This window comes from Hevea brasiliensis, chromosome 6 (genome assembly GCF_030052815.1).
Source record: "Hevea brasiliensis isolate MT/VB/25A 57/8 chromosome 6, ASM3005281v1, whole genome shotgun sequence".
NCBI lineage: Eukaryota > Viridiplantae > Streptophyta > Magnoliopsida > Malpighiales > Euphorbiaceae > Hevea > Hevea brasiliensis.
In genome coordinates this window covers 9,938,394-10,010,482 of record NC_079498.1, presented here as the reverse complement: position 1 = coordinate 10,010,482, position 72,089 = coordinate 9,938,394, and the positions used below count along the sequence as shown (strand labels likewise).

Sequence of the window (72,089 nt, the reverse complement as noted above, 5' to 3'; positions counted from 1 at the left end):
ATTACCCTCTCACCCAAACCTAATGAAGATTTATGAGCTTTTTCTTGTTTATCTTCAACTTGTTATTCTCCTCTCTTTAAACCTACAATTCATATTGGCCCATTCTTCAGCAAATGAGACTGATCAGCTTGCTTTGCTCAAATTCAAAGCAGGGATATCCATTGATCCACATCAAATCGTCAACTCATGGAATCATTCTCTTCCCTTTTGCCAATGGTATGGAATCACTTGCAATCTCCGCCACCAAAGAGTCACTACAATGGTGTTAGAAAGCCACAATTTGATCGGATCCATATCACCATATATTGGCAATTTGAGTTTTTTAAGAATCCTCAAACTCCAAAACAATAGTTTTAATGGTCAAATTCCACAGGAATTCGGCAATTTGTTTCGATTGCAGCAATTCTATCTCAACAACAACACAATTGAAGGTCAATTTCCTATCAACCTGACCAGCTGTTACCATCTCAAGAGAGTCCATCTGCATTTTAATAACCTAATTGGAAAAATCCCTGCAGAGCTTGGTTCTTTGTCAATGCTTGAAAGTCTTCAGATCAGTGTAAACAATCTAAATGGAAAAATTCCACCTTCCCTTGGCAACCTTTCATCACTTATTACCCTTGCTGCAGCCAGGATGGAGTTGTAGGGAAATATTCCAAATGAAATAGGCCGATTAAAAAGCCTAGCATTTTTCAGTGTTGCAGAAAATAATCTATTTGGTACATTCCCTTTATTCCTTCTCAATATTTCATCTCTTCAATTGATCTCAATTGCGGAAAACAAGTTTAGTAGTAGCTTACCAAATAATGTAGGGATTACTCCCCCAAATCTCCAAAAGATTGGTATTGGAGGTAATTTATTAGCTGGGTCAATTCCCAATTCCTTTTGCAATGCTTCTCAACAAGAAGAACTCGATCTTTCGACAAACAATTTTGTAGGACAAGTACCGAATTGTCTGGGAAATTTAAGAAGTCTTTCGTGGCTAAATATTGAGAAAAATAATCTAGGATATAATTCCTCCAGTGACCTGGCCTTTTTAACATCTTTGAAAAACTGTAGCAATCTTAAAACTCTTAGTTTCGGTTATAACCATTTTGGAGGTGTTTTGCCCAACTCTATAGCCAATCTGTCAGTTCAACTTAACATGCTACATTTTGGGATAAATCAAATCACAGGAATTATTCCTGAAGCATTAGAAAATCTCATCAACTTAATCTCATTCTTTATGGCAGACAATCTTTTCAGTGGCGTTATCCCTTCTTCTGTGGTAAAACTGAGAAAACTTCAACAATTGTCTTTGGAAAAAAATGGATTGTCAGGTCAGATCCCTTCTTCTATAGGCAATCTCACTCAATTGTTTCTACTTTCCATCTCACAAAACAATCTGGAAGGAAATATTCCTGTAAGTATAAGAAATTGCCAAAATTTGCAGTATTTAGATATTTCAGGAAATAACCTTAGTGGATCTATACCCAAGGAGGTTCTCCGTCTTCCTTCGTCTCTGTTCTTAAACTTGTCAAAGAATTCATTAACTGGTGACCTGCCTGTAGATGTGGGAAACCTACAAAATATATACACACTGGATGTCTCGAGAAACATGCTTTCTGGAGAAATTCCTGAAACCATTGGGTCTTGTTCAAGTTTGGAATATCTCTTTATGCAAGAAAATTCTTTCCAAGGAATCATTCCTTCATCTATGGCTTCCTTGAAGGGACTCCAGGGCATAGATCTTTCGCGCAACAATCTCACTGGTGAAATTCCAAAAGACCTGCAAAGTTTACATTATCTATCATATTTAAATCTTTCTTTTAATGATCTTATCGGTGAGATTCCAATCAACGGAGTTTTCAGAAATGCAAGTGCAATTTCATTGATAGGTAATAGTAAACTTTGTGGTGGTGTGCCGAAACTCCATCAACCAAAATGCCCGACCAAAGCAATGAAGAAGGGAAAGTCCATTGCTATTAAGTTAGCAATCATAATTCCCTGTGGAATTTTTTGTGTCCTATTGATGTTAGACTCCACGCTCGCTTATCGAAGGAAAGTATCAAAAAAGAGTTCGTCTGACGCACTCAAAGAACTGGTTCGCCTTGTAAAGGTGTCCTACAAGCATCTTTATGATGCAACTAGTGGATTCTCTTCCGACAACTTAATTGGATCCGGCAACTTTGGTTCTGCGTATAAAGGATTTCTCAATCAAATGGAAAGACTTGTGGCAATTAAGGTCCTCAAACTTGGAACAAAGGGTGCTTCAAAAAGCATCGTCGCCGAGTGCAAAGTGTTAAGGACAGTGAGGCATCGGAATCTAGTTAAGCTGTTTACGTATTGCTCTAGCATTGATTATAAACAGAATGAATTCAAAGCCCTAGTATATGAATTCATGGGTAATGGAAGCTTGGAGAAGTGGTTGCATCACGATATCCACAACAATAATCAGTCAAGAAATTTGAATTTTTTTCAAAGACTGAATATTGCAATTGATGTGGCATCTGCACTGCATTACGTCCACGACCTTTGCGAAATTCCAATTATTCATTGTGACTTGAAGCCCAGTAATGTTCTTCTTGATGGTGAGATGGTTGCACATTTAAGTGATTTTGGTTTGGCTAAACTCTTCTTGAACACCAATGATGCATCTCAAACTCAAACCAGCTCAATTGGAATAAGAGGAACCATTGGCTATGCGCCTCCAGGTAATTACATCTAATCTAGTTCTATCTTTTAGTTAATGATGACAAAAAGTAAACTTTTGTTTTTTTTATTTTTTTTTATTTTTTTATTTGTAATAAATTTTTTTAATTTTATAAGTTATATATACAATTTCTTATATAATAGTGTCAAATGTAATCAATTTGGTATGGAGTCAATCAGTTAAATGTAAATGTGCTCTTCAATTATTTAGTTTTTCTATTTTAGTTTGCTAGCTTACCAATTGATAGTCTTTTGAGTGTCACGATAATGATGTCCATGTTTATAAATTAACTGAATAAATTCTATAACATGCAGAGTATGCAATGGGTGGAACTGTATCAAAAGAGGGAGATGTATATAGTTATGGGATCCTTGTATTGGAGATGTTCTCAGGAAAAAGGCCAACAGATAAAATATTTGGAGACCTTTTAAATCTACACAACTTTGTAAAGGATGCACTGCCAAAAAGACTTTCGCAGATCACATGCCCAACCCCTCTCTCTCAAGAGGAATTGAAGAAACACCAACAACAAATGCTAAAACAGAAGAGCAAATAGAAATATGTGCAGAAACAGAGCTCAGGAATAATGGCAACCTGAGCCAAGCAAGTATCAGTAAAGAGAAAGATTGCCTCCTTCAGTATTCAAAGTTGGAGTAGCCTGTTCAGCAGAATCACCAAAAGATAGAATGAGCATGAGGGACGTTGTTAAAGAACTGCATTTGATCAGAAGTATATTTCTTGGAGTTCGGATCTACGAATAAAGACAGGCAAGTAAAGTGAAATTTTCCAAAGTATTTGTCTTTTAAAATAACTAATAAAATTAATTTATATTTTGTTGATAACTCTTTCTTAAGAAGAATACAGTTCTCCTTATTTAGCTACTGTAGTTAGAAGTGTCAAAAAAGTTTGGTGGCTTCATATTTTTTGGAGCTCAAGTTATTTTATTCGAGTTATCTATCAAATCATTATATTGAAATAATTTTATATTAGTTTATGAATCTTATTAATATCTATATTCTTGCTCAATTGTATTTCTCCTCCTTTTTTTGCCAATATTGACTAATCTTTCTATTATCTTTCTTGAGTTTCAGGAGAACAACACTCACTAAAGAAGTCAGATGGCTAGCTACCATGTTTCCTTCGCGAAGTCCTAGCAGAGTTCTACTTATATTTTCAGTTCTATTTATATTCTTCTAAATATCTCTTGTTTGTTCAAGACTTTAAACTTACAAGACAAATGGCTGTTGTCTTCTCTTTTAAGCAGAAAAGCAATATTAATATAGCTATATAGGTGTGCATAAATGAGCAAAATGCAAGGATTTGGTACCTATGTATTGTTCGTTCTATTATATACGCTTTTACTAATACGTTGATATCTGCCCTGGTTATCAACAAATATTTTTATTTTTATTTCTTTTCCTGGATCTTGAATGATATCACACATATATAATTTATGTTCAAATATTATTAATTGAGTCAAAATAATTACAAATTAAAACAAAGTGGGATGGAGTTATTAATTATTTAATAAAATATGAATAAAAGTAAATTATAAAAGTTAAAAAAAAGAATATTTAATCAGTTAATTAAACTAAATGTTATATGTATAACCGGTTTTTTTAACTACAATTTTCTTTTGCTTTTTGAAAGCTTCGGTGATTTATAAAAAAAAAAAAAAAAAATAGAAGTAGAACCCCCCCAAAAAAAAATCAATTGGTAAATGAATGAAAATCATCCTTTTAAAATATGAACCCATTAAATCATCTATTAACGTATACAGATTAGGTTTAAATAATATCAAACTGGAGGATTATTTAAAGTGTTGACATGACACTTTTGTTAGTATTTAACAGGCAACAGATAACAGTGGGTTCAATCTCAGAAAAATAATTTGGGTTACAGTTATAATAAAGGCAAAGTTTAGGAATTTTTTTAGATATTTCCCCTTCTTTAAATATCTAAGGTCTCAAAATTCACACATTTTAAATCATTTTAAAATATTTCTTTAATTTTTTAATTTATATATATAACTCTTCATTTAAGTAACCATGAAGAACTGCATTATTGATGTTTAATTGAAAATGTACCCGCGCGATGCTGTGGGCAGACAATTTCTTTTAATATAAATTGAATTAATAAGGAAACTTTAAACAATATTTTCAATCAAGTGATATATTTAGAATGTAGTGGAAAAATTGTAGTACCTATATTCGTTAATATGCGAAAGCCACTTCCTCCCATTCAGTTTCTGGTTGTGGCTCTCATCCAGATTTCCAAATTTTGCAGGTTTTGCTTATTAAGGCAAGTTTTGCAGAAAATATTTTTCCTCTTTTCAGTGTTTGAGATACTTAGAAAATGGGTGAATGAAAATTTTTAATGGGTGAATGAAAATTATTTTTATAGTCAAAAGAGAAATGGATTAATTTTTTTTTTTAGTTATTGTATTACATGATGTGTTAAGTGGGTCTCGTGTTTTGAGAATAAAAAAAGCCAAATGGAATGCTACATCATCAAAGACACACTACTACCCTAGATTGGATTTGAAATTTTGAATAAAATTTCTGCAAATATTTCAATTTTTTACTATTTTTTCAAAATTAAAATAATATGATTAAAACGTAAAAATATGTAATATATATATATTGATGTGGACTATCGCAAGTGCACGGGTCGTTCAAGTAGTATAGAAAAAGATATCGTTTCCACAAAGAGTTGTGTTAATGATTGAATTTTTGATGTAAAATAAACTATATTAAAATTGTATTTTAATCAGATAAATAAAAGAAATTTGAGAATTTAAAGCATAAGGTATGAAAATGTAAAACTAAATTCAAACAATGATTAATTTAATAATTCCAAAAATAAAGAAATTGATAGTATTAATAATGAAAATTAAAAAAATGAGATTAAACTAAATACTCAAAAATAAAATTCCAAGCAATAATTGATAAAAGACGATTATGGAGTTAAGGGTTCATATTTAAATCAATTTGGTAGTTTCCTAGCTAGCCCAATCTATGAAATTTATGGGTTTAAAGGAGACCAATTCTAAAATCCCTTGAAATTTCTTTCGAGTAAGACAAAGAGTGCCTTAATTAACTTAATCCTACTTTCGTGAAGTTAAAATCAACCAAGACCCATTAGATTCTTTAATCAATCTATTAATCCCTCTTAATCCTTAATCTATTTCTAGATCTAAGCTAATTAAGTCTAATTTCTTGATTATCTATCACTTGATCTTCTCCTTTCGGTGCTTCAACCAAAGATTAATAACATAACTTAATGGGGCCCTTCATTAAGTATGTGAATAAGCACACAAGAGTTGAATTAAACCTCATAAATTCATTAAATTGGGATTAACCTAGTTCAAATTCACAAAAATAACTCAAATATTACATCCCCAACTCCAGAATCAAAGAAAACTACTCACAATCCATGTTTAACACAAGAAATTTTAAGTAAAAGAGGAAATAAATCATGAAAATAAACTAAAACTAAAGAAACCCAGTAGGAGAAATATAGAAAATGGTGAAGTAGAGAAGAAGAAGCTGGATTCTGCTCCCTAAAAAGGAAGTCGGCTGCTACTCTATTTTTCTGCCCCTCTCTCTGTCTTCCTTTCTTTCTTCTTATCGCCAAAAATGAGGTAAGGGCACTATTTATGCTTTCTGATAAATAACCCTAAAAATGGTGTGTTTGAGGAAGGGATTCATGTGTAAAAATTCTTCTGCCAGTTTATTATGAAGACTTGCACAAGTTGTGCAAGCTTCATATGCAGATTCTGAGCAAATTTGGTGGTTCCAGGTGCTTCCCGTGATGTTGCATAAGTGAGGCGTGAGACTGCATAAGTGGGGCGTGAGACTGCATAAGTTATGCAGTAGCTTATGCAGTTTTCGGCAAGTTTAGGGGCTTTCTCCGTGAAGCTACATAAGCAGAGTGCGAGACTGCATAAGATACAGTTTTCCGTGAAGCTGCATAAGCAGGAAGTGAACTTACATAAATCATGCAGTAACTTATGCAGGTTTTGGCAGGTTTGGAAAATTGTTTCTTCTCCTTGTGTAGAACTGCACAACTTATGCAATAAGTTATGCACACTTCAGCCACTTTGCATTCTTCAACTTTCAAGCTTTGTTTTTGATATCTTTGGCTATAGGAATCACTCCTTATTGGCATAATTTCCTTTTAGTCCCTCAAAAATACCATTTTAGCTACAAAACAAAACAAAATCACAAATTAACCCAAAAATTGACAATTATGGAAAACTATCTAAATAACTAATAAAATTGGCTAAAAGCGACTAACAAGTGAATGAAATGGCCATGAAATCTAACCTAAATGACTATGCAAAATGCATGTATCAAATATCCCCAAACTCAAATCTTTGCTTGTCCTCAAGCAAATTTAAAAATATAATGCAATTTTAGGGGTGCCTTGTCCAAAGAGCTATGAAAATCACCTATTAAAGTAACTTAACATACCTTTAGCCATACCAACAATCCATATACCCATCCTTCAAGATGCAAAGAATCTAATGCTTATCCAAGCTTTCACCGCTTAGCCATCAATTCAATTATCATCCAAAATTCCCAAACCAACTAATCAAAAGAGAAAGTCATGCTCAAAAGGAATTCTAGAACAATCAATAGCCAAAGTGTCTCTTTATAGAATGATGGAATTTAATGAGTGAATGAATGAATTTCCAATCCCATAGGCAAACTCCCTACTCCTATCTCCACTAATGTAGCAAGTACTATCAAGAGATTAAAGGTCTTTTAGGGATGTAATGGGACTATGTGGTTCAAAATGAGGTTAAGAAGGAAAAGGGTAAAGGGGATTCAAAGCATGAGAATATTTTCAATTTTGAAAACATAAGGTATACTTTATATATATATATATATATAAAGAGGAAAGAGATACACAATGAGAATTTTTTAAGTGCTAGTATATTTTACAAAATAAATAAAATGGAGGGACACTTTGATAGTTTAAACTTGTATCTTGTATTTTCTCTTGATGATTGTCTCTAAAAATGCCACCCCTAAACTCATTTCCCTTAATTTCTTTGGGCGGATTTCTTTTTATTTTATGACAATAGTGAAAAGCACATATACTAGCACTTTTACAAGATGACAAGCATTTCTTCTCCCTTTCATTATTATGTATTTTTCTCTTTTTTTTTATATATAGTGTACCTAATATTATAAATAATTATTCTCATGAAAAGTGTTAAAGTGTTTGGTTCATTGGCTAGGTAGCAATAAGGGTTTCAAGAAAAATTTAGAATATAAAGGCTCAAAGGGGTTTACAAGAGTTACTTGTAATAAAAGAGGAGGTTAAAAGTTTAAAATAAGAAGGTTGCAATCAAGGAATGTCTAATCATCTCCATTTTCAAGTACAAGCTGGTATTTCTCCTCAAAAGGTTTAGAAAATTTGTTCTAGGATTGGTGAGACATCACTTGACTACCTTTTGTCCCATAACTCCCCCTAAACACTTCCATCTCTAAATGACTAGTTGGGTGGCTTTTTGGCTAAGAAGATATAGGCAAAGGATAAACACTTCAAAACTTTGCACCTCTTAGGAAACTTTCAATCCACAAACCCAACCAAAGGTGAGCTAAAGCGCTCTTATAAGCAACTTCCCATAACTCAAAGGACTTGGCAAAAATTTTATTTTATAAATGTATGATTCCTAAAAAAAAAATTGAGCAATGCATTAACTACATAAAACAAATCTATTTGTAATATCTATATGGTATGATTCCTAGATAATGTGTAATATATGTATATATGTACAATATAATGTATGCAATCTATTTACAATGTATATGTATGCTAATGAAATGGAATGAAATGTTTTTCTTTTTGTAATATTTCCTATATTAAAATGTGAAAACTTTTTGCAAAAAATCAAAATTAAAACATTAATGCATACCCCCAAACTCAAAATTGGACATTGTCATCAATGTCTAAGGTCGTGCATAGTGAAATTCAAGTTAAAAATGAATAACTAGGTATTAGAGAAATGAAAAGCAAAGGTGAAAGGTTACCTGGCATAGGACAGTGATTTAGCAGCTTAAAGTGCATAATGCATGTTGCACAAGCAGATTGCATAAATTATGCAGTAAGAGTGTTCTGTAAAATAAGTGCATAAACAGGCTGCACAAGTTATGCAGCATACAAAACCTTGAAATGAGTTGCATAAACAACTGCACAAGTTGTGCAGTGGACTAAAAACTGCAGCAGAATTATATAATAGAAATAATGAAAAGAATTGTGGGTCAAGAAGGGATATACACTAGTATGCACAATTGGAGCTCACAATCGTAAAGCAATAGTGAAAAGCCAAAGTTACCATCCATTCAATTTGTTTAACAAACTAAATCAAAACACGTTAAATTTGTTCCAACAATTATAAAAATGTAAACACTGTATAATAAGGGAAACTACTAGAAGCTAAATAAGAATAGATCAAGAATCAATCGATTTTTATGGCTTTACCCTTGTCTAAAGAGTCTGTTACTGAATTGGATGGGGGTGCTGCTATTGAGGTGGTGGCTGGGATGGAGGTGATGGTGCACAAGTTATGCAGGTCCTTATGCAAGTTTCGGCAAACATGAAATAATAAGAAGTTAAGTGATGCAAAACTACATAAGTTATGCACTAAGTTGTGCAGGTTTCGACAGAAATGAGAAATAGGACAAAAACAAAGTATAAAAACTGCACAAGTTGTATAGTTTGCCTATGCACAATTCGGCAGAAACAAAAGTTGATAAAATCACTTTGCAAATTTAGAAATTGTAAGGGAAAATGACTTTTAATGTTTAAACTTCATAAAAAAAAAATGAGAATTTTTAGCCATAAAAATTGCATGAATCATTAAAAGTTAGCATTAAAAATTCATCAACACATGAAAATCCAAATTAGTTGCACATTCAAGTTCATGATAGCAAAAATTTCTGCACAAAAACCAGTGAGCAATATCATTTCAACTCAAAACTTGCAGCTTGACATTAATCACATCTTAAGCTTAGCAAGAACCAATACCACTGCATTACAATTAGAAAGTTGCATTTATCCACAAAAGTAAATCATGCATGCTCAGTTTTTCCAATCAAATGTAGCACCATAAAATTGAATAACACAACCCAATTGAGCTCAAAACCACAAAAATGAACCACTCACCATAATACCAACATTAAAGACATAGATATATGAAGATAATACACCCAACCTCAGCCAATAAGAAATAGTTGACAGCATATGCTATAGAATCAGCACACAAAAACTTCTTTGCACAAGCCAAAAGAATTTGCAACAAAGGCAACTAAAACAAATTAGTTTTGGGGAAGTAGACAATCAAAATATCAAGTAAAAATAACTTCCCAACAGTGCAATAGCCTCTAGTCCTTCAAAATGCATCTATAAAAGGAAAAATTCAACAATGTCAAAATTAAATTTGAGGGATATTTAAAACAAAACAAAAATAATGCAAATAGAATAAACTTAATAAAAACAGAATAAAGAAACTTGGGGTGCCTCCCAAGAGCACTAATTTATGGTCCTTAGCTTGACCCTTGTCATGTTTCATGGTGGCTGAAATTAGAATTTATTGCCTCTATTTCCAATAAGTGCTTTAATAAATCTATACTTCATTTTCTTTCCATTACATGAGAAGATCCTTGTTGCTTTGTCTAAAAATTCGACCATTTATTTCTTGACAACCTTTGGTGCATCTTTTTCTTTGAGAGATGGTTGCTTGACTTCACTTTTCTCCACTTGCTCAACTTGAAAGATTGATGCCATAGGACAAGGTGGATTACTCTTTAAATGTTGTGCAAATGCAGCCACTTTTGGATTTTCATCCTTGATATTCCCTTCATGGACAAGACAACTTTTAAGAGAAGCTTCGGATAGCTCTTTCTAAAGTGCTCTTTTACTAACTCATCAACTATATCAATTCTCAAACAAGAGTCTACATCTTCATGTTGCTTTTTGTTATCATTGCCAATGTTGAAGACTAAATTATCCTCTTCAACTCTGAGAGTAAGCTTTTCACCTTTCACGTCAATCAAAGCACCAACTGTAGCTAGGAAAGGCCTCCCCAAAATGATTGGCATATGAGAATCCTCTTCCATGTCCAAAATGACAAAGTCAACTGGGATGTAGAATTTTCCAACCTTCAGTGGTACATTCTCCAAGATCCCTTCTGGATACTTAATTGATCTGTCTGCCAATTGAAGAGAAATATGGGTTAGCTTAAGATCTCTCATGTTGAGCTTCTCATAGATGGAGAGGGGCATAAGGCTTACACTAGCCCCTAAATCACATAAAGCTTTTATAGAACATGATTCCCCAATGTGGCATGGAATTGGAAAACTCCCTGGATCCTTGAGCTTTGGAGGAAGTTTCCTTTGGAGGATAGACTACAGTTTCATAATCTTCAAGTCTCCTCTTATTTGAGAGAATTTCTTTCAGAAACTTAGCATAAGAAGGCATTTGGGAAAGAGCATCAATAAAAGGCACATTTATATATAGCTTCTTCAAAAACTCTAAGAACTTCCCAAATTGCTTATCAAGCTTGGCTTTTTGAAATCTCTATGGAAAGGGAAGCTGTGGCTTGCAAGGCTCTGGAGGTATATATTTCTCTTCTTTCTCTTCAACCTCCTCTTTTCCTTTTCTTGCACTCTCTTTTTCACTCTCTTGTTTTTCATCTCCCTCAACATCTTCCTCATTTTCTCTCTTCTCAACTTTTTCACTCTTCTCATTAAGCACTATTTTACCACTCCTCAGTGTGATGGCATGACATTACTCCCTTGGATTTTCTGTCTGACTAGGAAGTCTTCCCATTGATTTGGTACCTGAGGAGCTTGCTTGTTGTGTAATTTGATTTTCTAGCATCCTATTATATGTTTGCATCTGTTCCAGCCTTGCTTTCATCTCTTTCATCTCCTCATCATGCTTAATTTGATTGGTAAGAATTTGTTGTAACAAAGCTTCGGTTGTAGACCTTTGTTCTTGTTGTTTTGGTAGAGGTGCAGGATTTGCATTCCTTTGTTAAAAACCAAGTGGTGGTTGCCTAGGCTGTTGGTATTGATGCCCTTGTTGTTGCGGTGGAAAGTTTTGAGTTGAAGATTGATTTTGCTGATTCTCCCATGAAAAATTGGGATGATTCCTCTAAGCATATGAAGGATAATCTACTCCAAAACTGATTGTTTATTCTGCATAAGCAACTTATTGAGAACTTTCAGAACATGATGATAAACTGACTAGCATACTTTAATTCTCCATTTTCTTAGCAAGGACATTAATGAGTGCATCAAATTTGGCATTGATCATGTTGAATGGATCAAGCTCATACATTCCAGCAACTTGCCTCTTTTGAGTTGGAGTTGACCCTCTTGGACTACTTCATAGATGAGTGTTCTTTACAATTTTCTCTAACAACTCATAAGCTTCATCTTCATGCTTAATGATGAATTCCCCCTCTAGTTTGAGCATCAATGATTCCTTTGATAGCAGGAGTGACATTTGTGTAAAAATTCTGATTTATCATCCATTTAAGAATGGCATGATGTGGACATTATCTCTCCAACTCCTTCCATCTCATCCATGACTCATAAAGAGTCTCATCTTCTCTTGGTCTAAAAGCAATCATTTGATTCCTCAACTCTTGAGTTTTTCCAAGTGGAAAGTATTGGGCAAGAAATGCATCAGTGAGCTGCTCTCAATTTGTAATTGAGTTGTGAGGTAAAGAATTAATCCAATCCAATGCTTTATCTTTCAAAGAGAATGGAAACAATTTTAGCCTTGCTGCATCATCAGACACTCCCGATTGTTTTTGCATATCACAAATCATAGCAAACTTCTTAAGATGTGTGTGTGGATTTTCTGAAGGATGTCCCTCAAATTGGGAATTTTGAATCATTTGAAGTACCCCAAAATCCATCTTATAGCTATTTGCATCAATTCTTGGTCGTGCTATACCCTTTCTCAAGTCATCAAAACAAGGAAATGCATGATCCATCATACTTCCTCTAGGCACATTAACATTTACAACTTCTTCACCATGAGCTGCATTTTCATTATTTCGATCATTTTTAGCATTACCACTACCGATTCTAACTCTTTCTTCAGCCATTTCTGATTCAATTTTAGCTGCTCTCAAGGCTTCTTTCCTTTTTCTGGTTTCTTTCTTGTTGGCTCTACAAAACTTCTCAATTTTAAGATTATATAAGAGAGATATGTCACTTATGCTTTTGGCTCTTATCATAAAAGATCAAAAAGTACCTAAAAAGAACAAACAAACACAAAATGAAAAGATAATAAAAATAAAAACTATAAACAACTAAAATAATTAAGAATTCAATCTCAAACAAACAACTCCCTGGCAACGGCACCAAAAACTTGATGTGGACTATCGCAAGGGCACGGGCCGTTCAAGTAGTATAGAAAAAGATATCATTCCCACGGAGATTTGTGTTAATGATTGAATTTTTTATATAAAATAAACTATGTTAAAATTGTATTTTAATCAGATAAATAAAAAAAATTTAGGAATTTGAAGCATAAGGTATGAAAATGCAAAACTAAATTCAAACAATGACTAATTTAATAATTCACAAAATAAAGAAATTAATAGTATTAATAATGAAAATTAATAAAATGAGATTAAACTAAATACTCAAAAGTAAAATTCCAAGCAATAATTGATAAAAGATGATTCTGGAGTTAATGATTCATATTTAAGTCAATTTGGGATTTTCCTAGCTAGCCCAATCAATGAAATTTATGGGTTTAAAGGAGACCAATTCTAAAATCCCTTGAAATCTCTTTCGAGTAAGATAAAGAGTGCCTTAATTAATTTAATCCTACTTTCGTGGAGTTAAAATCAACCAAGACCCATTAGGTTCTTTAATCGATCTATTAATCCCTCTTAATCCTTAGTCTATTTGTAGATCTAAACTAATTAAGTCCAATTTCTTGATTATCTATCACTTGGTCTTCTCCTTTCAGTGCTTCAACTAAAGATTAAGAACATAACTTAATGGGGCCCTTCATTAAGCATGTGAATAAGTACACAAGAAATAGATTAAACCTCATAAATTCATTAAATTGGGATTAACCCAGTTCAAATCCACAAAAATAACTCAAATATTACATCCCCAACTCCAGAATCAAAGAAAACTACTCACAATCCACGTTGAACACAAGAAATTTTAAGTAAAAGAGGAAATAAATCATGAAAATAAACTAAAACTAAAGAAACCCAGTAGGAGAAATGTAGAAAATGGTGAAGTAGAGAAGAAGAAGCTGGATTCTACTCTCAAAAATGGAAGTCGGCTACTACTTTATTTTTCTGCCCCTCTCTCTGTCTTCCTCTCTTTCTTCTTATCGCCAAAAATGAGGTAAGGGCACTATTTATGCTTTCTGACAAATAACCCTAAAAATGGTGTGTTTGAGGAAGGGATTCATGTGTAAAAATTCTTCTGCCAGCTCATTATGAAGACTTACACAAGTTGTGCTAGCTTTTTATGCAGATTCTGAGCAAATTTGGTGATTCTAGGTGTTTCTCGTGATGTTACATTAGTGAGGTGTGAGACTACATAAGTTATGTAGTAGCTTATACAGTTTTTAGCAGGTTTAGGGGCTCTCTTCGTGAAGCTGCATAAACAGAGTGCGAGACTGCATAAGTTATACAGTTTTCCGTGAAGCTGCATAAGCAGGGCGTGAACTTACATAAGTCATGCAGTAACTTATGCAGGTTTCGACAGGTTTGGAAAATTGTTTCTTCTCCCTGTGTAGAACTGCACAACTTATGCAGTAAGTTATGCACACTTCGGCCACTTTGCATTGTTCAACTTTCAAGCTTTGTTTTTGATATCTTTGGCTATAGGAATCACTCCTTGTTGGCATAATTTCTTTTTAGTCCCTCAAAAACACCATTTTACCTACAAAACAAAATAAAATAACAAATTAACTCAAAAATTGACAATTATAGAAAATTATCTAAATAACTAACAAAATTGGCTAAAAGTGACTAACAGGTGAATGAAATGGCCATGAAATCTAACCTAAATGACTTATATATATATATATATATATATATATATATATATATATATATATATATATATATATATATATATATATAAATCTTTATTAGAAGGGCTTTATTTTAATATCACTCTCAGCATAAACATGGATTAGTCCCATCTGTATGTGTTGATGAATGTATCGGACTAATCCATGCTTGAGCAGAGAGTGATATTAAAGTAAAGCCCTTCCAATAAAGATGATTGATATGCCTAAAAGAGCACAAAAATAAAGAAGATTGTTTTGGTAGCAATTGAGAGAAATCCTTTTAATAAGACCTAAGAAAGATAGGTAGAAGATAGAGTAAACTTGCAAAAGGTGGAAGATAGAGTAAACTTGCAAAACTCCTTTGATAAGTAAATTAAAATGTCATAAAGAAATCTAGCAAGAGTGGTAATTGAAATCCTTTTAATTTCTTAAAAAGATGAATTCCATGCCTAACTGGCAACAATCCCCTTTTGGAATTAAGCATGTTGAACCTCTTTAACACCTTTTCCAAGTAAAGCCTTTGGGATGAACCTATTATTCTTTTCGGTCTATCTCTATAGATTCGAATTCCCAGAATATAGGTAACTTCCCCAAGGTCTTTCATAGAGAAAGTACTTGACAACCAGGTCTTTACAAATGTAAGCATACCAATATCATTACCTATTAATAATCTATCATCCACATATAACACTAGAAAGGTTGTCATACTCCCATTAGTCTTCTTATACACACGGCACATCAATGTTTTGAATAAAACTGAAAGATCTAACGGCTTCATCAAAACGTTTATTCCAGCTTCTAGAAGCTTGCTTAAGACCATAAATGGATCTCTTAAGCTTGCACACTTTGGAACCTTCCTTGGATTCAAAACCCCTTGGGTTATTCCATATATATGTCTTCCTCAATAAAACCATTGAGAAAAGTGGTTTTGACATCCATTTACCAAACCTCATAATCATAGTGTGCTGCAATAGCTAGAAGAATCCTTATGGATTTAAGCATAGCTACGGGAGAGAATGTTTCTTCATAGTCAATTCCTTCCCTTTGGAGAAACCCTTTCACTACAAGCCTAGCTTTGAAGGTTTCTACCTTCCCATCAGGACCAATCTTTCTCTTGAAAACCCATTTACATCCTATGGGTACAATGTCACACCTTACCCCTTTGTAAGATATGACATGATTCTATAGTATATCTAATAAATTATTGAACTTCGTCTACCAATAATCTATTAAATATACTACAAGAGATTTTAACAAAACAAATTCATTTTTAAAGAATTTTAGCCTATCGGCAACCACCTCCTGGATATCAATCAAGAGCAAAACCACCTCTTCCACCTCATGAATTAAAGCCAACATTGGAAACCATGATGGATAAATTTTTTGCTGAATAAAGTAAGATGAATAACAAATTGAAGGAAGAAATGCAACACATGAGACAAACCATGGATCAGCTGTAAGCTTACAACTGCATGTTGAAGAATCAATTAGCTTAACAAGCATGCTCATCAGGAAATAAATCCTATGGCAAACTACCTAGCCAACCACAAAACCCTCATTAATAATGTAAGGTGGTAACCTTGAGAAGTGGTAGGAAAATTAGGCAAGAGAGTAAAAACAAGAAAGAATTAAAAGAGAGCACAAAAGAAAAAAAACTAGTTGAGAGCAAGAAAAATAAAAAAGAAGAAGAAAGCAAAAGTGAGCAAGATGAGGGAGAGAAATCATATATTCCACTTGAAACTTATAAGTCCACCCTTCCCTACTTTCAAAGATTCAGTAAGTAGAAACTAGACAAACAATTTGGTAAATTCCTTGAGGTACTAAAGAAGTTGTAAATCAATGTCCCCTTCACTGAGGTACTATCCCAAATGCCAAGGTATGCTAAGTTTTTAAAGAAAATTCTTACTAACAAAAGAAGGATGGAGGATTATGATACCATCAACTTGGGAGAGCAATGCAATGCTATAATTCAGAACAAGTTACATCTAAACTCAAGGATTCGGGTGTATTTTCCATTCCTTGTCATATAGATGATAACTGTGTGGCAAATGCCTTATGTGACCTTTAAGCCAGCATCAGCCTAATGCCACTTTCAATATGTGAGAAGCTTAATATGGAAGAGATGAAGCCTACCAACATGTATGTTTCATGAGCTGACCGTTTAATTAAGTATCCAAAAGGCATCCTAGAAAATGCGCCTATCAAGGTTGGGAAATTCTACATTCCGGTGGATTTTGTCATTTTAGACAAGGAAGAAGACACAAAATTTTCTATCTTGTTGGGAAGACCATTTTTTGCCACAGCTGGTGCTCTAATTGATGTAAAGGTGAGAAATTAACATTTAGAGTGGGAGATGATCAAATGATATTCAACATCAATCCAGCCATAAAGAAGAAACATGAAGAAGTTGAGTCTTATTTGTGGGTAGACATCATAGATGAGATTATTTAAGAGCATTTTAGAAAAAGCTATCCATAAAATCTCCTTAAAAATTGCCTAGTCTATGGTGGGAGCATTGATGATGATAACCTTAACATAGCTTCTTTTGCATAACACTTGGAGAGCTCACCACCACACCTTGAAGCTATAATTTTTCAGCTTGAAGAAGTGTAGACTTTGGAGATTAAACCACCATTATTAAAGGTAGAGGATGCCCCAAAGTTATATCTTAAACCTCTCCCTTCCAACCTTAGGTATGCTTTTCTTAGACCTAATGAAACATATCCTGTTATAATTAATGCATCTTTAACTAATATTGAGATTGAAAAATTATCAAGAGTTTTGAGAGAATACAGGAGAGTTTTGGGCTATACAATTCATGATATAAAGGGAATGTGCCCAATAATTTTTATGCATAAGATTTTCTTAGAGCCAAAATCACCACCACCTCCACTAGATGGCAAAGAAAAAGAAGTTGTTATTCTTGGCTAGATAGCTTTTAGTTACAGCATTTATATTTCATGTCTTTATTTAGTTGCTTATTTAGTTAGTTCTTTTATTTACTTGTTTATTTAGCTTTATCCTTTCATAACTTGTTGGCTTGTTTAGTTAGTATTTTGCTTGTGTTTTATTTGAGACAGTTGCTTATTTAGTATTTTTAGTTGCTTGCTAGTACATTTTTCTTTTTATTTTGAATCTTTAACGCTTTACTCACTTATTTTTAATATGCTCATTTGGAATTTCCCTTGTTGAATGGCCATCTCTTAGTTACATTTTTAACTTCCATATTTCATTTTGAGCTTAATTTATTTCATGAACCTTAATTTTCTTTTTACAAAGTATATAGCAGTTGTTGACACCATATTTTGGACGATCACCGAGGTCCATGGACTTTGAGAATCGACTCCCAGCCGACATCCTTCGGTCATAAATGACTCGATCATGAAATAAACTGATCCCACACTTAGTTGAGTGTTTTCTGATCTCTCGTCAAAGGAGATCAAATCAATATCAGGTCTCCGTACCATCCAGTCTCATTTCCGATCTCTTCTTTACAAATATTGTGGAAAGTCGTTTAGCTAATGCTAAGATCGGGTTTCTCACTTGTATATCTCAGACATTCCTTAAAATAAAGTTAAGGTTTTAGTCCGATTTAATGGTGATTCCGATCTTAAGAATTCCAATTTTAATGTTCTAAAAGTTCTACCCGGTGTTTGGTCTCGGCTTATGCCGATCTCAAGCTTATAATGTTTTTTTCGACCTTTTATACTTAGATTAATAGTTGCTTTTAAGTTTGATGTTCTAATATGTTCAAACAATCAAACACTCATACAATTTGGACACTTTCCGATCTCATCAAGAATTTGAACAAAAGGGATTTCATTTCATCTCAAAATAAAAGCTACAAGTCATTCGGCTGGAGGGTCTCCCCCAGCCTGTTCCCCAGGTACATCATCATTTCACTCATTCTCTCCCTCTCTCTCGGGTTCCTCCTCGCTCCCCTCTTCGTCTCTAGGAGAAAGATCCACCATCCAGGAGAAGTTTTCCCCAGGATAATGCCTCTCGAGCTCGGCCAGAAGATTGCTGTGTGCATTCACGTAAGCACCAGCTTCCCTTGTCATAGCCTCTTCTTCTTTCACTTTGAGTTCTTCGGTAAGGCGAGCGACGTCAGCAGTTCGGAGCGCCCGAGCTTCTCCAAGTTCATGAGCCTGTTCGGCCAACTTATCCATATAGGATTTCATCCGACCTTCGATTTCAGCAATATAGTCCTGGGCGGATGAAAGTTGGGCTCGGGCGAAAGCTGCGTCCTAGACCGCTTTCAGAATCTCCTACTTCAAAAGATGAGCCTTTTCCCTGATTATATGCTAATTTTCCAGGCTCTCTACGCTCAGACTCATCGTCTGAGCTAAGAGATCGTGAATGCTGTCCGGAGTTAGCCTGTTTCGGTCATCCTGGAGGCAGATGGAAGCTCCCAGAACTTTGGCCAAGCCTGGATTCCCCCAAACTGATCGATTATTCTTTAGAGAATGAATGATGACCTGGGCACCACGAGAAAGGGTCATCACAGTAGGTTGGGAAAACCCCCCTTCCGCACTTGAAGAAATGGGAGGAGGTGGTGGTTCTTCTTGTCGAGGAGGCGAAGGAGCTACCTCCACTTCTGGGATCGGTTGTGCCGAAGGTCTGGACGAGTCTCCTGGCACTTCTCCCAAATCTCGCCTTGGCGTTTGTGATGCTGCGATGATCTTCATTTCTCGTACTTTTGGGAGACTTCTCTTTTTCCCTTGCAGCTCTCCTTTGCGCCTTCGCCTCCAGCCATTTCTGCACAGAAAAACAGTTAGTGAGATTACATAAGTCAGGAGACTAAAGATTCAGGTTATACCGGTCTCGGGTCCAAGGTCAGAGAGCTGCAGTTTATAATCTTCATTGGCGATCATCTGCATTAGCCACCATCTCAGTTCATCCATAACAGCGTATAAGCATGAATACTTGTGAGTGGCCTCCTGATCCTTCAATTCCATTACCATGGCACCTTCGTCCCTACCCAGGGCAATCTTCTTTGGAATTGACGGGACCAGATATTGCCAACTACATGGGAAACCTTCAAAACCGTTCGGAATCTTGCTCCTCAACATAAAGAAGCGATTCTTCCAATTCTTCAGTGAAGAAGGGAGGTCGGTAAAAAGCCCGCAGTGCAGTTTGGCTTGGAAGAACCAGTACTCGTCGTCCTTTCGATGAGTGAGCCTATGCAACTCGGCAAAAACCTTCGCTGTAGGCTCAAGCTTCTTGGCCCGGCATAAGCCTCTAAAAGCCACCATAATTCGCCATGAGTTCGGATGCACTTGGGCTACACATACGTGGTGGAACTTCAGAATGTCCTTAAAGAAGTCATCAAGGGGGAACCGAAGCCCGGCTTTTAATTGCTCTTCATACACCATGATTGCGTCATTTTCTTCAAGAAGTGATCAGCTCGGAGATCGCCATGGCATCTGATAAGCTCGTAAGAGTTAGTCCGAAGGTTGTACTCTTGACTAATGAACTGCAGATCGATTTTCTGGAGGACTGACGGCAATTCATCCACGGGAAGGTTTTCTCTACCTGAGGAAGATGTCTGTCTTGATTGGGCCGCTCGATCGTGGGCTGAAGCAGAGGTCGTAGGAGGATCAGGTTGCTCACTTGGTCTGACCACCTCAACTTTGTCCGACGTCCACGAGATATGGACGGATGGGGGGCTTGCCGCTCTCTGACCCTTGGCGCCGCTCATTTTCACAGAAAATAAAAGAGGTTTAACAAAGAAAAGGATCAAAACCCTTACCAGAATATAATCGGTGCCGGAAACACTTGAAGGAACGAGAGAATGTTGAAGTTGCTAGTAGAGTGCTGAAAGTGACATAGGGGAGCAACTGATGGACCCTCCCCCTATTATACCTGTTTGAGCATTCAATGCTCACAGAGTCCCAAGCAACGCATTAGTTAGAGGAATTCGCCCGCTCTTCTGACACATCACGGGAAGGTTCTAGAAACACAATAAATAGAATCGAATAAAAGGAGATCGGTTAGCTCGGGTTATCTGATTGGGCAAATTTTCAGAGCTACAGATCGGTTAATGACGATGTAGTTGGAGATAAGATCAGATATGCACATCAGAGATTGGAAAAATAACCAATGCGATAATTAAATAATGACCTTCAAATAAAATTTCATTTCATTTGCAAAAGGTCAGATTACATCATTTGGGCGATCTTAAGAGATCGGATTACATCATTGAGAGAACCTTTAAAGATTAAATTTCATTATTTGGGCGATCTCAAATCGGGAAGCGATGAGGGACCCGATGTGAGAGAGATCGGAAAAGAGTCATAACAGAGAGATCGGAAGGAATAGAGATCAGAAAGCAATAAGAGGATAAAAAGACTTCCAATAACTTTTTTCATAATCAGGGCTGAGGTAGTTAAAGCGTTGCAGGTGTGATCAAATCTTCACCATAGGCCTCATTTGCAGAATCGCCCACATTGCTCACAGACGCCAATACAGTTATGGCAGTCCTGTACATCTCAATCTCCACCATTGATCTTACTTGTAAGGACGAACCCGGAGCCCTTGGATCAAAAAGTAGACGACAGGACCGGCGCCTTTTATTCCCGGCCTTCGGATCCATCTTAACAGGAAAGACCTTGAGCCGTTGGATTAAAAAAGAGAAAGGACAGATATTCTGAATAAGATCTCAGCCGTCCATTTTGATTCTCTTCAATTCTCAGACATCGGATTATGTCCTTTTAAATCCAAACCTTCCGTCTCCCCAGAAGAGATCCTGACCCTTCATTAGGAGCACCCGTTCCCTATAAATTCCTGCATGCAATACTGTAGAGGGACGGACAAAAAAAAGAGGTGGTGATTATAGTGGAAATGCTCTGAAACTTGATTCAGTCTTGCTACTTTACCATTCTAGGCTTTCATAGAATCGAGAAACTTTAAAAACCAGTTTTCTTGAGTATCTCCATTGAAGGAGTTTGGGACCTTGAAACCCTTCATTTTTAGTGTCTGTTCATTACTCTGCGGGACCATTTTTTTTTTTTTTTGTGTTCAGTTTTGTCTTCACCTCCCTAACACCAACATATTGCTCTCCAAGCTTGACTTCATTCTGGCCCAGCTCCCATCGCTTTGACTTAGCTGCATTCTGACCTGGTCCTCATTACATCGAAGTAAGCACGGATCCTTCGACTATCAGTTTTCAACTCTACAATATCTGTAGTTCCAGAGTTAGTTCAATAGCCTCAACTTCCCACAGGTAAGTGTCTAGACTGTTATTTTGCCGAATACTCGTATTTTATTTTGTCTATTCTTATTCTTGAAATTTTCTATTATGTTCAATTGCACTAAAATCTCAATGTAGATTATTCAGGTCAATAGTTATTTCCCGAATCTACTTCTATATTCGTTCGTAAACTTTATTTATCCGTTCTTAGCTTTTATTTTCTTCAAAAAGTAGGTGTTCTAGTTGTAGGCAACTTGTAGGTAATTTGAAAGATGTTGATAGAAGTATCTTAATATGAAAGTTTTCCAACAAATAAAAATGGCAAAATAATTGCTGTAACAAAAGGTCGAATAATAAGCTAGAGAAATAAGTTATAAGTCAGGTTATGAAACGGACCCAGGAGGTAACATAATAGAGCGGGAATCGGGATGAGATCAGGTCCTGGACCAGTAACCAAAAGAGGTCGAATATCACCAGCCAAAGAGTTCTGACAAGGTAATCATATAGAAGATCGGTAAAGTTTGGTCTTATATCACAAACACTTTAAGAGGTCGGGGGAGAGTTCTTACTCGATCCTCATTCAAATAAAAACATGGAGATCAGAGGAGAGTTCTTATCCAAGATCTTTCATTAAAATTTTAAACCGAATACTTTAAGAGGTTGGGGGAGAGTTCTTACCCGATCCTCATTCAAATAAAAACATGGAGATCGAAGGAGAGTTCTTATCCGAGATCCTTCATTAAAATTTTAAACCGAACACTTTAAGAGGTCGGGGGAGAGTTCTTACCCGATCCTCATTCAAATAAAAACCTAGATCGGAGGAGAGTTCTTATCCAGGATCCTTCATTTAAAATTTTAACCAAACACTCTAAGAGATCGGGGAAGAGTTCTTACCTGATTCTCATTTAAAAAACACGGAGATCGGAGGAGAGTTCTTATCCGAGATCTTCTAAAAAAAAACTTTAAACCCAAATATTCTAAAAGATCGGGAGAGTTCTTACCCGTTTCTCAGATAAGACCTTAATAAAGTATGGGGAGATCGGAGGAGAGTTCTTATCCGAAATCTTCTGCCCAAAACTAAAACATATCTAAAGATCGGGAGAAACTTCGCGCCCGAGCTCTCCCAATAGAATCCAAATTAAAATAGCACAATTCTAATACACAAGATTACCCTAGCCGACGCTTATTCACTAAGAGGCCATCTCATGAGCTTGTGTTCTTGGGCAACCCAAATTAAGTGAAATATCAAACATTCCTTTATTTTGCACAAAGGATTAACACCATCACTATCCCAACCCCTTAATTACCCTTTTAATTTATGAAAGAGCATAACATTAATTCTGTTTGCCCTCGTTGAGGGACGAGGCAGGGTGCCTAACACCTTCCCCGCCCGTATACGGACCCTGAACCTAGAATCTCTATTTTTGAAGTGGTTTCTTTTTAATCTGTTTTCATAAATGGTTTTCTTTAATTTCCCTCAAAATTAAAGTGGCGACTCCTCACTTTTCCCACTTCAGTGAAGAGCTTTCGTCCAGGCGACCGCAAAATACTTTGCGATAGCTTGGCGACTCTGCTGGGGAGAGAGCTGTTATTTTTACCCTGGTTTATAGGTCCAAGAATAGATTTAGTTTTATGCTCATATAAATTGAAATCGTAATTAGGGAGGGGTTTTTATTTGCAAAATTCGAAAATCTTGATATATTGATTTATTATTGTTCTAACAATTTTTGCTTGTCTTATTTCCCACAGGAACTTTCGTCAAAACAAAAAATATAAAAAAACTCCCCCGCAAAGGGAAGAGGTAAATATGTCCCTTCACACACTGAGTACTTACACAATGTCCTCACACATTTCAGCCCTATACCCGGGCTTTCATACCTTTTAGGGAAGTAGGAGGGAGTCATGTAGCGGTACCCGTGGGTTTTACCCCGTTAGTATCCGTAAAGGCTTCTGCTCAGATTGAAACTCGTTCCATTTACTGCGGTACCCGTGGAACTCTCCTGTTAGTATCATGGTGACGGAATGGGGCTCTACTGTTTACAGTAGGGGCAATTTGGGGACCTGTGGCTTTTAAAAAATTAGACCTTGAGCTAAACTATCACATTAGCTGGAAGCCATAGTAAACTACCTCATAAGATAGAACTTTTCAATTATATAGCACTTACCCGGTACTAGGACTCTCCCTATTTTGGGACAAAAGGGACATACTTGCTCTCACCCTACTCTATTTGTGTTTTCTTATGTTTTTTTTTCATTTTTGAGGTTAATTTTAGATCATATTGTTAGGACGATTTACACATCTTCCTACTTTGATAGATGTGTAGGTGTCACCCCGCCAATAGTATAATTTAAAATTACCTGAAGTTGTCCTGCTAATGAGTTTTCTCCCACAGGCATCACAGAATTAGGGTCTGTAAAAGAATAAACGTCAATTTTAACATGGCATCGTCGAGTCAGTCGGCGGAAGAAGTTCCTAGGCCAGAACAGAATGCTAAACTGTGGTCTGGACCACCTCACAGTTCAGTGTCCCCACAAAGTGATGTCACCAGGGCAGATGCTGGCCTGTTACCTCCACTAGAACCCAGCAAGGTCGAAGTCAGAATGACCGGTCTCGAGGATCTATCTAGTAGTTGGAAGTTGCTTCTCGATCACTTCAAGGCAAAGTTCGAGGAAAAATATGGAAAGATTGCGACCTTGATACGGGTCAAAGTCCAAATTCCGGTGCTAAAGGCTGCTGTCAATTTGGAATCCCAAGTATGGGGTGTTCTCCTTCAATGACATCGATACGACTCCCACTATGGAAGAATATTAGGCACTGCTAGAGATTCCTTAATTGGCACAGAATCGGATCTACCTACACCTCGAACATAAGCAAACTTGGAAACGGTTTGCGCATATGTTTGGGATTCCCCCCAAGGAAGCAAAGGTAAGAGAAACTATTAAAGGGAACACACATGGGTGGTATTGGACCTACCTCAAGAAGCAGTTGGACCTGTACATCCAAGATAAACAATGGGAGCAAGCTTCATTAACACTAGCTTTGGGGATTTATGGCCTGATCTTATTCCCTAGGCCTTTGGGAATTATAACCTGTAGTGTCACGGAGATGATCTAGGCAGTAGAAAAGTAGAAGGTCAACCCAATACCGACTATCCTTACAGAAACTCTATTGACTTTTACTTATTATCGACAATAAGGCAGGGGATCTATTAAGTGCTGTTCTAAATTGTTACACCTCTGGATCCTCAGTCACATGTGTCCTCTGGAGACTAAGGGATTAACTTGGTACCCCGACCAGCCTCTTATTGAGAAAATGGCCAGATTAGTAATCAGTTCAAAGAACGAGCTGCAGTGGCAAGAGTAAATTCTAAGCTTCAACAGTCACAACTACTGCCGGAGGAAATTGTGGATGTTAGGTCAGCCTATTTTGTTCAGTACAGGGAATAGTCATTTGGTATCTTTGATCGGAGTGATTGGATACACGAATTACGCCCTGGCTTTGGTAATGAGGCAATTCGATTCAATCCAATTTGCGCTCAGTGTTGAGGAATACCATCAAGTTCATTTCTATCATGAGCTCGAAAGTGAGGAAAAATTGAATGTAGTCCGCAAATCCTGGGAGAGCATCGCTATGATGGAAAAATCGCCTAAAGGTCCCGGTGCCATGGAAGATTATCTTAAATGGAGGGCCAGTAAAGATTAAGGACACCCAACTGCCAAGCCAACAGAACTTGAAGGTAGCATCCCCCATCGGAACATCCTTTCAGAAGAAGCTAACACTCGTTTGGTCGGCTGTCTATAAAGATCGGACACCGAGAATCAGCAATTACTAGAACGGATAAGGCAGTTGGAGGACCAACAACAAATCCTCAAAAGAGAGGTAAAAAGGCTTAGGGAAGAGGCAATGACTGAAAAAGCAGAGTTTGAGGAACAAGAAACGCAGTGGGAAAGGAAAAAGATCTCCCTCTAAGCTGCAATAAGAGAGGCAGGAGTTCGGAATGATAAGTTGCAAGAGAAAGTGGAATACCAGGAGATACTCATGGAAGAGTATAAATAAGAGGGAAAAAAAGAAGAAGCTTGAACTGAAAGAGCAAGCACAGCTTATCAATGATATTTTGAAGGAGTGTGCTAAAGAAAGAAAGGAAAAAAGAAAGACAAGCTACTCTCCATCAAGAGCTGAGAGAAAATGTTGACCAGCTGGAGAGAATAATAGCACAAGGGAAACAAGAGCTCTTGCCAGAATCTGAATATGCCTTGAAAAGATTCAACCCCGCCAGACAAGAAGAAAGACTCTATGAGTATCTCAAAAGATGTCATTGCATTATAAAAAGCCTCCCTGAGCATAGGCCAATGTAAAAAATGCTATGTATGAACTATTCGATTAATAAAATCACTTTGGGCCATTGTTTAGCAAAATTGTGAATAAATTGTATGACTTCCGTAGGAACCATCCTCGCTAGGGTTATGAGAAAAGACGAATGCGCCATATGGACAAGTATCATAGACACGTATTCGATCCAGTCATTCACCGTCAGACTATCGAGCGATGCCATGATAAAATTGATGCAATTATCCTTTTGCAGATCCCACTCCTGACTTTTAGATGCCACCGTATCCTTTGTCCAAATTAGGACCTTTAATTTTTAACGAAATTTGAAATTCATTTAATGATTTTTCCCACAGGAAATCAACATTGCTTCAAGCAAAGCAAGCCTAACCGAACAAGCAGTTCGACCAAGACGAGTGTACTTAACAAGATCATGAACGAAGAAGCTAATGGAAGATCAGGAACAAGTCCAGAACCTACAGGGACAAGTTTCCGAATTAAGAGATCAAGTCTCGGAGCTCATGAAACTGATGAAGGAAATGTCCTAGAACAAGCCTCCATTAGAACCAAATTTGTCATTACCTCCCCCACCTTCTATAATGGTTGATTCTCACTAAGCTTCAACATCTTTTACTTTTCAACCACCTATTCCGGATCCGACAATCACTGTCAATCTGACCCCCCTAAATAATTACCTACCTTTCCCCTACTACCCGGTTGTCTCAAATGCCGAGCTACACCCTTTTATCCTGATCCCTCCAGCTCACCCTACCCCTTATTTCCCAACTGGGGGAATAGCTCATCCAGGAGGAGAGAGCAGAACCAAAGAGAATGAAAAGCTTTCTGCCCTTGAAGAAAGATTAAGGGTAATAGAGGGCCTGAACATGTATGGTTCATTTGATGTGCCATCACTAAGATTGGTACCAGATGTGGTGGTGCCACCCAAATTCAAAGTCTCGGTCTTTGATAAATACACTGGGAATTCAGACCCTCACATCCACCTGGCAACTTACATCGCTAAGATGTCTGCCCTGACGGAAGATGATAGACTCCTGGTCCATTTCTTCCATGAGAGTCTCTCCGGGGTAGCCCTAAGATGGTGCATTCAGTTAGATAGGAGCAAACTACGCTCCTGGAAAGATTTGGCCGACACCTTTCTGAAACAGTACAAATTCAACTGTGACGTCGCCCCCACAAGGAGAGACCTCCAAAATCTGGTGCAGAGAGAAAGGGAAAGCTTTAAGGAGTATGCCCAGAGATGGAGAGAAAAAGCAGCGGAGGTATATCCTCCGGTTACTGACAATGAACTCTGCTCCTTATTCATTGAAACGTTAAAAGCTCCTTATTTCAATCTGATGATTGGAAACACCTCCAATAGCTTCTCAGACATCATTCAAGCTGGCGAGAGAATTGAAGCTAACCTCCGATTAGGATGATTGCAGGAGTTGACTGAGAATCCTGTAAAGAAGACTGCTAGCTTTGGTAAGAAGAAATAAGGTGATGTGCACTCCATCACCCGACAAACCCAATCTTTATTCCCTCAGAATAACTTTTGGCCATATTCTCCTGCTCATGGCTCGACAATAGCAAATGTTCCACCCTTTTTCAAATTATCCTCACTCACGCCCACAATGTCCACCACAAATAGCTTACCAACCCAGACCGCCTCCTCAACCCGTTCAATTAAGACCACCTCCTCCCCAAAATAATCCTAGACCATAGAGGAATCTTGATCCACCTCTCCCCATCCCACTTAGTGAAATATACTGATACCTCCTCGGTATAAATCAGATAGTGCCAATCCCCCTTGATCCAATTCAACCACCATACCCCAGGTGGTATGACGCCCATGCCTAATGTGAATATCACGGAGGGGCACTCGGGCACTCAACTGATAACTGCGAGGCTCTTAGGGGAAGAGTACAGGCCCTGATCAGAAATGGGTGGTTGAAGATAGAAGGAAACAGCTCTCTCCCCAATGTCACTTCAAACCCCCTGCCCAATCATGGTACAGGCAGTGGTGTGAACATGATAGAACCTGAGGATGGAAAGTCAACTGCGAAGGTAGATTAATTGATTCCTCACTTCGAGAAAATTTTTGCAATGGCAGTAAGGGAAGACTACCTTTCAGTATCAGAAGTGACACAGGATGCCTCTACCATGGGGGAGCAGTTAATCATGAGCTGCGCAACTGTGAGGGATTCCGGCAAGAGGTCAAGAGGATGCTGTCCCTCAAAATTTTGAGATATCAAAAGAGATCAAAAGTAGAGGGCGAAGTGAACACGGCCAGATTTGGCCAGAATGCCTCCACCCCCAATCCTAGATTAACCTTTTCTGCTCCCACCGCACCAACACCACCACCACCAATAACAGTCATCCGAACCCCGCCTCAACTCCCAGTCACAAACACCCATGCAGTGCCTTGGAACTACAATTTCCAAGTTTTCACTCAAAGTGCATCCAGCAGCACTCCAACTCCTACCTTCAACCAGGCCCAAGTCCAATCAATTACTCCTCCCAGACCGTGCTTCGCTCCCTACGAGCACTTCAAAATGACTTACGCCGGACCCTCTGGCAATGCTACTCCCCAATCAAACCCAAAACTTATCACAACCAGCAACTCCTCCCCACCAGAGTAAGAGGTAGAATTTATAACCCGAAGTGGGAGATGTTACGGGAATGATGAGAGGGAAAAGAAAAAAGGGAAAGTAAAAATGGGAGAGCCGCAAGAGAGCACGGAAGAGGGGGTTGAGAAAGGAGAAGCTGCTGAACCGAGTGGAGTAGAGGAACTGTTGCTTGAAATAATGAAGCAAAGTGAATACGATGTTGTCGAGCAACTGAAAAAGACGCCTGCACGCATTTCATTGCTGTCACTGATTTTGAGCTCAGAAGTGCATCGCCAAGCCCTACAAAAGATTCTGGATCAGGCCTTTGTAAACCCCAATATCACACCGGGGCAATTTGAGAAAATAGTTGGGCAAATACAGTCATCCAGTTTCATCACTTTTTCTAAAGAGGAGATACACCCGGCTGGCTTGAAGCACACCAAAGCCTTGCATGTTACAGCCAAGTGTAAAGGGTGCATAGTGGCCAAAGTCTTGATCGACAATGGATCTGCCCTTAATGTCTTGCCCAATGCCAACTTGGCGAGGCTACCTGTCGACCGATCAAACATACGCCAAAGTGCCATGGTAGTAAGGGCCTTTGACGGAACAAGAAGGGAGGTACTTGGAGACATTGATCTGCCACTCCAAATCGGGGCATGCACTTTCAACGTCACATTCCAAGTGATGGACATTGAACTTGCATACACCATGCTGCTAGGGAGACCTTGGATCCATTCAGCAAACGCCGTACCTTCGACTCTGCACCAAAAAATTAAATACATCATGGGTGGCAGGATCATCACTGTGAAGGGGGAAGAAGCCATGCTGGTCACCAAGCCATAATCACTTCCTTATGTGGAGACAACTGAAAAGTCCTGGGAAAGTTCTTTCTAGGATCTAGAGTTACAAGAAACTACCCTGAGGGATGAAGGGGCTACGGCTATGGTGGAAAAAGTTATGCTCAAGAATGGCTATGAGAAGGGCAAGGGATTGGATGCCGCATTGCAAGGAATTATTAAACCCATACCAACTATTCAGAAGATCGGTCATTTTGGCTTGGGATTTGAAGAATACGCTCTCATGGATGGGTGATTCTGGAGGAGAAACATGCTTCGAGATTAGAGATTTAACCAGAAAATTGGGAAAATGAAAGTTGTCCCAAAAATCACAGATGTCTTCACTAAACCGATCATTGAGAATCTCAAGAAGGGCGAAGAATCACTCGAAGAACCATCTGTTAATGTCATACAACTGGACTCCCTATATAAAGCCCTGATCTCCCCAATGGCTGAGGGGCAGGAGTTGGATAATTGGGAAGCAGAAGACCTTCCTGTGCTCAATCTCGAGTAAAGTACATTTTGTTATCTACACTTAATCATTTCGTCCATGGTGACAAGTGCAATGTTGTAAATGGACCCTTTTCGTATGATTTGAATGTTAATGAATTAATAGCGCATTTTGCATCCAATTCTCTTTTTCTCTTGAAATCCATTCTTATAATATACTCCACTTTCGTTTCTTCAGGACCATTCATCAATTAACGCCTAATGATCCAATAAACTCAGAAATTCCTCACGTTAATTTTGAAACTCCCATAACTGCTATTACTTCAAGTGATTCTAAAGAAGAACTTGTAGAAGAAAGAGGTGAAAGAGATGAACCTTCCCTGGTGCCTTGTGGGGATAAAACGCACACCATAAATCTAGGCACTGAAGAAATAAGGAGGGAACTTAAGTTTATAGGAAGTGGAGAATTAGAAGATGTGGTCAGTTTGCTCAAAGAATTCTTGGACGTATTTTAATGGAGTTATGACGATATGACCGTTTAGACCCTTGGATAGTGACACACAAGATTCCCCTAATTCCCGGGACAATTCCAGTAAAGCAGAAGTTAAGAAGAATGAGTCCCGACACCCTGCTCAAGGTTAGGGATGAAGTCAAAAAGCAGTATGATGCTGGATTTTTGGAAGTGGTCAAGTACCCTCAGTGGGTAGCTAATGTTGTCCCGGTAATGAAGAAGGACGAGAGAGTCAGGGTGTGTGTTGATTACAGGGATCTCAATAAAAGCGAGCTTAAAGGATGATTTTCCTCTCCCACACATAGACGTGCTAGTAGACAATGCTGCAGGATTGGGTAGATGTTCGTGTATTGAAGGAGCATCCGGGTACAACCAAATCCCCATGGATGAAGAAGACAAAGAGAAAACTGCTTTTATCACTCAGTGGGGGGTATTCTATTATCGGGTCATGCCATTTGGGTTAAAGAATGCTGGGGCTACCTACCAATGCGCTATGGTCACGTTATTCCATGATATGATGCACAAAGAAGTGGAGGTGTATGTGGATGATATGATCATTAAATCCAGGGAGGGAGAAAGTCATGTACAAGTGTTGAGGAAAGTATTCGAAAGACTCAGGAAGTATCAGCTGAAGTTGAACCCAGCCAAATGTGTGTTTGGAGCTAGATTTGGAAAGTTATTGGGATTCATAGTGAGTGAAAAGGGAATAGAAGTAGATCCAGACAAAGTTCGAGCCATTCAAGAAATGCCATCCCTAAAGACAAAGAGGGAGGTGTGCAGTTTCCTGGGGAAGCTGAACTACATCTCGAGATTTATTTCCAACCTTATTGCTAAAGCTGAGCCCATCTTTAAGCTACTCAAAAAGAACAACACTACCCGATGAGACCAAGTTTGTCAAGAGGCTTTCGAGAAAATTAAACAGTACCTGTCAAACCCGCCGATATTGGTCCCTCCAGTGGCAGGAAGGCAATTGATTCTGTACATGGCAGTCCAACAGAGTTCAATGGGATGTGTTTTGGGGCAGCATGATGACACAGGTCGAAGAGAGAGGGCCATTTATTACCTGAGCAATAAATTCAATGATTGTGAGACTAGGTACTCATTTCTAGAAAAAACTTGTTGCGCATTAGCCTGGATGGCAAATAGGCTTAAACACTACACGTTAAATCATAAGACATGGCTCATCTCCTGGATGGATCCCATCAAGTATGTGTTTGAAAGCCCATTCATGCCAGGGAGGATAGCAAAATGGTAAGTCCTACTCTCTCAATATGACATTGTCTATATGACCAGAAAAGCAGTGAAAGGGAGTGTAATTGCTGACCTCCTAGCAGAAAACCCTATCCAAGAATATGAAGCCCTGGATTTCGAGTTCCCTGATGAGCATGTTAATGAGGTAGCGAGTGAGCATAAGGAATCAGCTGATGTATGAGAAATATATTTTGACGGGGCTGTCAATTTGTCTGGTAATGGGATTGGAGCTGTGTTGGTATCCTCTGATGGAAAACACTTCCCAATAGCTATCAAGTTAAGATTTGACTGCACCAACAATGTCACGGAATACGAAGCCTGTGTCATGGGTTTACAGGCTGCCATCGAAATGAAAGTCAGAAAGTTAGAGGTATACGGAGATTCGGCTTTGATCATCTATCAAGTCAAGGGAGAATGGCAAACCAAGGACCCAAAGTTGATCCCATATTAGAAGTACCTTCTGGAATTGATAAAGAAATTTGAAGAAATTTCTTTCACTCACTTTAGTCGAGACAAGAATCAATTTGCGGATGCCTTAGCTACTCTGGCTGTCATGGCTCAAATGGAAGAGGGGCAGACAACTCAGATATTATGGATCAAAGCAAGGGGTGAGACAGCTTATTGTTTCATGGCCGAGGAAGAGACTGATGGCAAACCCTGGTACCATGATATCTAAGTCTACGTCAAAACCAGGGAATACCCTCCAAGGGCAAGCAGAAATGAAAGGAGAATGATAAGGAGATTAGCTTTGGGATACTTCCCCAGTGGTGAAATTCTATAAAAAAAAGGAGCTCCAACGGCGAATTGTTGAGATGCGTAGATGCAAAAGAAGCAAGGAAGATCCTTTTCGAGACTCATGAGGAAAATTGTGCAACCCACGCTAATGGACATATGATGGCCAATCAAATTATGAGACGGGGATACTTCTGGACTACTATGGAGAAAGACTGCATCGAGTACTTTTGGAAGTGTCATAAATGTCAAATCTATGCAGATCCGATAAGTTAATCCCAAAGCATCCAATGGGCATAGATTCATCTTGGTAGCTATTGACTATTTTTCTAAATGGGTCGAAGCGACATCATATGTCCACATCATGCAAAACACATTCCTCAAATTTCTCCGAAATAATGTCATCTGCCGACACGGCCTCTCCAGCGAAATCGTCGCTGACAATGCTAAGAATTTGAATGGTCCGAAGGTCCGAAGTTTATGTGACCAATACAAAATCCGACATCTCAATTCTTCACCATACCGTCCCCAGATGAATGGAGCAGTGGAAGCTGCTAACAAAAATCTCAAAAGAATAATCCGGAAAATGACCGTCACCTATAGAGATTGGCATGATATGCTCCCTTACGCCCTTCATGCATATCGGATCTCTATAAGGACATCAACTGGGGCAACTCCATACTCACTAGTTTACGAAATGGAAGCTGTCTTGCCTATTGAAGTAGAAATTCCTTCTCTAAGAATTCTGAAAGAATCAGGAATCGATGAGTCAGAATGGATCCAGTCAAGGTTAGAATAATTGAATTTGCTGGACGAGAAAAGGCTACCAGCAGCGTGTCATGGGCAATTATACCAGAGAAGAATGACTAGGGCATTTAACAAAGGCGTTCACCCGCGCGAATTCCAACCAGGAGATCTGGTCCTGAAAAAGGTACTTCCAAATCAAAATGATGCCCGGGGCAAATGGTTGCCAACTTATGAGGGACCCTACGTGGTTAAAAAGGCATTTTCTAGTGGGGCCCTGATCTTGACCCATATGGATGGCAAAGAATTCCCAAGGCCCGTGAATGCCGACACTGTCAAAAGGTATTATGCCTAAAAAAAAAAAGGGGGGGGGTAGGGGTGAAAACCCGAAAGGGTGCTCCTAGCAAAATGTGCGGAAGAGGGCGAAAACTCGGAAGGGCACTTTCTGTAAAATCAGTGAAGGGTGAAAACCCGAAAAGGTACCCTGAAAGAGCGAGCAAAAAAAAAATCTAGGGGTAAAAACCCAAAAGGGCGCCTTTAGAACCAGAAGATGAAAAAATAAGGAAGGGAATATGGGACCAGGAAAGGAAATAAGCCACCACGGCACAAATGTTCGTCAACAGAGTACTTGAAGTAACGGCAGTTAAGGGACTTCAAAGTTAACTACAAGGAATCTGTGAGATCCATTCTTGTACCCTTTTTCTTTGAGACTGTACCTTTTTTCTCTTAGGCCATAATAAAGTCATTCTTTCACTTTAATTTATCTTCTTTATATATTTACACTTTAATTTATTTTTCTTATATACTTATACTCAGATTCATCTTTCTTGTGTACCCACACTCTGATGTTATTTTTCTTCTATATCTCTATTTTATGCGCTATTAATCTATTAAAATTTTATCATAAGATTGGGATTTGGATATTGATAACCTCATGTACTTTGCTATGAGATTTGCAGGAAATGACAAAAAAAAAAAAAAAAAAAAACTAGGGGTGAAAACCCGGAAGGGCGCTTCTAGTCAAATATGAAGAGGGAAAAGTGAAAACCCGCAAGGGCGCTTTTCGTAAAATAAGAAGAAAGTCGAGAACAGGAAGGGCATTTGGGGAAGTGAGTAAGAAAGGGAAAGTCGTAGGTCAAGTCTTGAGACTCGTCCTCCATTAATCGTTTATCTTCGAGATCCTGTTAAGTACAGTTCGTCGCGGAAGAACTTCACGTGTCAGGTTAGGCTTGCTTTGTTAGCATTTTAATTTCTAGCATTTAAATTTCCTGCTATCAACCTCTGGTTCCTTGATCCAATTTGATTTTAACTTCTTGCATTTAAATTCCTGTCATCAACCTCTGGTTCCTTGATCCAAGTTGATTTTAAATTCCTATCATCAACCTCCGGTTCCTTGATCCAAGTTGATTTTAATTTCTAGCATTTAAATTTCTTGCTATCAACCTCTGGTTCCTTGATCTAAGTTGATTCTAAATTCCTGTCATCAACCTCTGATTCCTTGATCCAAGTTGATTTTAATTTCTAGCATTTAAATTCCTGTCATCAATCTCTAGTTCCTTGATCTAAGTTGATTTTAATTTCTTGCATTTAAATTTCCTGTCATCAACCTCTGGTTCCTTGATCCAAGTTGATTTTAATTTCTTGCATTTAAATTCCTGTCATCAACCTCTGGTTCCTTGATCCAAGTTGATTAATTTCCAGCATTTAAATTTATTGCTATCAACCTCTGGTTCCTTAATCCAAGTTGATTTTAATTTCTTGCATTTAAATTTCCTGTCATCAACCTCTGGTTCCTCGATCCAAGTTGATTTTAATTTCTAGCATTTAAATTTCTTGCTATCAACCTCGGGTTCCTTGATCTAAGTTGATTTTAATTTCTTGCATTTAAATTCCTGTCATCAACCTCTGGTTCCTTAATCCAAGTTAATTTTAATTTTCAGCATTTAAATTTCTTGCTATCAACCTCTGGTTCCTTGATCTAAGTTAATTCTAAATTCCTGTCATGAACCTCTAGTTCCTTGATCCAAGTTGATTTTAATTTCTAGCATTTAAATTTCCTATCATCAACCTCTGGTTCCTTGATCCAAGTTAATTTTAATTTCTTGCATTTAAATTTCTGTCATCAACCTCTGGTTCCTTGATCCAAGTTGATTAATTTCCAACGTTTAAATTTCTTGCTATCAACCTCTGGTTCCTTGATTCAAGTTGATTTTAATTTCTTGCATTTAAATTCCTGTCATCAACCTCTGGTTCCTTGATCTAAGTAGATTTTAGTTTCCAACTTTAACTCCCAAGCCATATTTTGATTCTCGACATTTTAATTTTGATACTCCAATCGCCCAAAATATGGGTCTGTATCTTTACATAATTCCTATACGGGAAAATTTTATTCCCATTAATAGAAATTATGTAAAGAGGGGTAGCTGTTGATACCATATTTTGGACAATCACCGAGGTCCATGGACTTTGAAAATCGATTCCCAGCAGACATCCTTCGGTCACAAATGACTCGATCATGAAATAAACCGATCCCACACTTAGTCGAGTGTTTTCCGATCTCTCGTCAAAGGAGATCAAATCAATACCAGGTCTCCGTACCATCCAGTCTCATTTCCGATCTCTTCTTTACAAATATTGTGGAAAGTCATTTAGCTAATGCTAAGATCGGGTTCCTCACTTGTATATCTCAGACATTCCTTAAAATAAAGTTAAGGTTTCAGTCCGATTTAATGGTGATTCTGATCTTAAGAATTCAAATCAAGCCTTTCCAATTTTAATGTTCTAAAAGTTCTACCCAGTGTTTGGTCTCGGCTTATGCCGATCTCAAGCTTACAATGTTTTTTTCGACCTCTTATACTTAGATTAATAGTTGCTTTTAAGTTTGATGTTCTAATATGTTCAAATAATCAAGCACTCATACAATTTGGACACTTTCCGATCTCATCAGAATTTGAACAAAAGGGATTTCATTTCATCTCAAAATAAAAGTTACAAGTCATTCGGCTGGAGGGTCTCCCCCAGCCTGTTCCCCAGGTACATCTTCATTTCACTCATTCTCTCCCTCTCTCTCGGGTTCCTCCTCGCTCCCCTTTTCATCTCTAGGGGAAAGATCCACCATCCAAGAGAAGTCTTCCCTAGGATAACGCCTCTCGAGCTCGGCCAGAAGATCACTGTGTGCATTCACGTAAGCTCCAGCTTCCCTCGTCACAGCCTCTTCTTTTTTCACTTTGAGTTCTTCGGTAAGGCGAGCGACGTCGGCAGTTCGGAGCGCCCGAGCTTCTCCAAGTTCACGAGCCTGTTCAGCCAACTTATCCTCATAGGATTTCATTCGACCTTCGATTTCAGCAATATAGTCCTGGGCAGACAAAAGTTGGGCTCGGGTGAAAGCTGCGTCCTAGACCGCCTTCAGAATCTCCTGCCTCAGAAGATGAGCCTTTTCCCTGATTATATGCTGATTCACTAGGCTCTCTACTCTCAGACTCATCGTCTGAGCCAAGAGATCGTCAATGCTGTCCAGGGTTAGCCTATTCCGATCATCCTGGAGGCAGATGGAAGCTCCCAGAACTTTGGCCAAGCCCGGATTCCCCTGAACTAATCGGTTCTTCTCTAGAGAATGAATGAGGACCTGGGCACCACGAGAAAGGGTCCTCACAGTAGGTTGGGAAAACCCCCCTTCCACACTTGAAGAAACAGGAGGAGGAGGTGGTTCTTCTTGTCGAGGAGGGGAAGGAGCTACCTCCATTTCTAGGATCGGTTGTCCCGAAGGTCTGGAGGAGAGTCCCAACACTTCTCCCAAATCTCGCCTTGGCGTCTGTGATGCACGGTAATCTTCATTTCTCGTACCTTTCGGGAGACTTTTCTTTTTCGCTTGCGGCTCTCCTTTGCACCTTCGCCTCCAGCCATTTCTGTACAGAAAAACAGTTAGTGAGATTACTTAAGTTAGGAGACTAAAGATTTAGGTTATACCGGTCCCAGGTCCGAGGTCAGAGAGCTGCAGTTCATAATCTTCATTGGCGATCATCTGCATTAGCCACCATCTCAGTTCGACCACAACAGCTTATAAGCATGAATACTTGTGAGTGGCCGCCTGATCCTTCAATTCCATTACCATGGCATCTTCATCCTACTCAGGGTGATCTTCTTTGGAATTGACGGGACCAGATATTTCCAACTACGTGGGAAACCTTCAAAACCGTTCAGAATCTTGATCCTCAACATAAAGAAGCAATTCTTTCAATTCTTCAGTGAAGAGGGGAGGTCGGTAAAAAGCCCGCAGTGCGGTTTAGCTTGGAAGAACCAGTACTCATCATCCTTTCGATAAGTGAGCCTATGCAACACGGCAAAAACCTTTACTGTAGGCTCAAGCTTCTTGGACCGATATAAGCCTCTAAAAGCCACCAGAATTCGCCATGAGTTCGGATGCACTTGGGCTACACATACGTGGTGGAACTTCAGAACATCCTTAAAGAAGTCATCAAGGGGGAACCGAAGCCCGGCTTTTAATTGCTCTTCATACACCATGATTGCATAATTTTCTTCAAAGAAGTGATTGGCTCGGAGATTTCCATGGCATCTGATAAGCTCATAAGAGTTGGTCCGAAGGTTGTACTCTTGACTAATGAACTGCAGATCAGTTTCCTGGAGGACTGACGATAATTCATCCACAAAAAGGTTTTCTCTACATGAGGAAGATGTCTGTCTTGATTGGGCCGCTCAACCGTGGGCTGAAGCAGAGGTCGTAGAAGGATTAGGTCGCTCACTTGGTTTGACCACCTCAACTTCGTCCGACGTCCACTAGATATGGACGGATGGGGCGCTCACCACTCTCTGACCCTTGGCGCTGCTCATTTTCACAGAAAATAAAAGAGGTTTAACTAAGAAAAGGATCAAAACCCTTACCGAAATATGATCGGTGCCGGAAACACTTGAAGGAACAAGAGAATGTTGAAGTTGCTAGTAGAGTGCTGAAAGTGACATAGGGGAGAAACTGATGGACCCTCCCCCTATTTATACCCGTTTGAGCATTCAATGCTCACAGAGTCCCAAGTAACGCATCGGTTAGCGGAATCCTCCCGCTCTCCTGACACTTCATGGAAGGTTCCAAAAACACAATAAATAGAATCGAATAAAAGAAGATCGGTTAGCTAGGGTTATCGGATTGGGCAAATTTTCAGAGCCACAGATCGGTTAATGACGTTGTAGTTGGAGATAAGATCGGATATGCACATCAGAGATCGGAAAATAACCAATGCGATAATTAAATAATGACCTTCAAATAAAATTCCATTTCATTTCCAAAAGGTCAGATTACATCATTTGGGCGATCCCAAGAGATTGGATTACATCATTGAGAGAACCTTTAAAGATCAAATTTCATCATTTGGGCGATCTCAAATCGGTAAACGATGAGGGACCCGATGTGAGAGAGATCAGAAAAGAGTCATAACAGAGAGATCGGAAGGAATAGAGATCGGAAAGCAATAAGAGGATGAAAAGAGTTCCAATAACTTTCTTTATAATCAGGGCTGAGGTAGTTAAAGTGTTGTAGGCGTGATCAAATCTTCACCGCATGCCTCATTTGCAGAATCGCCCACATTTCTAACAAACGCCAGGACAGTTATGGCAGTCCTGTACATCTCAGTCTCCACCGTTGATCTTACTTGTAAGCACGAACCCGGAGCCCTTGGATCAAAAAGTAGACGACAAGACCGGCGCCTTTTATTCCCGGCCTTCGGATCTGTCTTAACAGGAAAGACCTTGAGCCGTTGGATTAAAAAAGAGAAAGGACAGATATTCTGAATAGGATCTCAGCTGTCCATTTTGATTCTCTTCAATTCTCAGACATCGGATTATGTCCTTTTAAATCCAAACCTTCTGTCTCCCCATAAGAGATCCTGACCCTTCATTAGGAGCACCTGTTCCCTATAAATAACTGCATGCAATACTGTAGAGGGACAGACAAAAAAAAGAGGTGGTGATTATAGTGGAAAGGCTCTGAAACTTGATTCAGTCTTACTACTTTGCCATTCTAGGCTTTCATAGAATCGAGAAACTTCAGAAACTAGTTTTCTTGAGTATCTCCATTGAAGGAGTTTGGCTTGAAACCCTTCATTTTCAGTGTCTATTCATTACTCTGCAGGACACTTTTTTTTTTTTTTTTTTGTGTTCAGTTTCGTCTTCACCTCCCTAACACCAACATATTGCTCTGCAAGCTTGACTTCATTCCGGCCTGGCTCCCGTCGCTTTGACTCAGCTGCATTCCGACCTGGTCCCCGTTACGTCGAAGTAAGCACGGATCCTTTGACAAATAGTTTTCAACTCTACAATATCTGTAGTTCCAGAGTTAGTTCAATAGCCTCAACTTCCCATAGGCAAGTGTCTAGACTGTTATTTTGCCGAATACTCATATTTTATTTTGTCTATTCTTATTCTTGAAATTTTCTATTATGTTCAGTTGCACTAAAATCTCAACGTAGATTATTCAGGTCAATAGTTATTTCCCGAATCTACTTCTATATTCGTTCGTAAACTTTATTTATCCGTTCTTAGCTTTTATTTTCTTCAAAAAGTAGGTGTTCTGGTTGTAGGCAACTTGTAAGTAATTTGAAAGATGTTGATAGAAGTATCTTAATATGAAAGTTTTCCAACAAATAAAAATGGCAAAAGAATAGCTATAACAAAAGGTCGAATAATAAGCCAGAGAAATAAGTTATAAGGTCAGGTTATGAAATGGACCCAAGAGGTAACATAATAGAGCGGGAATCGGGATGAGATCGGGTCCCGAACCAGTAACCAAAAGAGATCGAATATCGCTAGCCAAAGAGTTCTGACAAGGTAATCATATAGGAGATTGATAAAGTTCGGTCTTATATCACAAACACTTTAAGAGGTCGGGGGAGAGTTCTTACCCGATCCTCATTCAAATAAAAACATGGAGATCGGAGGAGAGTTCTTATCCGAGATCCTTTATTAAAATTTTAAACCGAACACTTTAAGAGGTTGGGGGAGAATTCTTACCCGATCCTCATTCAAATAAAAACATGGAGATCGGAGGAGAGTTTTTATCGGAGATCCTTCATTAAAATTTTAAACCGAACACTTTAAGAGGTCGGGGGAGAGTTCTTACCCAATCCTCATTCAAATAAAAACATGGAGATCGGAGGAGAGTTCTTATCCGGGATCCTTCATTTAAAACTTTAACTAAACACTCTAAGAGATCGGGGGAGAGTTCTTACCTGATTCTCATTTAAAAAACACGGAGATTGGAGGAGAGTTCTTATTCGAGATCCTCTAAAAAAAAAACTTTAAAACCAAATATTCTAAGAGATCGGGAGAGTTCTTACCCGTTTCTCAGACAAGACCTTAATAAAGTATGGGGAGATCGGAGAAAAGTTCTTATCCGAAATCTTTCGCCCAAAACTAAAACATATCTAAAGATCGGGAGAAGCTTCGCGCCCGAGCTCTCCCAATAGAATCCAAATTAAAATAGCACAATTCTAATACACAATATTACCCTACCCGATGCCTATTCACTAAGAGGCCATCTCATGAGCTTGTGTTCTTGGGTAACCCAAATGAAGTGAAATATCAAACATTCCTTTATTTTGCACAAAGGATTAACACCATCACTATCCCAACCCCTTAATTACCCTTTTAATTTATGAAAGAGCATAACATTAAATCTGTTTGCCTTCGTTGAGGGATGAGGCAGGGTGCCTAACACCTTCCCCGCCCGTATACGGACCCCGAACCTAGAATCTCTATTTTTTGAAGTGGTTTCTTTTTAATCTGTTTTCATAAATGGTTTTCTTTAATTTTCCTCAAAATTAAAATGGCGACTCCTCACTTTTCCCACTTCAGTGAAGAGCTTTCGTCCAGGCGATCGCAAAATACTTTGCGATAGCAGTAGCTGTTTAAAATTTTCTTTAATTAAATTGGCTACATCTTCAATAAGGTAATACTTCTTATCTCAGCTTTTGTTATTTATAGCACAAGTTGTGCTACTACTTATGTAGCAGGGTAACATCTATCCACATTCTTTTAAATTCATTAGGTTTACTTATCCATTTTTTATGCACATATTAGCCATATATTTTCTGCGCAATATTTGAGTGAGCCCACTGAATTTATTTTATTGCCAAATCATCCCATTCCTCGCATTTTGTTTGACGTAGAGGACAATGTCTAATCTGAGTATGGGGGAAAGGGTAAATTTTTGCAAAATTATTTTTTCTTTTCTTTGCATATAGTTACATAATCATTCATTAATTCATACTTGTACATATTCACTGCATATAGTTTCATATACCTAATTATACACACTTAGTTGCATATAGGTTCATTATATATTCATGCATTTCATTTATTCATTTAAAATTTTTGGTAAAATTCCAGAAGTTTACTCAAGCAATTTAACTTGCCTGTAGATGGTTAGTGGAATGAAAGTTTCTAGCTAATTCCAGAATTTTAAGCATTATCCTTTCTTTTACTTGATAGTTGATAATTAATTAATTAATCTAGGTATGCAGATTCTAATTAGTTATTTTGAGTTCTTGAGTGTCTGAAAAAACATTTGAGGAAGAAAATGGTCATTGTTGTCTCGCCATTCTTAGAACAAGCATCTTTTAAAGTAAAATTTTTAACTTGCATTTGATAAGAATATGATTTAGGCATTCCTTTATAATTTAAACCCTCATATTTAGCCTTAACCTCCCCTTAATTTCATTTTTACCCTTGCAAACCCCCTTTGAGCCTTAATTCCCTAATTTCTTTGGAACCCAAATCTTTTACCTAGCCATAGACCTAAACACTACCACCCATTTATGAAAATAATATTTTAGCAATTAAGTGCATCTAAAAAAAAAAAAAAAAAAACTCTTAGAGGATTGAAATATCTTGAAAAGTGCTAGAGTAATTGTGATAATCTGCTAAAAATTCACCAAAATATCCCAAAGGTAATTTTGGGTGTGACATGAAATAGGGATAAGTACAAAATCAAAAGAATATAAAAAGTAGTCCCTTTATATAATCAAAGAAGTAAGTTAGCACTTGAGATTCATTATGAATTTCTTTCCTCTTAAGTTAAAAAAAAAAAATATTATATATATAAAATATTGAAATGAGAAAGAAAGGAGAATATTTAATGCATTTTGAGTTTTATGATTATTATTATTTTCCCTATTTGCTTTTTTTTTAATTATAATTTTACCTTATTTGACTCAATTACAACCCTTAAAAGACCTAATGATTCTTTGAAGAATGCTTGTTACATTAGTGGAGTTAAATATTTTACGCTTGCATATGGGTTTGGCAATACAATCCTCCATACATTACTAACCATCTATTTGAGATACATTGGCTATCTATTTCTTTTAGGTTTATTTAGGCACAATTGACTCTTGTAGCTGGTTGGTATTTGTTACTTGGGTTGATTGGTTAACTCTTAGCTATTCTGTAATTATTTAGAGTGATTGCTTCATTCTTTGTGCTTTGCTAGTGGGAATTTGGAATATTGGTGGCTAGAGATAAGTTGGTAGTTTGGATTAGTGATTTTTTTGTGTTTTCAAAGACTGGTTCCATTCCCTGCTAAATGAGTTTTAATGAAATTTTACTTGGGGACAAGCAAGAGTTTGAGCATGGGAGAATTTGATGCAAGCATTTCATATCATTATTTACGTATAATTTTGATACTAATCTACCTTTGCTTATAGCTTTTATAGTAGAAATTAGCCTTTATTTAGTTAATTTTACATTTTCATACTTTTAATTTAATTTATAGAATTTATTTATTTTTTAGATTAAAATTTGTAGATTTTTTGTGATATTTTGATCATAGAAGCCATTTATAAGAAATTAGAGCTGAAGTGCAAAGTTTTAAAGAGAAAAATTTGAAGTTGAGTTTTTAAAAAACAGAAAGTTGCATAACTTATGTAGCTTGTGTTACAGGTTGTGTCGCAGTTAGAAATGAAGTTTTTCTTAGGTCGAAAGTTATACAAGCAAGGACACAACCTCATTTAGCCTGTGTTGATGCACCTGATGAATTTCAGAATTATCCAGAAAGTTACACAACTTGAAACACAAGGCGCAACACAACCGATTCAGCTTGTGTCGTTTTAATGAAAAATACTGACGTGACACTTTCTCTGTTTTGACCTAATACATTATTTTTTCTCTAGAATATTTTATCTTTTAACCCATTCTAGGGCAGACCCATGAAAGATATAAAAATATCTTTTTCTCATTCTTATCCAAAAGGAGAAAGAAAGGAAAATTTTGCTAGAGAGAAAAGGAAAGAGAGGAGCATCCTTAGATCGAGTTTGTAGCAGTTGAAGAGGATGTCTTCTCCAATATTCCAGCAGTAGATTCTTCACCATTTTCACTAAGTTTTTCTTTTCCTTAGCTTAAATTTTCATTTTTTCTTCATTTCTCTACTTGGGTTTGTCTTGAAACTATGATTTATGAGTAGAAATTTGAGATTCTAGAGATGGATATGTAAATATTGTCCTGTAATGTGGTTTTTGAATTGATTTAGCTATTTAAATGAGATTTGTTGTATTATTGATTTATTGCTTGTGAGCTTATTGTCTTGCTTGATGAAGGGCCCTCACTAAGTTAAGTCTTAATCATTTACATATGGATTGAAAAGTGAATATTTGGGATAGATAATCTTGCAATGAACTTAGTTTTCTTGGTGTTAGAAATAAGCTAAGAAGATTAAGTGTAACACCCTCCCTGTAGCAACTCCGTACATTCTACTGTTCCGGTGACCAGTGTCGGACTGGACAGCTAGAACGTTCGGAAAAATATTTAAACTAAAGTGAGGAACCATAATTAACTCAAATATTAATAAGAAAAATTTAGGAAAAATTTTAGAAATAAAATACAACCAAGTTAAATGAGCCGGTGCCCTAGCGATGGGTAACCCAGTGGAAAGGTGCGGTTCTCGCAACTAGGAGGCCTAGACCCGGGGAAAAATTCATAAAATAATTTTTGGGACTCCAGAGAAGGGTCATTGAGGTTCCTATGGCATTAGAATGCTAAGAAAATATTTAGAAAAATTTTTCAATCGGTACAGACAATTTTGACCCGTTAAGCCAAACGGAGGGCATTTTGGTCATTTCGCCTTCAGAGGCGATTTTTGGCCGACTTGTCCAGTTAAGTAAATAATTATTATGATCTAAAATATGAATAAATATTGCTAAAAATTGAATGGAAAATGAGTAGAAAAGAAAAGAAAAGAAAAATGAAAGAAAGGTGGAATTATGACATCACATGATGTCATTAGTTAGGTCTCCACCAATCACAACTCACCAAGCCAATTAAAAAGAGTTAAATGAGGCAAAATTGGAAAGAAAAATCTGTCTTCTTCTTCTTCCCAAAAACCAGCCGGAACTCCTCTCATCCATTTAAAAAATTTCTTTCATTTTTCTCTCCCAAAACCTTGATTTCTCTCCACCAAACCCTAAGATACCTTCATTAAAATTTATCTACACCACTTGGAAAGGTGTTTGGCAGCCAAGAAAACAAAAGAAAGTGAAGAATTAACAAGAGAAAATTCTGCCTTACTAAGGTTAGTGCCATATTCTTTGCTTTTACATCTTTCTAATCATGAATTTGAGCCAAGTTAAGTTGAAAATTTGATAAAAATTGAATTAATGAAGCATGGTTATATTCCATGAAATTTTGGCAGCCTTGACATGAGTTAGAGTTAGGAGAATTCTTTGGTTTAAAGTGACATATTAGCTGCCCCTCTTATAAATTATATGATTAGTATAGCAAATTAGGAGTAAGATGCATGAATTGGAGGCTTGGTCAATTAGGGTTAGGGTTTTGAAATTTAATTTTGGTGGTGGATGAAAATGGACATAAACTAAAGTTTTAATAGTCAATTACTGACCATTTGGCTATTGGTAAACAAGAAATGAAGTGTTTTAGTGATAGGATTTAGGTTTAGTGTGGCTGCCCTAGGTGACCTGCAGAATTGGACATGAGTCCAGCAGGTTTGGGTAGCCATAACTTGAATTGTAGAGGTTCAATTGGTGTTTGGTCAATTGGACATGAAACTAGACACATAATGGCACAACTTTGGTGAAGAAACCATGCCCATAAGACCAAACCAAGTGGACCAAAAACTTGCCCCAATCCGGGTGTCCTGCAACCTGTTTCTGCAGAATGACCAAATGAACAGTGATTGTTCATTTGGCCATAACTCAGTGTAGAATGGCCCAATTGACCTGAAATTTTACCAAAAACAAGCTAAGATATATACCAACAACTTTCATGAAGAAACCCACCCCAAATTATGACCAGAACCTATCCAACAAGGGAGTTGCAATCACTGTTCACTGCACTATAGATATGGTCAGTCCAGAAAAATTCCAATCCGGCCAGTTGTGGTTTTTGGACCATAACTTGAGCTACAAAACTCCAAATGGAGTGATTCAAAAAAATAAATTCAACTAGACAAAATAAGGAACAACTTTCATGTTTATCATTTTCCCAAATTCCTACTGCAACAGTAACTAATGGAACAGTAAAGATAGGGTATGAAAACTGAAAATTCTGCTCCATTAATTTTTAGCTTAGAAATGGTATTGGTAACCAATACCAACAAATTTTGAATGCAAAATGTGGTATGTTGGGAGTGTTAAAACCAATGTACCTATTTTCTATGCAAAAGTCAACATTTTTGTTGACTAATGAAGGGAATAGTAACACCAAAACTTGAAATTCAAAAATTGAAAAATTCAAAAGTGTCAAATGCCCTAGTATACCTAACAAGATTGGTTTGGATTGTTTGGCATGCTAATAGGGTTCAGTTAGCAGTACTGCACATGGCATTATGCCATTCTGTGATTTCATGACTTTTAGCCATTCTGACATTATGTTGATACTTGGCCTTGTGCCTAATGTTATTACAGCTTATTAGCTGTTCTGTTGCACACCGGGAGACACATATGTGACCGATGGTGTGACGGCCCGAGGTACTTAATACCCAGTGCCAGTTTACCCGTTTATCCATCCGATGCCCAAAGATAGGTTACTTGGGCAACCAAAAATGAAAGTGGATAAATTTAATGAAATAATGAATATAACAAGTACAAAATAAGTAAGACTACAAATACTCATCGAAAATTTATTTGCAATAAGACATCGATACATTCACTGCATATTTATTTTTTGTTATTTTTTTTTATTTTATTATTGGCACCACTAAGCATTATTGCTTAGCGCGTTGCTTTTGCCACGCGTAGGTTCTGGAGATACTGACCGAGAGCCCAGTAGACTACAGACTGGGTGAGACCTCCTGCAGCTCTGCATAGTGTCCGTGTCACCTTACCGTCATCAGTGCATTGGTAGGACACTAGGTTTTATTTTGATATTTTGTAATTAACTTTTATTTTCTCATATGTAATTGAAACTTATGTAATGTATTTTGGTATTAATGTAAATAATAGAAATTATGTTTATGAATGAAAAAGTGAACATTTATTTATGACTTTTACATGATTATCATATGAGATGAATGATTGAGAAATGGAAATGTTGTTGAAAAACATATTGAGATTTTATTGATGAAATGGAGTTTGGGATTGATTGAAAATATTGGAAGTGTTTTTCACAGGTTTCGAAGAACTGTTTTCTCCATTTTTAGCCGGTACTCTGCCGGATTTTCTATAAAATTTTCGGAACCTCAAATAAATTATAATTTCCATAAATGACTTAAACGAATTATATTTCACAAGTTATATTCAAAACTATGATAAAAATTAATTAAGGAAGAATAAAAATGATTAAGATAAAATAGAGTGTTCCGGTACACCGTGTGATATATCTTACTCGGATATACTGTAGACGGGTAAGGGATGTCACATTTAGTGGTATCAGAGCACGGTTTAGGCGTTTCTGGGCCTAGATTGAGTCCATACCATGCATTGCATTTGTAAGAGTTGAGGTGACACTAATGCAGATCTGTTTGTCTTTGTTATTTTGAATAGGATATGGACCCTACATCTCAGAGGACAGTTGAGGAGGAAGTGGAGAATCATGCTCCACCTGCAGCAGCTGAGACTGGGGGTAGGGGAGAACCTGCTCTGCTAGCTCAAGCAGAGCCTGCTCAGCCTCCATAGGCCATGTTCCAGCAAATGGCCGAATTCTTCAGACAAATGGCTGGGGTAATGCCAGCACCACCACCACCACCACCTCCACAGCAGAAATCACACTTGGAAAGACTAAGAAAATTTTGAGTAGTGTACTTCTTTGGCAAGAGAGAAGATGATTCTGTTACAGCCGAAAATTGGTTGAACAGAACAGGCAGGGTTTTAAAACAACTCCACTGCACTCCAGAGCAAAATCTAGAAGCTGCTGTATCTTTGTTACAAGATGATGCATATGAATGGTGGGATACGGTGTCCAGTGAAGTACAGCCAGAAGTAATAACTTGGGACTTCTTCCTCTCCGAATTCACGAAGAAATATGTGGGTAGTGTATACCTAGAAGAGAGAAGAAGAGAGTTCATTAACCTGAGGCAGAGACAGCTAACGGTAGCCGAGTATGAAAAGGAATTCGTCAGATTGAGCCGCTACGGAAGGGAGATAGTCCCTAATGAGGTCGAAAGGTGTAAGAGATTTGAAGAGGGATTAAATGACAACATAAAGATCATGATCACTGCCTTGGGAATCATGACTTCACCAAGTTAGTGGAAGCTGCAATAAAAGTTGAAAAGGTTAGAATAAGTGAGCAGACCAGAAGAGAGAGACAGCAGAAGAGGGGCCCAGGTCAGTCTAGTTCATCTCCTGCATCTGGGAAGAAGTTCAAAGGTCCACCTACACAGAGTTCAGGTCAACCACAAGGTCAGGGTCAGTCCCAGGCCCTGTGCCACGCTTTACCCTTGGAGAGGTCACCCACACCATCGGTGGGTAGCTCTCGAGGATGGGGTTCAGGGACCAGCCAAGAACTTCTGCATGTCCACATTGCCTGAAGTGGCATAAGGGGGAGTGTTGGAGAGTGACTGGTGCCTGCTTAAGGTGTGGGTCAATAGAGCATCAGTTGAGGAACTGTCCACGTAGAACTACTACAGCTGCTCCAACACAAGCAGACAGACCTGCTCCTCCAACACAAAAGGGTAGGAAATCTGGCAAATCTGAGGCAGTGGGACCATCACAGTGGCCTGCATTTGAGCCAGCAGAGAGGCCTAAGGGCAGACTACCTGCCAGAGCATATGCTATGAGAGCTCAGGAGGAGCAAGATGCCCCGGATGTCATCAGGGGTACGTTCTCCCTCTACAATACATCTGTGCATGCATTGGTGGATCCAGGATCCACTCATTCATACATCTGCATCAACTTACCTATAGAAAGGGGGATATTAGTAGGGGAGAGTGACCAAGACATTCTAGTCACTAATCCATTGGGCCACAGTGTAGTGGTGAACAAAGTATACAAGGGTTGCCCGTTAAGGATTCAGGGGTATGAATTCTTGGCAGACCTGATTGAGTTGCCTTTCCATGAGTTTGACGTGATTTTGGGAATGGACTGGTTGTCACGTTATCAGGCAATGGTTGATTGTAAATTGAAGAGAATTTCTTTGAAAACTCCTGAGGGTAATGAGATTACAGTTGTGGGGGAGAGGACAAATTTCTTGTCCAATGTTATCTCAGCCACAATTGCAAGAAAACTGATGAGAAAAAGCTGTGAAGCCTACCTAGCACATGTGGTGGATACTAGGCAGGCTAAGCCAGATCTGTATGACATATCCACAGTGAAAGACTTCCCAGATGTGTTCCCTGAAGAATTGCCTGGTTTGCCACCAGAAAGGGAAGTTGAATTTGCTATTGAGACACTGCCGGGTACAGCACCAATATCTATTGCTCCTTATAGGATGGCACCCACAGAATTGAAGGAACTGAAAATCCAGTTACAGGAGTTGCTGGATAAGGGGTTCATACGCCCTAGTGTGTCACCATGGGGAGCTCCAGTGCTGTTTGTAAAGAAGAAAGATGGGACGTTGAGGTTATGCATCGATTACCGGCAATTGAATAAAGTGACTGTGAAGAACAAATATCCGTTGCCTAGAATTGATGATCTGTTTGATCAGTTGAAGGGAGCACGAGTATTTTCTAAAATTGATCTCAGATCAGGGTATCATCAGTTGAGGGTGAAGGATGCAGATGTGCCAAAGACTGCATTCAGGACCCAATATGGGCATTATGAGTTCCTAGTGATGCCTTTTGGTCTAACAAATGCACCTGCGGCATTTATGGACCTTATGAACTGTATCTTCCATCCATACCTAGATCGGTTCGTAGTGGTCTTTATTGATGATATTTTGGTGTATTCCAAGACCAGGGAAGAGCATGATGAACATTTGACGATTGTTCTGCAAACCCTGAGAGAAAAGAAGCTGTATGCTAAGTTGTCAAAGTGTGACTTCTGGTTAAATGAAATTACATTCCTTGGACACATAGTGTCAGCTGATGGGATTAGAGTGGAACCAAAGAAAATAGAAGCAGTGATGGAATGGAAGCCTCCCAGGAATACAACTGAGGTCAGAAGTTTCTTGGGGCTAGCTGGGTATTACAGAAGATTTGTGAAGGGATTTTCCTTAATAGCTGCTCCAATGACCAAGTTGTTACACAAGAATATTAGATTTGACTGGAATGACAAGTGTCAGACCAGTTTTGAGAAGTTGAAGGCTATGTTAACAGAGGCACCAGCAGCACACAAGGTCGTGAAAGGACTTTGTGGTCTACAGTGATGTCTCTCATAATGGGTTAGGGTGTGTATTGATGCAAGAGGGGAAGGTGGTCGCTTATGCTTCCAGACAGCTAAGGCCACATGAACAGAATTACCCTACCCATTATCTAGAGCTTGCAGCAATTATCTTCGCACTAAAGATATGGAGGCATTACTTGTATGGTGAAAAGTGCTATATTTACACAGACCACAAAAGCCTGAAATACTTGCCAACCCAGAAGGAGCTCAACCTTAGACAGAGACGATGGATTGAGTTCCTGAAGGACTATGATTGTGTAATTGACTACCATCCTGGGAAAGCAAATGTAGTTGCAGATGCTTTGAGTAGAAAATCCATCACAGCTTTGAGATCATTGAATGCCCGTCTAACTTTGGTTCGAGATGGAGCTATTTTGGCTGAGTTGCAAGTGAGGCCAAACCTGTTACAGCAGATTTTAGATGGGCAAAAGGTAGATGAGAAGCTAAAGGCTATTATGAGAAAAATCCTATAAGGGAAAGCAACCGACTATGAAGTGAAAGCAGATGGGTGTCTATACTACAAAGGAAGAGTATGTGTACCAGATAATGGGGAATTAAAAGCCAATATTCTGAAAGAGGCACATGCCAGTGTTTATGCTATGCACCCAAGAAGTACAAAAATGTATCATGATCTGAAACTTCAGTATTGGTGGCCTAGTATGAAGAAGGACATAGCTGACTATGTGACTAAATGCTTGACATGTCAGCAAGTCAAGGCAGAACATCAAGTTCCATCAGGTTTGCTCTGACCTATACGCATACCGAATGGAAATGGGATCGGTCACCATGGATTTTATAAGTGGTCTACCTCTCACCCGGAAGAAACATGATGCAAGATGGGTGATAGTGGATAGATTGACGGTCAAGACACTTTCTCGCGATTAGGACTAACTACTCACCGGAGAAGTTAGCGGTGTATATCGCTGAGATAGTTAGATCGCATGGAATTCCACTTTCCATCATATCCGATCGAGACCCAAGGTTTACATCGAGATTTTAGAAGAAGTTGCATGAGTCCTTGGGTACACAACTCCACTTCAAAGATGCCTTTCCATCCTCGAACGGATGGGCAATCGTAAAGAGTAATCCAGTAAACAATTGAACCAATTGAATTAATACAAATATTGAACTAAAATGATAATAATAACATGAAATATATGTCAGTCCTTGAGGATATCTTTGAGGAGTTGTGTCATTGAGTTTGAGGAAGTTGGGATAGATACCTCCCATCGCGAATTTGCATACAACAATAGCTACCAAGCTAGCATCCAAATGGCCCCGTATGAAGCAATCGTATGGGAGAAAATGTAGAACTCAGCAGGACTGAATTGGGCGAAGACAAACCGGTAGGGCGGACACAGTGAAATAGATCGAGGAGAAAGTAAAACTAATCAAAGCCAATCAAGGTTGCCTCGCATGCATGTAAATCCTATGCCGACTTGAAGAGAAAAGAAATAGAATATGCGGTTGGCGATAAAGTGTTCCTCAAGGTGTCACCGTGAAAAAAGGTACTGAGGTTTGGAAGAAAAGGTAAGTTAAGCCCTAGGTTCATTGGCCCATATGAAATCATTGAACGTGTGGGTCCAGTGTCCTATAGGCTAGCTTTACCACCAGAGCTGGACAAGATCCACAATGTGTTCCACATATCTATGCAAAGAAGATATCGCTCAGATCCTTTACATGTCATCTCCATGGAAGAAATTGAAGTACAACAGGATTTGACATATGAAGAAGAACCCATACGGATCCTGGCTCGGGAAGTGAAAGAGTTGAGGAATAAGCAGATTCCACTGGTGAAAGTGCTTTGGAGGCACCACAACACCGAAGAGGCAACTTGGGAAAGTGAAGAAACGATGAGGTAACAGTTCCCTCAACTGTTTGCATCAGGTAAATTTCGAGGACGAAATTTAAATTAGAGGGGAAGAGTTGTAACACCCTCCCTGTAGCAACTCAGACATTCTATCGTTCGGTGACCGATGTCGGATCGACTAGAACGTTCAGAAAAATATTTAAATTAAAGTGAGAAACCATAATTAACTCAAATATTAATAAGAAAAATTTAGGAAAAATTTTAGAAATAAAATACAACCAAGTTAAATGAGCCGGTGCCCTAGCGATGGGTAACCAAGTGGGAAGTTGCGGTTCTCGCAACTAGGAGCCCTAGACCGGGGGAAAAATTCATAAAATAATTTTTGGGACTCCAGAGAAGGGTCATTGAGGTTCCTATGGCATTAGAATGCTAAGAAAATATTTAGAAAAATTTTTCAATCGGTATAGACAATTTTGACCCGTTAAGCCAAACGGAGGGCATTTTGGTCATTTCGCCTTCAGAGGCGATTTTTGGCCGACTTGTCCAGTTAAGTAAATAATTATTATGATCTAAAATATGAATAAATATTGCTAAAAATTGAATTGAAAATGAGTAGAAAAGAAAAGAAAAAAAAATGAAAGAAAAGTGGAATTATGACATCACATGATGTCATTAGTTAGGTCTCCACCAATCACAACTCACCAAGCCAATTAAAAAGAGTTAAATGAGGCAAAATTGGAAAGAAAAATCTGTCTTCTTCTTCTTCCCAAAAACCAGCCGGAACTCCTCTCATCCATTTAAAAAATTTCTTTCATTTTTCTCTCCCAAAACCTTGATTTCTCTCCACCAAACCCTAAGATACCTTCATTAAAATTTATCTACACCACTTGGGAAGGTGTTTGGCATCCAAGAAAACAAAAGAAAGTGAAGAATTAACAAGAGAAAATTCTGCCCTACTAAGGTTAGTGCCATATTCTTTGCTTTTACATCTTTCTAATCATGAATTTGAGCTAAGTTAAGTTGAAAATTTGATAAAAATTGAATTAATGAAGCATGGTTATATTCCATGAAATTTTGGCAGCCTTGACATGAGTTAGAGTTAGGAGAATTCTTTGGTTTAAAGTGACATATTAGCTGCCCCTCTTATAAATTATATGATTAGTATAGCAAATTAGGAGTAAGATGCATGAATTGGAGGCTTGGTCAATTAGGGTTAGGGTTTTGAAATTTAATTTTGGTGGTGGATGAAAATGGACATAAACTAAAGTTTTAATGGTCAATTAATGACCATTTGGCTATTGGTAAACAAGAAATGAAGTGTGTTTAGTGATAGGATTTAGGTTTAGTGTGGCTGCCCTAGGTGACCTGCAGAATTGGACATGAGTCCAGCAGGTTTGGGCAGCCATAACTTGAATTGTAGAGGTTCAATTGGTGTTTGGTCAATTGGACATGAAACTAGACACATAATGGCACAACTTTGGTGAAGAAACCATGCTCATAAGACCAAACCAAGTGGACCAAAAACTTGCCCCAATCCAGGTGTCCTGCAACCTGTTTCTGCAGAATGACTAAATGAACAGTGATTATTCATTTGGCCATAACTCAGTGTAGAATGGCCCAATTGACCTGAAATTTTACCAGCAATAAGATAAGATATAGACCAACAACTTTCATGAAGAAACCCACCCCAAATTATGACCAGAACCTATCCAACAAGGGAATTGCATTCACTGTTCACTACACTGTAGATATGGTCAGTCCAGAAAAATTCCAATCCGGCCAGTTGTGGTTTTTGGACCATAACTTGAGCTATAAAACTCCAAATGGAGTGATTCAAAAAAAGAAATTCAACTAGACAAAATAAGGAACAACTTTCATGTTTATCATTTTCCCAAATTCCCACTGCAACAGTAACTAATGGAACAATAAAAATAGGGTATGAAAATTGAAAATTCTGCTCCATTAATTTTAAGCTTAGAAATGGTATTGGTAACTAATACCAACAAATTTTGAATGCAAAATGTGGTATGTTGGGAGTGTTAAAACCAATGTACCTATTTTCTATGCAAAAGTCAATATTTTTGTTGACTAATGAAGGGAATAGTAACACCAAAACTTGAAATTCAAAAATTGAAAAATTCAAAAGTATCAAATGCCCTAGTATACCTAACAAGATTGGTTTGGATTGTTTGGCATGCCAATAGGGTTCAGTTAGCAGTATTGCACATGGCATTATGTCATTTTGCGATTTCATGACTTTTAGCCATTCTGACATTATGTTGATACTTGGCCTTGTGCCTAATGTTATTACAGCTTATTAGCTGTTCTGTTGCACACCGGGAGACACATATGTGACCGATGGTGTGACGGCCCGAGGTACTTGATACCCAGTGCCAGTTTACCCGTTTATCCATCCGATGTCGAAGATAGGTTACTTGGGCAACCAAAAATGAAAGTGGATAAATTTAATGAAATAATGAATATAACAAGTACAAAATAAGTAAGATTACAAATACTCATCGAAAATTTATTTGCAATAAGACATCGATGCATTCACTGTATATTTATTTTCTGTTATTTTTTTTTATTTTATTATTGGCACCACTAAGCATTATTGCTTAGCGCGTTGCTTTTGCCACGCGTAGGTTCTGGAGATACTGACCAAGAGCCCAGTAGACCACAGACTGGGTGAGACCTCCTGCAGCTCTGCATAGTGTCCGTGTCACCTCACTGTCATCAGTGCATTGGTAGGACACTAGGTTTTATTTTGATATTTTGTAATTAACTTTTATTTTCTCATATGTAATTAAAACTTATGTAATGTATTTTGGTATTAATGTAAATAGTAGAAATTGTATTTATGAATGAAAAAGTGAACATTTATTTATGACTTTTACATGATTATCATATGAGATGAATGATTGAGAAATGGAAATGTTGTTGAAAAACATATTGAGATTTTGTTGATGAAATGGAGTTTGGGATTGATTGAAAATATTGGAAGTGTTTTTCACAGGTTTCGAAGAACTGTTTTCTCCATTTTTAGCCGGTACTCTGTCGGATTTTCTATAAAATTTTCGGAACCTCAAATAAATTATAATTTCAATAAATGACTTAAATGAATTATATTTCACAAGTTATATTCAAAACTATGATAAAAATTAATTAAGGAAGAATAAAAATGATTAAGATAAAATAGAGTGTTTCGGTATACCGTGTGACATATCTTACTCGGATATACTGTAGACGGGTAAGGGGTGTTACATTAAGAGGAGTTTAAAAATCAATTAGAGCTTTAAATGTGTTTTTATCATGTTTGAAATACCGTGAAAACATAGTTTGATTTGATAAAAACCAACTATAAAATGCTTGAGAAAGGTTTCAAAGAATTAAGAATTGATTTCCTTCAAAATTGCAAATCTCATGTGTTTGGCTAAAGTAGGGATAAACCACATATAAGTAATATTGGAAAACTCTATCTCTAGAATCACTTTAATTTTTATTGAAGTTAGATTTAAGTCATCCCAAATCTATAATTTGCAATTTTAGTTTAAATTTTTGTCATCTAGTTTAATTAGTTTAATTAATTATTTGATTTAGCTTAAATTCCTCAAATATCAATTTTAATTTTGAATTTCATTTTTAATATTTTTAAATTTTAGCATTCTAATTAGCTTATTCCTTTAATTTAAATTTAAGCACAATTTCTTATAGGAATGACATTTTTAAATCTATTAGGGACATGTAGAACATGATTTAAATATAGAGGACCGTGCCAGGAATGAAGTAAGGTAGTACCAGTGTGAGATATGGGCAATCCTTTGCCATTACTGACATGAAGTTGATCTAATCCATGACATTCATTGGTAGCACTTAAGGTTGTAAGATCAGGAGTGACATGAAAATTGGCTGCTGTATCGGGGAACCAACTGATGGGCTGTCTCGAGGATCCACCATATGAGTAATTTGTAGATGGATGAGGTTGAGAACCAAAAAAGCCACCATTATATCATGGCCATGAGGAAGCACAGCATTGGCAACATGTAGCAGCGGAGTGAATCCACATATTTGGCAGGGACCTGAGGACGAGAGCCAAATTGAGATCGTGCTTGATTGCTATAATATTGTGGGCGAAAGAAAGGTGGCACTAAAGGAGTGGGAAGCAGTGGTTTGGAAGATGGTTGCTTGAGAACTGTATTTGTAGTAGATAAGTCATGAGCACTTTGAATAAGAATCTCATGGGCAACCAGCTGACCATGTAACTCATGAAACTGAATAGGATCTGGATGAAGTTTGAGAGTAGTAATAATTCCATGAAACTCATTGCCAATATTGCGGTAGATTATCGCATTGAATTCAGTAGGGGAGAGTGGACGACCGGCAGCCCCTAACTCATCAGCAAGCGCCTTGGCACGTTGGAGAAACCTATCTAACTAATTTGAATTTTCAAGCACTCAATCACAACAAAAATTTTTACCCACAAACCACAAAACAAGTCCAGTCATCAGCATTATTATTATTATTATTATTATTATTATTATTATTATTATTATTCAACCAAAGCAAAGAAATTAAATAAAATAAATAATTTTTAAGCACTATATATAAAGCACTATACAATGCTAATGATTTATTTAACTTCTCGTTTTATACAGAAAAACTACATTATCATATAATACTCTAGAAATTAAATGAATTAATTATGACTGCATTTGCCACTAACCGGAAATAGAGTATAAACCAGAATATAATCCGGAAAATAAACAGAATATAACAACATTGATTTATTTTTCTGCACTTTCTTAGTTACCAAAGAGAGCATAAAGCAGAAAGAAACAAAGAACTGGAAAATCTCTGGAATCCGTTTATTATTATTTTTAAATTAAATGCCCCCCAAGTCAAGTTATTATTGGTTAAAAATATTTAATTAAATAATTAAACTTTATTTTTTATTTTCAAATATCATATGTCAATTTTTATGCAAATTATAAATATATTAGTTCAATAGCTATTACATTTAATAATTTATTTCATATTTTTGATATATTATTTAAAATAACATATTTTTAAATATCGAACTATATAAGATTTTTCATGACAATTAATTTTACAATATATATATATATATATAAAGCATTAGTTAATTCAATGCAATCGTAAAAACATAAATAAAAACTTAAACATAAGGACAGATATTATTAATCACAAAGAATCCATCTACTTATATTCACTCTTTAATTTTTCTATTTTCTCTATGTAAGATATGTAATCCCAACTACTGATACTATGAATCACAGAAAAAAAAAAAAAAAAAAAAAAACCCTCTCAATAATTCACTCTTCAAATTTCGGTTAGTTCTTAATTTCAATCTATAATTGTTGATTATGTTTGTACAGTGATTTATCAATTGGGATTTGAGCACGCATTAGCTACCAGAGAGCAGGTTTCTGAGAGTGATTTGTTGGCAACAAATATACTGATTTAAAGCTTCATCCAAGTAATAGTGCCTAAAAACAATACATGCTAAGCTAAAGATAACAACCAAAAACATAATTACGAATTAAAATAATTATTATTCCTCTTATAATTTTGATAGAAACTTGATTAAATATTTGAAAAATAATAAATTATTAAACTAGAATTCAAAGGAGATATTGTCTTCCATGGATTGTAATTAATTTTACCACGTAATGATTCTATTCTGTTTTTAAATGAACATTATATAATGTATGAATATTATTAGCTTTATGCAAAGTTGTCACATTTAATATTTCTTTATCAATATGAAGCAACTTTAAAGCTGACACAATTAATAATCATACTTTAAGCTTTAACAAATTTCAAGGAATCCAAACGGATCAACAAGGTTTGAGATTGGTGTACTTGTGGTCCTTGTGATGATGCTTTGTCACCGAGCAACTGTACAATAACTAAAATTCCAAACCAATTATGAAGTCAATCATCGTATTAATTCTTGCCCAATTCAGGGAAGTTATAATAATTTTGTTTTCTTTTTCCACAACTCTCTTTCACGTTATTTCCATTGAAAATTATTTCCTGCCCAACCCACTGGACAAGTTAGAAATATCCAACATTTATGAAGATGATGCAAACTTTACTTCTTTCATTTTCCCTCACTATTTTCAATGGACCTCAACATTGGCAGTACCAGTCTCGAGGTTCATATTAATGTAAGAATTATATATATATATATATATATATATATATATATATATATATATATACACACACACAACTAAATTAAACAAATCTTGCAATACGCATGTATAGTTCAGCCCATGTCAAAATTGATCCTTGAAGGTAAACAACTGAAATAGAATATTAGATTAAATGGTTCATTTTATCTTGATTGAACCAGGAATGTGGAGTTCTAATTTGATTTCTACTTTACATAGACGCTCACATTCTAAGTTAGATCACTGTACATGTTTGTGTTCATGGCACAAAAAGCAGAAATGAGGAGATAGAAATGTGTCAAAAACCAAGGACCCGTGCTTGAGCCCCCAATCCAGGACATAACGGTCAGGCCCAGGTTCCATAAGCTGACCCGACTGAGGAGAAGCCAATGTTGCGTTAGGCATGCATATTGACCCACCGAAGGATGCAGACAGCGGTTTGGCTAAGATGAAGACCCAAGCAAGGGAAGTGAGGATATTTGCTTAAGATCTAGACTGAGACTTTGTAGAAAAAAGGCAACGGGCTTCAATAAAACAAGGTTAAGCATTCATATAGAAAACTTCACTCCTTAAAGTCCAGATGGTCCAAACCACAACATTAAATAAGCACATCCAAAAATCCTTCTGAAAATATCCTTTAGCCAGAAATCTCCATTGACTGAAGAAAGATGAAATTTCAGAAGGGATACACCATGAAACCCTGCACCATCATAAGAAGCGCCAGAATTTCTATTAAAAGGGCCCACCATAAAAAGATGATTACAGGCTTCCCCAAATCTACCACATAAGGGCAACAAATTTTCCCCAAATTGCAAGAAAACCAATATGGAATAACCAATTGTTAAAATGGGCACGCAAATATAAAACACACATAATTATGTAATCACATAGTATAAATAAAAGAAGAATAATATAAGATTTACGTTCACGGTAAGACGAGATGAGAGAACAAGATATAATCACTCAGAACTCTTAAACCCTAATATATCAGTGTGTTTCGTGCATATATTACCACCGCAAAGGGCAAAAAATAATTTATATTGGTCCATACCACATAAACTCGTACTTTCGACTATTACTGCAGACCTCAATTTTTATTTCAATTTAGTGGCAATATGAAACTTTCAAGTCTAATTACAATTCAGGTTTGATTTCATTCTTTTTAAGTTATAGAGATATTTCCAATATATATATATATATATATATATATATATATATATATATATATATATATATATATATATATATAATCTTATAAGTATAGTGTTGTGCTTGTGTCCTTAAAACATAAAAATTTTATGTATTTAATATAGAAAAAAAATAACATAAATATAAAGAAAAATCACTCAAATTCCATGCCAATTATAAAGTCATTCATGTTATAAATTATTTATTGTCCAATCCATGGGACAAGTTATAGTAATTTTGATTCTTTTTTCCACATTTTGATCCCCTGTGTACGTGTCTTGCCCAACCCTTGGGACAGTTTAGAGATTAATCAGCAAATCGTCATCCATTTTTGTATATAACCAATGCTAAGTAATTCTCCCAGCACCAGCCCACTCTCACACCAAACCAAATGAAGATTTTTGAGATTTTTCTCGTTTATCTTCAACTTGTGATTTTCCTTTCTTCAAACCTCCAATTCATGCATGTCCATTCTTTAGCAAATGAGACTGATCAACTGGCTTTGCTCAAATTCAAAGCAAGGATATCCAGTGATCCATATCAAATCTTCAACTCATGGAATCATTCTCTCCCTTTTTGCCAATGGTATGGAATTACTTGTAGTCGCCGTCACCAGAGAGTCACTTCAATGGTGTTAAAAGGCCAGAATTTGACTGGATCCATATCTCCATATATTGGCAATTTGAGTTTTTTAAGAGTCCTAAACCTCCGAAACAACATTTTCAATGGTCAAATTCCACAGGAAGTTGGTAATTTGTTTCGATTGCAAGCATTCAATCTCCAAAACAACGCAATACAAGGTGAAATTCCAGTCAATTTGACTCGTTGTTCCCATCTCTGGCTCATCAACCTGCAAAACAATTATCTAACTGGAAAAATCCCTGCAGAGCTTGGTTCTTTGGAAATGCTTGAAGTGCTTCTGATGTGCATAAACAATGTAAATGGAAAATTTCCAGCTTCCCTTGGCAATCTTTCATCGCTTGCTATCCTTAGTGCAGCATGGATGGAGTTGGAGGGAAATATTCCACATGAATTTGGCCAATTAACAGGCTTAGAATTTTTTGCTGTTATGGGCAATAAACTATCTGGTATATTTCCTTCATCCTTTTTCAATATTTCGTCTCTTAATGAATTCTCAATTGCGGAAAACAAGTTTAGGGGTAGCCTACCAAACAACATAGGGATTACTCTCCCAAATCTCCAACGGATTGGTATTGGAGATAATTTGTTTTCTGGGTCAATTCCAAATTCCTTTTGCAATGCATCCCAACTGGAACTACTTGATCTTTCCATAAATAATTTTGAAGGACAAGTACCGAATTGTCTGGGAAATTTACAAAGTCTTTTTAGGCTAACCGTTTCCGATAATAATCTAGGGTATAATTCCACAAATGATTTGGATTTTTTAACATCTTTGAAAAATTGCAGCAATCTGCAAGAATTAGGTTTTGATATAAATAAATTTGGAGGTGTTTTGCCCAACTCTATAGCCAATCTGTCAGTTCAACTTGAGAAGCTATATTTTGGAAATAATCAAATCAGAGGAACTATTCCTGAAGCATTAGAGAATCTCATCAACTTAATTTTATTGGCCATGGAGGGAAATCTTTTCACTGGAGTCATCCCTTCTTGGGTGGGAAAATTGAGAAAACTTCAAAATTTGTTTTTGTATGGAAATAGATTGTCAGGTCAGATCCCATCCTTTATAGGCAATCTCACTCAACTATCTCTGCTTTCCATTTCACGCAATAATTTGGAAGGAAATATTCCAGAAAGTATAAGGAATTGCCAGAGCTTGCAAAAATTGGATATTTCAGGAAACAACCTCAATGGATCTATACCAAAGGAGGTTTTCCATCTTCGTTCCTTGTCTCTGTACTTAGACTTGTCATATAATTCACTAACTGGTGTCCTGCCAGTAGACGTGGGAAAGCTAACAAATATAAATGAGCTGGATGTATCAGGAAACATGCTTTCCGGAGAAATTCCTGGAACCATTGGGTCTTGTTCAAGTTTGGAATATCTCTTTATGCAAGAAAATTCTTTCCAAGGAATCATTCCTTCATCTCTGTCTTCCTTGAAGGGACTCCAGGGATTAGATCTTTCGCGGAACAATCTCACTGGTGAAATTCCAAAAGACCTGCAAAGTTTACATTATCTATCATATTTAAATCTTTCTTTTAATGATCTTATGGGTGAGATTCCAATCAACGGAGTTTTCAGAAATGCAAGTGCAATTTCATTGATAGGTAATAATAAACTTTGTGGTGGTGTGCCAAAACTCCATCAACCAAAATGCCCGACGAAAGCAATGAAGAAGGGAAAGTCCATTGCTATTAAGTTAGCAATCATAATTCCTTGTGTGATTTTTTGTGTCCTATTGATGTTAGCCTCCATGCTTGCTTATCGAAGGAAAGTATCAAAAAAGAGTTCGTCTGATGCACTCAAAGAACTGGATCGCCTTGTAAAGGTGTCTTACAAGGATCTTTATGATGCAACTAGTGGATTCTCTGCTGACAACTTAATTGGATCCGGCAACTTTGGTTCTGTGTATAAAGGATTTCTCAATCAAATGGAAAGACCTGTGGCTATTAAGGTGCTCAAACTTGGAACAAAGGGTGCTTCAAAAAGCTTCGTCGCCGAGTGCAAAGTGTTAAGGACAGTGAGGCATCGGAATCTAGTTAAGCTGTTTACGTATTGCTCTAGCATTGATTATAAGCAGAATGACTTCAAAGCTCTAGTATATGAATTCATGGGTAATGGAAGCTTGGAGAAGTGGTTGCATCACGATATCCACAACAATAATCAGTCAAGACATTTGAATTTTTTTCAAAGACTGACTATTGCAATTGATGTGGCATCTGCACTGCATTACGTCCATGACCTTTGCGAAATTCCAATTATTCATTGTGACTTGAAGCCCAGTAATGTTCTTCTTGATGATGAGATGGTTGCACATTTAAGTGATTTTGGTTTGGCTAAACTCTTCTTGAACACCAATGATGCATCTCAAACTCAAACCAGCTCAATTGGAATAAGAGGAACCATTGGCTATGCGCCTCCTGGTAATTACATCTAATCTAGTTCTATCTTTTAGTTAATGATGACAAAAAGTAAACTTTTGTTTTTTTTTATTTGTAATAATTTTTTTTTAATTTTTTAAGTTATATATACAATTTCTTATATTATAGTGTCAAATGTAATCAATTTGGTATGGAGTCAATCAGTTAAATGTAAATGTGCTCTTCAATTATTTGGTTTTTCTATTTTAGTTTGTTAGCTTACCAATTGATAGTCTTTTGAGTGTCACGATAATGATGTCCATGTTTATAAATTAACTGAATAAATTCTATAACATGCAGAGTATGCAATGGGTGGAACTGTATCAAAAGAGGGAGATGTATATAGTTATGGGATCCTTGTATTGGAGATGTTCTCAGGAAAAAGGCCAACAGATAAAATATTTGGAGACCTTTTAAATCTACACAACTTTGTGAAGGATGCACTGCCAAAAAGACTTTCGCAGATCACATGCCCAACCCTTCTCTCAAGAGGAATGGAAGAAACACCAACAAGAAATGCTGAAACCGAAGAGCAAATCGAAATATATGCAGAAACAGAGCCCAGGAATAATGGGAACCTAAGCCAAACAAGTATCAGTAAAGAGAAAGATTGCTTGCTTTCAGTATTCAAAGTTGGAGTAGCCTGTTCAGCAGAATCACCCAAAGATAGAATGAGCATGAGAGATGTTGTTAAAGAACTGCATTTGATTAGAAGTATTTTTCTTGGAGTTCGGATCTATGAATAAAGAAAGGCAAGTAAAGTGAAATTTTCTAAAGTATTTGTCTTTTAAAGTAACTAATAAAATTAATTTATATTTTTGTTGATAACTCTTTCCTTATTTAGCTAGTGTATTTGGAAGTATCAAAAAAGTTTGGTGGCTTCATATTTTTTGGAGTTCAAGTTATTTTATTCGAGTTATCTATCAAATCATTATATTGAAATAATTTTATATTAGTTTATGAATCTTATTAATATATTTATATATTTGCTCAATTGGTATTTCTCCTCCTTTTGTTGCCCATATTGACTAATCTTTTTAATATCTTTCTTAAGTTTCAGGAGAACAACTTACTAAAGAAGTCAGATGGCTAGCTACCATGTTTCCTTTCTAAAGCCTTGCAGAGTTAATAAAGTTCTACTTATATTTTTAGTTCTATTTATATTTTTCTAAAGATCTCTTGTTTGTTAACTTACAAGACGAAAGACTGTTGTCTTCTCTTTTAAGCAGAAAAGCAATATTAATATAGGTATATAGGTGTGCATGTATGGGCAAAATGTAAGGATTTGGTACCTGTGTATTGTTTGTTCTATTGTATATGCTTTTACTAATGCCTTGATATGTGCCTTAGTTATCAACAAGTATTTTCCCTTTTTTTTCTTTTCTGGATCTTGAATGATATCACATATACATAATTTATTTTCAAATATTATTAATTGACTCAAAATAATTAAAAATTAAAATATAGTGGGATGGAGTTATTAATTATTAACAAATATGAATAAAAATAAATAATAAAAGTTAAAAATTAAAAATATTTAATCAGTTAATTAAACTAAATGTTATATGTATAACCGGCTTGTTTATACTAAAATTAAGAATTTTCTTTTGCTCTTTTGAAAGCTTCTGTGATTTAAAAAAAAAAAATTGAAGTAGAATCACAAAAAAAAAAAAAAACAATTAATAAATGAATTAAAATCATCCTTTTAAAGTTTGAACCTATTAAATCATCTATTAAAGTGTATAGATTAGGTTTAAATAATATCAACCGGTGGATTATTAAAATATGTTGGCGTGGTACTTATATTAGTATTTAATAGGATAACTAATCATATTTAATAAATTTGGATTTATTGTTTTAACAATTATTATACTTGTAGAATTAGCATTTAAATTAATAATTATTATACTTATTATTTTGATAATTAACATGTAATATATAAAAAATCTAGTAGTTTGTTTGCTATTGAAATTGACCTTGATATTATCTATCATAGCTGTAAGTGTTAAAAGGGTATTTTTCAGAATGAGGATTGTAAAAACTTAAGTTCAGAATCAAATGGGAGATAGTTGTTGAATTATTCTTTGATTACAGACATTGAAACGTATCTTTTATGGCATTGACAATAAAGTAATAAAAAAGTGCTTTCAAAAAAATCAAAATTAGTCGAGAAAAATTGTAAATTTAAAAGTATAAGGAGAAATTATAATTCTATGAATTTATTTTCTTTTACAACAATCAATTGTTGTTACATATTGAAAATTTACATGCAATATTATTATTATTATTATTATTATTATTATTATTATTATTAACCAAGATAAGCCGGGAGCCCTTACCACACACATAATGTATTCATGCTATGCCTATTCCCTCTCCATAAGTACTCTCTGGCTGTCCCCTTTTGTACATTATATATGTGATAACGGGACCGTCGAACCTAATATCAAAATAAAGATGTTTCTGATACACAGGATCCTCTCAGAGAGGCAAGTGTAGAGCATACGTATCTCTGATTATAAGAGTATGATACACGTTCAAAGGTTTTAAGAGAGAAAGAGAAAGGTTTAGAAAGCCATAGAAGAGAAACTTTAGAGAATATTATTAAAAGAAAACTGAGTCTGAATACAACTGAAGAGAGCAACTCCTTATATAGGCTTGGAGGCTCTTAGGATTACAGGCAACCGGTTAGAAACTGGCTACCGACACTCTTAAAGTAAGCAAAATAAAGAAAGACACTTATTACATAATTGACTGACAAAGCATCAGACTTTAACTTTTATCATGGGGTTGTGGACAGATTAAGAGTATCAAAGTCTGAGTCGTCTGAGTCGATTCCAAAAAAGTCCTTTGGCTACTGTCGGTGCACAGGAGATGGTGGGTTAGTGCTCTGAATGGCATCCCGTGACTCGGTGTCCATTGGATCTTGGGAATCTTGCCACATGGGATGGGTCCAGTCAATGTGCTCATCAGTGAGAGATCGGATAGAACCCAGAGATATACAATTCACATGGGGGAGCGTCAGCTATTGATAGCCATTGATTTCGCAGAGATATTCTACTAGTTGTTTCCTTAACGGCCCCATGGTGTTCTTTTCAGTGACTGATCCCACGTAGGTTCTCCATTCGTACTCAGTATTTTGAGTCCAGAGGAGTCCATCGGGCCTTCTAGAGAAAGGCTTATGCATGATGAACATTGTCCTGATGTTGGGCTGAGTCCCGGTGGGCCTGTCTTCAATCCCATGTGTGTCTGTGATGCGCTTCAGACTGTATCGCCATGCTAAAATGGGTTTGAACCATTCCAGAAACCTGGACAGGAGAGTACTGTTGGTATTGCACATAACATATTGGTACAGGGCCATAAGTGGGAAATTTATTCCTGTGGAATAGAGGGTGACCATGCACCAAAGGAGCCATAATTCTTCTAAGATGAGTTCTCTATCAGGATGGATACTGAAACAGGTGAGGAAAGGGTTATCAGGGATGAAGAGAGATGAGGATGGGAGTAATCCTCTTAGAGTGTTCCTGGCACTCAGATAGTGGAACAGGTGATCCCTTGCAAACTTTGCCATTTTTGTGATGGGTTGGTTAGGTGAGCATCCTGGAGGAAAACTGTCTGGAGTAGGAACCAGGAAATTGTGCATTGGAGAAGGAGTATGTGGAGAGGACGATGATGATGCCATAAGGATCAGAGGGAGTGTAGAGGAAGACTGAATGAGGTGGAGGTTCTTAGGCCTGGATAGGAGATCAGGAACCAGGTTGTGTTTCCCTTTGATGTGTTGGACTGTGAATTTATACTTGGCGAACCAGTCCTTTAGCCTCAGTAATTGTGATTTAGGAAGAGACTTATTTTTGAAGTCTAGAACCCTTGGGAAGGATGAGCTGTCCATGACCACAGTGAAATGGTGGCCAATGAGATGGAATTCGAATCTCTTTATCCCATTTTTGACAGCTAATATTTCTTTGTAGACTGAATGATAATGTTTCTGAGGCTCTGGAAATTCTCCACTAGCATGTCCGCAGATATGCTTTTCTCCTTGTATTTCTTCGATAAGGACTGCACCCCAGTGGGTGTCACTAGCATCAGTCTGAAGGATTCGATGTCCAATGCTAGAAATCTTTAGAGGTGACGGATTCAGAGCCACTTCTTTTAGAGCCTTGACTGCCCTTGTTTGTTCCTCCTTCCAAGGTGGAGCAGCTTTCTTAGGCATTTTTTACAGTTGGCAGTGTGGGTGGCCACATGGGGAATAAATTTCCTGATGTAATTGATAATACTAAGGAACTTTTGTATTTGTTTTACTGTCAAGTCCTTATCAGGAAACTTCAGTAATTCTTCTGCAATGTGAGGTTCCGGTTGGTATTTTCCATCTTTAAACTTCATTCCGAGGAAATCGATATCAGTTTGGGCCAATGAGCTCTTCTTTTCAGATAGCATAATTCCATAGGAATCCACCAATTGTTGAAATGTAGAGAGAAGTGTCCTATGGGTCGTAACATCTTTAGAGAAAAGAAGGATATCGTCTATGTAGATAAGAGCACTGTGAAGTATGAGCTCGAATATCCTTGTCATGGCCTTTTGGAAAACTGATGGGGCCGTCTTAAGGCCGAATGGAAGGACTGTCCATTGGTATTGGGCCGTAGAAATGCAGAAAGCGGTTTTGGGCCTATCAGAGGGGTTAATACCCAATTACCAAAATCCAGCTTTGAGATCAAACTTGGAGAAAACATGGGTCTCGTGGAGTTGAGTGAACAAGGATTCAGGTTTTGGTAATGGGAACTTGTTATCTTGAAGGAAATGATTGAGGGACTTGTAATCAATGACAAGTCTTTTCTTTCCTCTTAGTCGTTCAGATCTTTTTTCAACATAAAAGGCCTGGCCCACTGAGAGGAAGTGGGTTCTATGAGACCTTGTTGGAGAAGCTGTTTGCACTCTTCTTGGGCTAGAGCCAAGTCTGTAGGATTCATCCCTGGGTGTGATGCCTTTGTCGGGTTAATATCCTCATTGAGTTTGAATGGGAGATTGACAAAGAAGTCAGGGTTTTTCCACAGGGGGTGATGATGGTGAAAATGTGCATGGGAATCAGCACAGGATCTTAAGAGGAGCTCCTTGTGTTCTTGGAACTCAGCTGAGGCATCAGCCAAAGAATATAACCTTGGGACAGAGGTGAATGACTGAAAATTCCTTTTATATTTTAATCCTGTAGGGAGGATCTTCAAATGCTTCGCCTGTTGATACAAGTCAAAGCCTATCAGTAAATCCTTGTCAGGAAGATCCGACCCGATGACCCTGGTCCAGAGGATACAAGTAGGGAAGAACTGAATCCCAATGGGATGCTTGGTGATGAGGCTAGTCTTGAAAACATTCCCATCTGCTGCCTTGAAGTATTCTTCATGAGGGACCCAGTATTCTGAAGGTAAAATAGCTGGGTTCATCATGCTTTTGTGAGCCCCGGTATCTAGGAAACCAATGACACTAATGGGCCGTTCATATTTGCTGGGAAGAATATGAAGCGGGACTAAAGGAATTGGAATAATGTCTGGGCTGTGAATTGATTGGGAGGATTGGATATGTTGGGCCAGGTAAGACGGGTAATGGGCTTCAGTATCTGAACCTGATTCTTCTGAAGAGAAAGAGTGGTCTTGTTCTGAACCAATATCTGCTCCAGGGAGATGTGAGAAGCCTGCTGTATATGTTGTAAAAGCTTTACTGCTTTATTGGGGTTCTTAGGGCAGTTCTTGGCATAGTGACCTCGATTGCCACAGATGTAGCACCTATCAGACTTCTTTGTACCCGTTCTTTTCTTTCGAAAGTATCTAACTGATCTTCTTCCCTTCTTCTGCTTGAAAGGGGGTTTGAATCCAGAGGAATACTTCTTATAATGTCCCTTCTTCTTTGGCTTGCATTCATAATTCTTTTCCTTGCATTTGATGGCAAGGTGGGACTTCTGGCAGATATTCTTCAAGGCCTTGCTATTGTCAATGATGTCCTTGAACAACTTCTGTTGCTCACACATCTTATCTAAGCAAGCCAAGGTCATCTGATGGATTTCTCCAATGGTGATGGCATTCATTACTCTTCTGGCAGCAGCGATGCTCCTGTGGAGTTCAGGTTGTAATACTTCTAGGAGAGAAGCAATGTATGTATGCCTGAGGTTGACATCATTATACCCATTTAGTAGATAATAGCGCTGAGCCATGCGCTGGTAATGCCTTTCAATATCTGTTCTCTTTAAAGAGCAACATCGCATGTCAAAGAACTCCTGTCGTAGCTGTTTGCTATATAAGGATGCATCTCCAAGGAACTCGGCAAAAATAGCATTGACAGCCTGTATAATACTCAGGTGGCAAAACTGGGCTTTATTATATTCTCCAATGGAGGCAAACCAGTCTTGTAACGTGCCAGTAGTTCGAGAGATAAATTCTCTGAGAACAGTATGAGAATCAGCACCTTCTCAAAGCATCTGAACATCAAGCCAAGCTTTAAATTCTGCAAGAAGATCTCTCCATTTTGAGGGGGAAATGTCGTCTAGTGTGAACCATGGGCCTGAGCTGGGCCTGGATTGGTGTGGGGCTCCTGGGAGATTAAAATCCAGGATTGGATCATCTTCTAGTATTTCCACATGTGGGTCTTGGGCTTGAGGAGGCCCAGTGGGAGGGCCTGTAGTGCCACTGGTGGAATCTGTAGTTGGGGAAGGGCCTGTTTGAGATGCAGTTGGTTGAGGATCAGCCATGAGCAATGTCGTGATATCCATTCGTCCATCCTCACTGTCATCTCCAGATGAGTCATCTGAAGAGTTGTCTTCTGATTCAGGGGGTATAGACACCATATGCTGAGGAGGAGGATCAGGGTACATTTTGTCCTTTCCCTTATCAATCTTTCTTTTTGGAGGATGAGATTCTTCCGAAGAAGATGGACTCTTTGGTTCATATCTGGTAGGTGTTGGAGTAGGTCTGAACAAAGGAGATGGGTGATATGTGGTTGGAGGTGGTTCATATGGGTAGTTAAAAGGACCGAAAGGAGAATATGCAGGTTCAGGGGTAGGAAGGAAAGGATTGTGGGTCATTTGAGTGGAAAATGGGCTGTAGGAAACAGGAGCCTCTGTTGGCTTACGCAGGTCTGCTTCAACTTGGGCTAACTGTTTTCTTAATCTTCTGATTTCCTGTTCCTTCTGGTTAAAATCCGCGCCAAACCTCCTTTGCTGGATTGAGGATCTTAAATCCTTGTCAAGCTGGGCGATTCTGCCTTGCAAATCTTTATACATGTTCTGGGCAAATGCAGTGAAAGAATCGACCTTCTGATCAATATGTTGAGTTCTAGTGAGGACTTGATCAATCTTGGAGTCAATTCGTTGTAATGTCTTGTTTTGGACAGCTGCATTCTTTGTCTGCCAATTCAGGACCTCTTCAGCTTGAGTGATCGGGGTTATCTGACCTTCACTATCAACCTTGGTTGAGTGAATGAAAGGTCTGGTGGAGATTTTGGTCTGCTGGTCTGTCTGTTGTGCTAGTGGGGGAAAATCTGCTTCATAAGAGGCAGGTGAGAACATCATACAGGGTTGCACCAAAGGAAGTGCAGGAGGAGGAGAAGAAACTGATTTAAGAGGGGGCAGTCTCTTTCCTTCCTTTTTGATGATCTCAAGGGCAAGCTCATAGATGGGAAGAGGCTTTTTCTGCTTGGTTTCCTCATGGATACCAATCCATGGGCTATTATCAGGATAGTCTCTTCTGAGAATTTATTGAGGCTTGCAAGAGGCTTTCTTTGTTCTTTTGGTAAGCTTCCTCCAGTTTTTATCAGACAGAGGATGGTCATATTCATTTTCCCAGTAGTTATTACAACAGTCACAGTCTTCATCGCACATTCCAGATCCTGGGAGATCCCAGGGATAGTGACCATCTATCTTCTGAGGATAGATGTAATGGTTGTCAGGTGTTACTACTCCAATGGAAAAATCTTCTTGTTCCTTTTCTAATGGCTGGACCATCATGGTCTGAAATACAGGTAAAGATCCTGTAGAATGTCGCGGTGGCTGAAAGGAAGTCTGTACTGTTCCATCAGGATTTCTCCTGAAAGAGGATTCAGTGATCTGGATTGGTTGAGAGGTTGAATGAAGCCTTTCATAATTGGTTAACCAATCCTTCGGGATGAGCTGCTCAAGCTCATTTCTAGGCAGTTGCCTAGGTATCTGAACAATTGTTGGGGTGGTCTCAGTATCTGCTAACACGAGCAGAGCGTCATTTGATACGGATGGCTGAGATAGATCTACTGCATGATCTTGCAGCCTATAGATGATCTGATGGTGTAACGTAGCCATCATGGAGGATGTAACTTGTGCTGCACCAGTGAGTTAAACTTGGACTTTTAAGGCGGTGCTAAGATGTGGATCTCTGAGTGAGAGATTGTAGTTTGGGAAAAATATCAGTACCACACTTCCAGCATGCAAGGTGGTAAGACATGTCCCTATCACTGCATGTTCATATTGTAAGAACCTCGTATCAAGGAGAGACACTCTTGCTATCACTGGAAGCCCACGTCTTCCATGTAGACTGAGGATAAGTCTAACGGCTCCAAAATGGAGGTGAGAAAATCCTTCTTGTCTCCATCTAGGGATGAGTTGAGGAGGGATTTCTAAGGTCACATACTGTTCAGCAGATGAGCTCTGAAGAGAGCATTGGTCCATTCTGGAAGCCTGAACGTATTCTTTTGATAAAGACCTCCTGGAAGAAATGAGAGATCTGATGGATCTGGTTAGAGATCCAGATCTTCTGTAAATGTTGTAGGGACTGAGAAGAGGTAAGAGAGATTCTCCAACCTGAGCATCTTCAGGTAGGGTAGATATTTCTACGAGATTATCAATTCGGGAAGACAGTGTCCTTTATAGTGGTGAAGAGAAAGAGAGAGATGAGGTGAGATTAACAATTTCAGAAAGAGAAGGGGTCTGGAGATGAGTTTCAACAATAGGGTTAGGTGTTTGACAAGCCATGTTTGGTATGTGGCATTGTGGCTAGAGATCGCTCTATCTTCTAGGAAGGAATTAAGCAGTTACTAGTTTCCAGCCGATATACCAAGATAAGAGAAGATGGCAGAAAACAGTGATTCAGAGGTTAAGAGAAATTCCAAAGGTTGAAAGCTTCTCCCCTACTCACCAATGAAGTATGTATAATACAATCATAACCAGGCTCCTCTTGGTATCAAAGCCTGGTTATGATTGTATTATACATACTTCATTGGTGAGTAGGGGAGAAGCTTTCAACCTTTGGAATTTCTCTTAACCTCTGAATCACTGTTTTCTGCCATCTTCTCTTATCTTGGTATATCGGCTGGAAACTAGTAACTGCTTAATTCCTTCCTAGAAGGTAGAGCGATCTCTAGCCACAACACCACGTACCAAACATGGCTTGTCAAACACCTAACCTTGTTGCTAAAACTCATCTCCAGACCCCTTCTCCTTCTGAAATTGTTAATCTCACCTCATCTCTCTCTTTCTCTTCACCACTATAAAGGACACTGTCTTCCCGAATTGATAATCTCGTAGAAATATCTACCCTACATGAAGATGCTCAGATTGAAGAATCTCTCTTATCTCTTCTCAGTCCCTACAACATTTACAGAAGATCTGGATCTCTAACCAGATCCATCAGATC

The 72,089-nt window shown here is 37.6% G+C and overlaps 1 protein-coding gene, 1 non-coding gene and 1 pseudogene across 7 annotated transcripts; all 3 read left to right on the top strand.

Annotated features, from left to right (window-relative positions):
* Window positions 1–3,478, top strand: part of LOC110660236 (probable LRR receptor-like serine/threonine-protein kinase At3g47570) — a 3,543-nt pseudogene extending 65 nt beyond the window's left edge.
* An 8,774-nt stretch (window positions 3,479–12,252) lies between these two features.
* On the top strand, window positions 12,253–12,360 carry LOC131181241 (small nucleolar RNA R71). Its single transcript, XR_009149867.1, has one exon. It is a non-coding gene; the product is annotated as a small nucleolar RNA R71 (small nucleolar RNA).
* Window positions 12,361–59,662: 47,302 nt separating this feature from the next.
* Window positions 59,663–63,808, top strand: LOC110660235 (putative receptor-like protein kinase At3g47110). 6 transcript variants are annotated; one of them, XM_058148377.1, is made up of 5 exons: window positions 59,958–60,027; window positions 60,129–60,186; window positions 60,274–62,451; window positions 62,749–63,200; window positions 63,503–63,808. In XM_058148377.1, exons 3-4 carry the CDS (start codon window positions 60,291–60,293, stop codon window positions 63,192–63,194), a joined length of 2,607 nt encoding a protein of 868 aa, XP_058004360.1. In that variant the 5' UTR covers window positions 59,958–60,027; window positions 60,129–60,186; window positions 60,274–60,290; the 3' UTR covers window positions 63,195–63,200; window positions 63,503–63,808. The 6 variants fall into 6 exon arrangements, with proteins under 6 accessions (XP_058004358.1, XP_058004357.1, XP_058004359.1 ...); XM_058148376.1 differs by having other exon boundaries at window positions 59,664–60,186; XM_058148379.1 differs by having other exon boundaries at window positions 59,668–60,474; window positions 61,636–62,451.
* The last annotated feature ends 8,281 nt before the right edge of the window (window positions 63,809–72,089 follow it).

Excerpts from the sequence above, each read along its gene's own strand:
- LOC110660235 (XM_058148375.1), top strand. The coding sequence starts at position 59,778 with ATGAAGATTTTTGAGATTTTTCTCGTTTATCTTCAACTTGTGATTTTC. Across the intron at positions 62,452-62,748 it reads CATTGGCTATGCGCCTCCTG|AGTATGCAATGGGTGGAACT; the intron begins GTAATTACATCT and ends TATAACATGCAG.